The 60,948-nt window shown below is 50.6% G+C and overlaps 2 protein-coding genes across 4 annotated transcripts; both read left to right on the top strand.

Moving 5' to 3' along the window:
* Nucleotides 1-596: 596 nt before the first annotated feature.
* Nucleotides 597-27,985, top strand: Hif3a (hypoxia inducible factor 3 subunit alpha). 2 transcript variants are annotated; one of them, NM_001388512.1, is given in 15 exon segments: nucleotides 597-661; nucleotides 6,486-6,676; nucleotides 8,041-8,186; nucleotides 10,477-10,561; nucleotides 11,324-11,436; nucleotides 11,796-12,004; nucleotides 14,107-14,213; nucleotides 14,468-14,615; nucleotides 17,988-18,100; nucleotides 18,894-19,084; nucleotides 21,210-21,311; nucleotides 23,058-23,329; nucleotides 24,762-24,873; nucleotides 26,376-26,457; nucleotides 27,815-27,985. In NM_001388512.1, coding segments are annotated over 15 exon segments (1,995 nt in total). In that variant the 5' UTR covers nucleotides 597-635; the 3' UTR covers nucleotides 27,913-27,985.
* An 8,047-nt stretch (nucleotides 27,986-36,032) lies between these two features.
* On the top strand, nucleotides 36,033-60,435 carry Ppp5c (protein phosphatase 5, catalytic subunit). 2 transcript variants are annotated; one of them, XM_087587415.1, is made up of 13 exons: nucleotides 36,033-36,170; nucleotides 41,265-44,744; nucleotides 44,957-48,582; nucleotides 53,907-54,028; nucleotides 56,227-56,292; nucleotides 56,578-56,676; nucleotides 57,145-57,250; nucleotides 57,729-57,871; nucleotides 58,041-58,128; nucleotides 58,772-58,812; nucleotides 58,905-59,083; nucleotides 59,739-59,820; nucleotides 59,909-60,435. In XM_087587415.1, exons 3-13 carry the CDS (start codon nucleotides 48,471-48,473, stop codon nucleotides 59,969-59,971), a joined length of 1,101 nt encoding a protein of 366 aa, XP_087443541.1. In that variant the 5' UTR covers nucleotides 36,033-36,170; nucleotides 41,265-44,744; nucleotides 44,957-48,470; the 3' UTR covers nucleotides 59,972-60,435.
* Nucleotides 60,436-60,948: the final 513 nt, after the last annotated feature.

The raw sequence follows: 60,948 nt of genomic DNA, 5'->3' as shown, positions 1-60,948 counted from the left end.
TACTTGACAGAAGCTTAATTATTCATCCGCAGGAACCTGCACAGGGAGTTAAGAGAGGCCACGGGGTCAGCGTGGAGTGGAGACCGGTGGACAAGGAAGGTTCGTGGAGGCGGGGTCTACAGTGGGGCCACACAATGGAGGGACATGGGATATGGCAAAGTAAGGGGTTGTGGAATACAGGTGAAGTAGACAGTTCGGGGTGGAGAAAAGTGGGGACTTAGTACGTCAAAAAAGGACAGAGGAAAAAGAAGAAGGAGGGTTAGGAAGGGTGGGAGTGGAGGGAGGCACTGCGACAGAAGCTGGGACGCAGAAAACAGTGAATCAGAAGGTTCAGGAGTGTACAGAGACTGGAGGGAAATCACGCCCGGCGGGCTCCGGACTGCCAAGGAAGTCTGGGGCAGGGGCGTGGCTGGGGGTGTGCATTACATTAGATTCCCCCACCCCTTGAAGTTCCAAGTCTTCTCTTTCTAGTCCCTCCTCCACCTCGGGAGTAACAAGCCCACCTTCCAATCAGAGCCGCGGGCTGGGCAAAGACCAGCCAATGGAGTGGAGAGGTGGAGCTGGGGAGGGGGCTCACACGGACAGGGGAGGGGGTAGCTGGGCATCGAGGGCTCTGGAACCGCGAAGGGCGAGCCATGGCGTTGGGGCTGCAGCGCGTGAGGTACAGGGCTTCGGGGATAGAATGATGGGGACTGGGGCTCTCCTTGACGGTGGTTTAGGGGGACCCCTCATCTCTGGGGTGTGGCTCAAGTTGTGGACACCCTGAGGCGCGCGATTGGGGGGCACATCCCCTATGCACCCTCCACCCTAGAGGGTTGCCGGTATCTGGGATATACCCCCAGAGCTCCAGCTTTGGAGTTATGAGCTGCGATTTCTGATACATCGGGTTCAATCCTCCATCTGGCTGGGAGTGAAACTCCAAGTTGGAGGTGGTCGCGTTTGAGCAGTGGCCTCTCTTCCAAAAGAGGCTTTTCCTCCAAGTCCCTGAAAAGAGTCTTTCTTGACAGTCTAACTCTTGTGATATTCAAAAGGGATCCCTAAACTGAGGTTTCTAGGGAGTCCCTGAAAGACTCTACTTCTGAATTCCAGAAGAGAGGTTACTTTTGCTATGCCCTTTCTAACAGTCTCCCAAGCTTCGAGTCGCCCTGGAAATGACATGTGTGTGTTTGGGGGTAAGGGGAGGGGTGTCTCATTAGAAGCTGTGTGGGACCCAACCAGGGAATTTTTTCCCTTCAAAAAGTGGAATGATAGCTAGGGAAGGAGATTCACGCCTGTAAACCCAGCACTTAGAAAGCTACAGGACAATGATGCTTTCAAAGTCAGCCTAACCTACACGGCAAGTTCCAGACCAGCTTTAGTCTACATAGAGAGCTTGTCTCAAAAAACAGCATTAAATAAGCAGGGTCACCCCTTTCCAGTACCAACGGGACAAACCTGAGCCACTTCCCACAGCCTGGTTCTGTGTCTCTTTCATCTGCCTCGACCCAGTCTGTAACTGAGGGAGGAGGGCCCCACCCTAACCCTATTTGAGGGACATCCTTCGGAAAGATGCCCTGGCTGATCAAGGGAGGGAGGCAGCGCCCTCCTGTGGCTGGACACAGCTGGGGTCGCCCTAGGAAAAAGTGTTCTGCATTCACCTTGCAACAGGTGCAGAGGCTGTGGGTGAGACCATAGCCAGTGGAGCCCATTCGGCCAAGTTGCCACAAGAGACCTCAGAAAAATTGCCTAGACCTTCGGCATTCTCTGTCTAAACTGGGGCATCCCTCAAGCCTCACCCCTGTCCCTCCTGTCTGGTTTCCTAGGTCTGATTGGTTTTTCTCTACGCCCAGTTTTGACCCCTGCCTCAACCCACCCAGGATCCCCCTTTGCTGGCTCGGTCCGGCCCATCTATTTCAACTTCTGGCCCTGAGCCCACCAGGGAACTCAATCCCCACCCCTTCTAAGCCATCTCTGGTGCCGCCCGTGACAGCGCCCCCTTATGGTTGTGTGAGGGGCCTCTCCTAGCTGAACTAGAATGCTCCCCCCATCACCATCCAAGGCCAGCCCTTTCCTGTAGTGTCGTCCCACGCCGCCGCACACCCATTCATAACTCGCACCCGTCTCACGGCTGAGCTCCGGGCCCTTCCCGCACCCCCAGGATGGCACTTGGCATCAGAGGGGTCTTGGGTGAGGGTGAGTGGTTACCTCCGGCGCCGTGGGCCCCCTTCTTTCTTCTAGCTTCTGCCTCCAAGCTATCTTACTCGTTGTGGGGAGTAATCATAGGAGATCAAGAACGAGCACACTGCCCTGAAAGCAGGGTTTCCTGGAAAAACAGGACTGATGGCTAGGCACCCCACCAAATGACACTATGAGAACAAGTTGGATCAAGGTCAGAGAGACTCCCCATTAACCCCCTACCCCAATCCCTTTCTCCAACCTAAACCTTGTCCCTGGCCTCTCAGGTCAACTCCAAGCAAACTCAAAGGGGTCTCTGCTCAGATGTAAAGCTAAGCTTCCACCACACCTCAAATCCTTTACGGTTTTTTGCAAGCCCCCCCAGTTCCCAGCTAAGACTCAAAAGCTCAGAATGTGAGAAAGGGGCTGTCTTAATTCCCTAAGCTGTTCCGGGTGAGGAAGAGATGGAGTCTTTTCTGTCTTAGCTAAGATACCATTGAGCTCCAAGTCTCCCTTCCCAGGCCTCACCCTGGGCCCCTAGGCCCCACCCTCTGTTCTCAGCTAGAACACGGAGTGAAGGTGGCAACGTTCCAGGCGCACGTCCCAGGCTGGGCACACGGCCAAGGGGTTGGATCAGAGTTGGGCCAGCTAGGGAGATCCGCGGCGGTGCTGGGACAGGAGGAAAGGACTTAGGCCACCAAGCAGAAAGGAACAGACAAGTGTCCCTTGGGTAATGGGCACACCCTCTTGAAGAATAGCATTTTAGAACACAGGCCCTAAAGTCAGGGTTCAAATCTCCAAACTCCCACTTCCTGGCTGTATGATATTGGCCCAGGGATTTCCCTCCCAGAGCACCAGCTTCAAGTCTTGGATAATGGGAGTCGGAATTCTCCTAGTGAGGAAACAGAGCTCTCTCCCAGCACACACACACACACACACACACACACACACACACACTGAGGTGCCTGAAATCAACAGACCTGGCTCTCCTAGAGATCACTGTGTGGCCTCCGGCAATTTCTGTCACCCATCTGTGGTAGCTTTCTAAGCAGGAAGGTAATGCATGGGGGTGCACCGTGGGTATGAAGTTTGTCTGAGAGGTAACTGAGTGAGGCAGACTGGAATGAGGATGCATTACCACCTGAGCCACCCAGGCCAGCCCTGACATTGCTCTGGACCTCAGCCTCTGTCTGAGACAGGCTAACCTCGAACTCGTTACATTCGAAGATGACCATGAACTCCTGCTCCTTCTGCTCCCCTTAGTGATAGACTTGCAGGCAGGAACCACATCCTGGGCATGTAGCTCTGCTGGGCAAATGCTCCTCCAACTGAACTACAAACATCCCAGGCCCTGTTTCTATCTTTTTTTTTAAAAAATGACTTTATTTACTTATTTCTGTACCTGTGTGTCTAGGGGAGGGGTGCGCATGTTTGCCTTTGAGAGTGTATGAAGGTCAGGGGTCAGTTCTTTCCTCCACAGTGCTGGTTCTGGGAATCGAACTCAAGTGGTCAAGCTTGACCCTGTTCCTACCTTCTCAAAAGGGAGGTAATCATTTCTGGTCCATGTGGTTGCTATAAGGCAGGAATGGGGGCTCTCTCGTTTTTGAGTGTGCAATGGTTATTTCTTTCCTTCGAGATATTTGTGTGAAAGCTGGGCTTGTGATTACACACTCATAATCATACACACACATACCTGCATGCCTGACTAACTGCATACAGGTAATTGTACAGAGGCCCACAGGTTACTCTAGGGTACAAGAGACTCAGACTAGAGCCTTTTGTTACTGACACTAGCCAGTTGCCAAGCCTCAATTCCTGAGCTCTGACATATATTAACTCATTTAATCTTCAATCCACTGTAGGAATCCATCAAGGTGATGCAGTCCTGTGAGCCTGGCACTCAAGGAAGGGGCTGAGGCATGAGTTTGGGGCGTATCTGAGCTATTCAGTGAGATTTTGTCTCCCGGCCTCATCTCACATACCCCTAAACCTAAACAAACAAAAAATACCCTTTGAGGAGGTGGAGGATATTACCGTGCCCAGGGACGTTAAGCAACCTGCCCAAAGTCACTCAGCTAATGAGCAGCGGCAGTAATGGTGTCAGCACTGGAACCCTGACCCAGAACAGGCAGCCCCCACTCTGTTTCACAGCAAGGCCAGAGAAGCCAGTGAGAGGCCCACACTTCCCCTCAGAACATCCGGAGAACAGGCTGAGAGGGGAAGGAGGGTCCCTCTGCAGCCACCAGCTGGCTCCTTCTATGGAGGAAGAAACCCTGCCACCCTAGCTGTGGAGAGTAGGATTACAGAGCTCAGCTGCTTGGGAGGTGGGGCACCAGCCCCACCCCCACCCCATTCCCCTTCTCTCTCCCAGTTAGTTCCCTCTGTCCCAGGGCCCCCAGCTCAGTGAGGCCCGCCCACCCCCACCCTCTGGGCAGGAAGACAAACAGGGCTGGAACAGTACAGTACAGGACGGAATGTCCTCTGGGCAGGCAGGACTGAGGCCCCTGCCCCCACCAGCCAGGAGGGAGTTCATAGGGGCGCCCCCTTGGCTTCTCCAATACTAACTAAGCCAGCCTGCCCCCTTCCGGGCCTCTCACCGCCTTGCACTAATGGCTCCCCAACCCCACCCCCGCACCCAGACTAAAACGTTTTGTAGCCCTCCCATCCCCAGAAGTGGCCTCTGCACCCCGAATTGAAGACGTTTAGGAAAGAGCAGCCTCCTTCCTACCCCAGAGCCGGCTTTCTCGGGGTAGGGGGTGGCCATCACATGCAGCTGGTTAGAGAAAAGCTTGAGAATAGGAACCTCACTGACTGGGCTCAGCCAGGTACTGGTTATGTGATCTCTTGGACAAAGGACTTCACCTTTCAGAGCCTCAGTTTCCCCTTTGCAAAGTGGGTTAAAATGTGCCCCATTGAGGCCAGGCATGGTGACATGCCTATAGATTTGTAATCCCAGTACTCAAGATCAGAAGCCTAGAGTCATCCTTGGCTTGGGCTACATGAGTCCCTGTCTCAAATAATAGCAGGTGTAGTGGAACACACCTTTACTCCCAGGAGGCAGAAGCAGAAGATCTGAGTTCGAGGCCAACCTGGTCTACAGAGAAAGTTCCAGGACAGCCAGGACTAAACAGAAAACCCCTGTCTCAAAAATAAATAAACAAATACATACATACACATTAATAATAATAATAATAATAATAATAATAATAATAATAATATCCCCTTTGGGCTCCCCTGAGGGTCAGATGTATGCTTACATATGCCAAATACATAGGCTAATCAACTTGTCTTATGAGTTAGAAATATTGTTAGCATCAATAATGATGACTATAAAACTAGATACAATATACATTAAAAAAATAAACAGTCGAAAAGAGCCATGAGTCAAGTGTCTATAGGTACATACATACCTAGAATCCTAGCACTTAGTGGGTGTTTGTGCCCAGCCTGAGCTACACAAGGAAACCCTGACAAATAGACTTTGGTATCAGATAAACAAAGTTTGGGTTCTTTTTGCTTGGCTGCGTGTTTGTTTTGAGACAGAGTCTCACAAGAAGCTCTGTCTGGCCTAAACCTGAGTTATGTAGACTAGGCTGACCTGGAATTCAGAAATATGCCTCCTAAATGCTGGGATTAAAGGCATGTGCTGCTCCATTTGGAATTTGAAGGGGGTTTACCACTTGATGGAGAGAAAAACCTAATAATAATGGGTAGTTAATAGATATTAATATTACTGATCTCTCTCTCACACACACACACACACACGCACACACACACGCACGCACGCACGCACGCACGCACAAGTCAGGCATTTGAAATGTATTAAGGTGTAGAGGTGCTGAGCAGAACACAGGGGTTGGTTTGCTGTGTCACCCTTAGTGGGGCCCTGCCCCTCTTAAGGCCCCTTTGGTGTGTCGTTAGACTTTGAGATATCTGTCTTTGAGAATCAGCCTGTCTAAGGACGGGAAACCGGGTGGGAAGGCCAGGGAGGCTGGGGCTCTCCGTGCTCCATCTCTCCCTTGGACTCCAGCCAGCTCTACCACCCCCTCCCACCGGGAGGCCTCCCTATCCCCCAGGCGGCGTCTCTAGCTCGGGAACTGAGCTACAGCTAAGTCCGGGAGAAGACAGAGGGCCTTAGGCACACAACCTGGGGGAGAAGCCTGGAGCAAGGCCTCGCAGGGAGGGCCACATGGACTGGGACCAAGACAGGTAAACTTTGGGGCAAGCAAAGGGGCTCCAAGGGGAGAAACTGCCAGGCCCAGAGATGTCGCCGGAACGCCAAGCGGAGGTGTCCCACGTGCGACCTGCCGCGTGCCATTTCCTTTCCACAGGTCGAGCACCGAGCTGCGGAAGGAGAAGTCGCGGGATGCGGCCCGCAGCAGGCGCAGCCAGGAGACGGAGGTGCTGTACCAACTGGCGCACACCCTGCCCTTTGCGCGCGGCGTCAGCGCGCACCTGGACAAGGCCTCCATCATGCGCCTCACAATCAGCTACTTGCGCATGCACCGCCTCTGCGCTGCAGGTGAGCCCGGAACGCCCCGCCCCCTGCCGCTGCCTGCCGCGGAGGCCCCGCCCCTGGGAAGCCTGCCCCGCCTCCCTGCCCGCGGGATCCGCTCTCTAGGCGAGACTCCGCCCCTTCGAGTGCTGGACCAGTCGGAGCCCTGGGTTCAGGAAGACCCCGCGGGAGGCCGCACCCTTAGAATCTAAGAGCGACCCCTTGAGGCCTTCGTATTTTGCCCCCTTATTTCTTGAGTTTTTTGGTTGTTTTATTTTGTTTTGTTTTTGAGGCAAGATCTCACTGTAGCTCTGACTGGCCTGGAACTTGTTATGTAGACCAAGCAGACCTTGAACTCATAGAGATCTGTCTGCCTCCCTCACCCTGCCTTTGAGTGCTGAGATAAAAGGAATGAGCCACTGCAGCGGCAATTTATGTGTTTGTTTTTCTTTCTTGCCGTACTGGAGATTGTACCCAAATCCAAGGGATGTGGTACCCAAGCACTGTACCACAGAGCCACATCCCGCAGCCCCTCACTTAACATCTCTAGGTAGGTGCTCTACCAATGAGCCACACCCCTAGCCCTTTTTAAAAACTGTTTTATTTTGACATATATTGTCTTACTAAGTTGTTCAAACTGGCCTTGAACTACCTTGATAGGCAGGCAAGACTTGCATTTTTTTTTAACCTTCTGCCTCAGCTCATAGCCACCATGATTAGATAATCCTTAAAAGTCGTTCTTCATTCTCTCTTTCTCTGGTTCTATTTTTTATCTTATCAACACCCACCCAAGGAAGTGTTTGCATGCTCCCCCACCACACACACACACACACACACACACACACACACACACACACCTTAGATATCTAGAAAATTGAAAAGCTTTTATTAGGGAGGCTCTGCCAGTTAATTCCCCTTGCCCCATAGAATTTTGGGGGAGACTTCGCTCCTTTAGAATTCTTCCAGTTGTCCTCTGACCTTCGCATCCACAGCAAACAAACAAAATGTAATGGAACTCCATCTTCTGAAAGCCCCCAACATTTTAGTATTCTGCCCATCTTGCATATCCTCCATCCATATCCTCCCTCAAGAATTCTAGAAAACATACACACAACTCTGGAATTCCAAGTGGCCTAATTCCAACCCCTCAGAGTTCAGTCTTAGAATCTTGGAGGATTATGTCCCCTCTGGGAGTTCATGCTCCTGTTTCCAAAGTTCAGTGGCCTTGCCCTCTTCCTTGCCACTCCGAGACCCTAGAATTTTCTCCCACCCACCTGGGCATTTCTATGCATTCATGTGGGTAAGGAAAGGTGGAGGGAAGCTATCTAGGGTAGAACCATGACTGACCACAGCTGCCCCATCCTCCCTCTCCCCACCGGCTTGGGCACCAGGGGAGTGGAACCAGGTGGGAAAAGAGGGAGAACCACTGGACGCCTGCTACCTGAAGGCCCTGGAGGGTTTCGTCATGGTGCTCACCGCTGAGGGAGACATGGCTTACCTGTCGGAAAATGTCAGCAAGCACCTGGGCCTCAGTCAGGTGAGCTGCCTGCTCTGTGCCTGCCACACCCGAACTGGTGATGGGGGAGGGGCGGGGGTTACTGTGGTTTCCCCACACAACCTTAGTTCTTCCTTTAAGGAAAGAGGGAAGAGAGGAATAACACCAAACAGAAGGGTCAAAGCCTCTTGAGACAGGCTAGATGTAGGAAATGTGAAGTTGAGACCTGACCCAGCCTGGGAGGAGATGGAATCGGGGCTTCTTAGAAGAACAGCTCAGTGTTGAAATGTGATGACGTAGCCAGTCATATGGACATGATAGGAGGGTCAGGAAGGATCAGGAGTATACATGGAGAAGTGCCAGCACAATCGAAGGCCCAGAGGTGAGGTAAAAAGGGAACTTTTTGGAGAAGGGACTAAGTTGACTTGTGGACAGAGGTCAGCAGAAATTAGGGGGCTAGGAGAGGTGGGGAGGTCAGACAGATCAACAGGTAATATGTGTCCGAATGAGAAGGTTTGTCTCCCAGGCACTGAGGAGCCATAGAAGGAGTCAAACAAAACAAGAGGGAAGCTGTGCTGAAGAGGTAGAATCATATTTAGAGTTTAGAAAGGGGATGGATTTAGAAAGGCTAGAGGTTAAGGGATCAGCAGGGAGTAGACACAAGTCTCAGGCAAGAGAAAAAGAGCTGGACAAGACATCTGGGGACTAACACTAACTTTTAATTCATCCTTAAAGCAAGCACTATATGAGAAAGTTTGTGTTCTTTTTTGTCTTTCATGTAAATGGCTGTGCAGTGGACCTCTGTTCCTCCTCTCTGATACATAACCCCACTCCTGGTACCAATTTCTCTGTGAGGGTGAGCTCTCAGAGTCAGACAAGTGACTGCCCCGAAGTCCCAAACTAGGAAGTGGTAGAGCCAACCATCAAACCTAGCTACAAGAGGTGTTATTGGAAGAGTAATGTGTCTTCTAGACACCATTGGGTTGGGTCCCACTGTGGCTGCCTTTTCATGTGTCCCCTCCTCACTGCCACCAGGTTCACTTGCTAAACTGAAACAAGGAGCAGATTCTTGGACCGGCCCAGGAGGTGTGACTCACCCCAGGGCCTTTGCATTTGTGAATCCTGTTTTTATTTTTGTTTCTTTATTACTAGTAAAATATTTTTCTATTTTATGTGTATATAGGGGGCCCTGAGTGTGTACGTGTGTGTGTGTGTGTGTGTGCATGCATCATGTGCATTGCAGGTGAATCCTGAATATACAAGTGCGCATCACATGTATTGCAGGTGCCCTCAGAGGTTAAGAAGGGGGCATTGGATCCCCTGGAACTGGAATTACAAGCAGTTGTCAGTCACCCGATATGGGTCCTGGGAAGTGAACCTAGATCCTCTGTAAGAGCAGCAAGTGCTCTTAATTAATGAGTGACAAGTCTCCATCTCTCTATCCCCCACCCCCTACCCCTCTTTTTTTTGAGATAGGGCCCTACTATGTAACCATAGCTTGCCTAGAACCTGATATATAAACCAGGCTGGCCTGGAACTCACAGAGATGGACCTGTTTCTGCCTTCTGAATGTTGAGATTAAAGGCACGGGTCACCCTACCATTCATGACTCTCATTTTTAAAAGCGCTCTCTTACTCCAGAGAGCCACAGACTCACTTTAGTTACATTGTTGAGCTTTTATCTCCCTTTGAAACAGTGTCTCATACAGCCCAGGCTAGCCTCAAGCCCACTACATAGCAAAGGACGACCTTGAACTTCTGATCCTCCTGCCTCCATGTCCCCAATACTAGAACTATAGGTGCTAGACACAAAATGCCCAGACATGGTGTTTGGTATCAAATCCAGGGCCTGGTCTGCACAAGCCATATCTCCAGCTCAGGATGTTTATTTTTTAAATGTTGCCTCCTCAAGGAACTATTCAGACCACTGTCATTAAACTAGCATCTTATTATCATGTGGCCGTACTCTAGATGCCTCCCCATGGACATGCATGCACAAACACCACCCTGAAAAAGGCAAGATCCATGTGATCTGGCCAGTCATTTAGAAAGGGTCCGGGTTGGGGACTTACCTCAGTGGTAGAGCGCTTGCCTAGCAAGCGCAAGGCCCTGGGTTCGGTCCTCAGCTCCGGAAAAAAAAAAAGAAAGAAAGAAAAAAGAAAGGGTCCTAGTAGATATTAGGTGCTGAACAAATGAATGAATGAATGGATGGATGAATGAATGGGCTGATGACTCATGTCTTGGGGCAGAAGTGACAGCAGAGAAGGAGGAGCTCAGGGGTCCTGTTAAGTGTCTTCTGTCCATTACACTCTATCCCGCCCCCCACCTACAGCTGGAGCTCATTGGACACAGTATCTTTGATTTTATCCATCCCTGTGACCAAGAGGAACTCCAGGATGCCCTGACCCCGAGACCAAGTGAGTGCCCACCATTCAGGGTAGGATATTGACCTGGGCTTCCCCTCCCTGATCTGGAACATTTACATAGAGAAAAGTGGACAGAGCTAGTTACACCCTGGCATTCGTTCCCTGGGGGCTCCCTTAGCCCCCCGGGGCGGGGGTCCCTTCCTTGGAGGGGGTGTCCCTTCACTGGTTCCAGGTCTCAACTATGGAGATGAGGCTGAGGAGACTTTAAGATTTTATTTTTACCAGGTGTAGTGGCACACACCTTCAATCCCAGTACTCGAGGCAGAGCCAGACAGATCTCTCTGTGTCCGTGGTCAGCCTGGTCTACCTGTCTCAGGAAGGAAGGAAGGGAGGGAAGGAGGGAGGGAGGGAGGGAGGGAGGGAGGGAGGGAGGGAAGAAAAGAGGAAGAAAGGGGTTGGGGATTTAGCTCAGTGGTAGAGCGCTTGCCTAGCAAGCACAAGGCCCTGGGTTCGGTCCCCAGCTCTGAAAAAAAGAAAAAAAAAAAGACGAAGAAAGAAGATTTTATTTTTATTTTATTTTAAGGGGGAGGAAGGGGTGGGAGAGAGTGCATGTGAGTACAGGTGATTTCAGAGGCAGGAAATGGGTTTTGGAGTTGCCGATGGTTGGTTATGAGCTGGCTGACATAGATTCAGGGAGCCAAGCTCATGTCCCCTGCGAGAGGTAACCATAAACGCTTGTAACCGTTAAGCCATCTCTGAGGCTGGGAGACTAACATTTACTCAATGACTTGCCCCTCTCTCCATGCTTCCTAGGCCTGTCAAAGAAGAAGTCAGAAGCAGCAACAGGACGCCACTTTTCCCTGCGAATGAAGAGCACACTCACCAGCAGGGGGCGCACGCTGAACCTCAAAGCGGCCACCTGGAAGGTAGGCTGGGCTTAGTCTCAGTAGGGTGGGTGTGGCCCCTGAAAGTCTCATTTCCTGGTGGATCTGGGCTTTCCCAAGGCTCAGAGATTTGGTGGAACGCCTCCGAGTCCAGTAAGGCATCAGAGCACCTATGAAATTCAGTATCCCGGGGCCAGATGTTGAGGATGCAAAAGTCCTCAGCCTTCCGTATTAAATCATGCAAGTTTCCCAAGGGTGGGAAGGAAGATGCCAAAGCTCCTCATGAGTTTCAAGAATAATCGAGAGTCTTTTCTCCCCTCTTCCTTGTGGGACCCAGACACAGCAGGCATTCCAGCCCTAGGGCTAGGATGAGTGCTCACAACACCCCACTTCACCCAAAGGTGCTGCACTGCTCAGGACATATGAGGGCCTACAAGCCCCCTGCACAGACTTCCCCCGCCGGGAGCCCTCGCTCCGAGCCTCCCCTGCAATGCCTGGTGCTTATCTGTGAAGCCATCCCCCACCCAGCCAGTCTGGAGCCCCCACTGGGCCGAGGGGCCTTTCTCAGTCGCCACAGCCTGGACATGAAGTTCACATACTGCGACGAGAGGTGGGCAGTACTTTATGCAGCACCATACCCGCCCACCACCTACTTAAATCTGTCTATCTGTCAGTGGGTCAGTCAGTCTGTCTGTCTCTCCCCTTCCTCCCTCTTTGCTGTCTCTCTCCCTCTCTTCCCTCTCTCTCCTCCCTCTGTTTATCCCTCTGTCTCTCTGTCTCTCTCTCTGTCTCTCTCTCTCTGTCCCCTTCCTCCCTCTCTGTTTTTGTCTGTCAGTTTCTCTCTATTTCTGTCTGTCTCTCTCTGTCTCTCTCTGTCTCTGTCTCTCTCTCTGTCTCTGTGTCTCTGTGTCTCTATGTCTGTCTCTGTGTCTCTGTGTCTCTATGTCTGTCTCTGTGTCTCTCTGTCTCTGTGCCTGTCTGTCTCTGTGTCTCTCTGTCTGTCTCTGTCTGTCTCTGTGTCTCTATGTCTGTCTCTATGTCTCTCTGTCTCTGTGTCTCTGTCTGTCTCTGTGTCTCTGTCTGTCTCTGTCTGTCTCTCTCTGTCTCTGTCTGTCTCTGTATCTCTGTCTGTCTCTCTCTGTCTCTGTCTGTCTCTGTCTGTCTCTCTCTGTCTCTCTGTCTCTGTGCCTCTCTGTCTGTCTCTGTGTCTGTCTGTGTCTGTCTCTCTCTGTCTCTCTGTCTCTGTGCCTCTCTGTCTGTCTCTGTCTGTCTGTCTCTGTGTCTCTCTGTCTGTCTCTGTCTGTCTCTGTCTGTCTCTCTGTCTCTGTGTCTCTCTGTCTGTCTCTGTGTCTCTGTCTGTCCCTGTGTCTCTGTCTGTCTCTGTGTCTCTGTCTCTGTCTGTCTCTGTCTCTCTCTGTCTGTCTCTCTCTGTCTCTGTCTGTCTCTCTCTGTCTCTGTCTGTCTCCCCCCAACCCCCATGGCCTTAGACTTCTAATTGCCCTGCCTCTTCCTCCTAAGGGAGGGATCACAGGATGCCAGCTATGGAGCCCAGGGCTCTGTGCATGCTAGAAGAGCATTCTCAGACTAAGCCACATGCTCAGAAGCAATGAAGGCTCTAGGTTCTGACTTCTTGGGTTTCCATCCTGGATCTGCATCTTTGACCAAGTCACTTCACCTCTCTGTGCCCCATTGTCCTCAACTGTCCCATAGGAGAATAATGTCCCCTGTCTTCTGCCATTGTTCTCAGCAGTCCTTGTGTTGCACAGTGCAGAACACAATGAACTGTCTTGCTTTCTATCCGTATCGATTTTTTTTAGAGATTTATTTATTTTAGGTATATGAGTACACTGTCATTGTCCTCAGACACACCAGAAGAGGGCATCAGATCCCATTACAGATGGTTGTGAGCCACCATGTGGAAGCTGGGAATTGAACTTAGGACCTCTGGAAGAGCAATCGGTGCTCTTAACCGCTGAGCCATCTCTCCAGCCCCCTCCCCGCCCCCCGTATCAATTTTTATTCTTTTCTCTTTGCAGTGTCTGTTCCTGCTTTATGCTTCTTCTCTCACATTCTTTCTCTTTATCTTCTCTGCTGCTTCCTTTTCCACCCTTTGCTACACACACACACACACACACACACACACACACACACACACACACACACATATACACACACCATGTTTCTTTTCTCATTCATTTATTTATTTACTGTTGTCATACTAGGGGTAGAATGCAGGGCCTTGCACATGCTTAGCACTGAGCCACGCCCCCAGCCCCTCACTGGATTCTAGACAGGGGCTCTACCACTGAAACACACCCCCAGCCCCTCCCTGGGGATTCTAGGCAGGGCTCTACCACTGAGCCACGCCCCCAGCCCCTCACTGGGGGATTCTAGGCAGGCACTGTACCACTGGGCCACACCCCCAGCTCCTCACTGGATTCTAGAGAGGGGCTCTACCATTGAGCCACACCCCAGCCCCTGGTTTTGTAAAGATAAGGCCTTGCTGTATCCCAAGCCTCACATTCACAATTCTGCTTCAGCCTCCTGAGTGCTGCGATTACAGACATAAGTCACTATATTCCCCTCTCTGTGTATTATCCTCCCTTTGCCTTTCTGTGGCTGCCCTCTCTCTCATCTTACTGGTGTTGTATATGACACCTGCCCCCTTCCCTGCATCTAGGCCTTGACCAGTACCTCTCTGTCTTACTCCAGGATTGCAGAAGTCGCTGGCTACAGCCCCGATGACCTGATTGGCTGTTCTGCCTATGAATACATCCACGCTTTGGACTCTGATGCAGTCAGCAGGAGCATCCACACTTGTATGTGACCAATATGTCCCCAGGCCAGAGCCAGCTGCTATATGGCCCCAAATGACACCAATTCCTGGTCTCCTGAACAGAAAGCCCAGGGCTTTGTGGGACTCCTGTCTCCCCCTGAACCCCAAATACTAGGGCCTGAACAGCTCAAAGAATTTTTGTCTTCTCTGACCTCCTATTCCTAATTCTAGCTTCCTGAGCTTTCTGTCCCCAGGTGTCCCTGCAGTGACCCTTACCCCTACCTCCCCTCTCCCCAGTGCTGAGCAAGGGCCAGGCAGTAACAGGGCAGTATCGCTTCCTGGCCCGGACTGGAGGCTATCTGTGGACTCAGACTCAGGCTACAGTGGTGTCAGGGGGGCGGGGCCCCCAGTCGGAAAGTATCATCTGCGTCCACTTCCTGATCAGGTGAGCAGAAGGGTGTAAGGTGTGTGTGCCTGGGTGTCTGTGTGTCTTTGCATGTGTGTGTGTCTGTCTGTATCTTTGCATGTGTTTGTGTGTGTTTGTGAATGTGTGTGTTCTGTGTGTGCATGTGTGCCTGAGTATGTGTGTTTGTGAGTCTGTGGTTTGTGCCTGCGTGTGTGTGTCTTTATTTGTGTGTAAGTCTGTGTGTGTCTGTCCATGTATACGTGTATATGTGTCTGTGTGTGTGTGTATCTGAGTGTGTATGTGTGTCTGTGTGTGTGAGAATGTATGTGTCTGTCTATGTATGTATGTATGTCTCTGTGTGTATGTGTCTGCATGTGTATTTGAGTGTATGTATGTGTCTGTGTGTATGAGGATGTATGTATCTGTCCATGTCTGTGCATATGTGTATGTATGTGTCTGTCTGTGTGTGCATGTCTGAGTATATATGTGTCCGTGAATGTGTGTGTCAAAGTATGTATGTTTGTGAGTATCTATGTATCTGTGTCTATATCTCTGTGTGTATGTCTGTGTATGTGTCTGTGCATGTATGTGCATGCATGCATGCGTGTGTGTGTGTGTGTGTGTGGTATGCACAAGCAGACCTTCATATTGTGCGTGTGCAAGAAAGTATATAATGTGTCCCTGTATGTGGAACATATATGGCCATGTGAATACACACATGCATCTCTGTACATACTTTCTGTGCTACTTTTAAAATATAATTTTTAAAAAACTGTTTTTTTGAAACAGGCTCTCACTGTGTTGCATGGGCTATTTTAGAACTCTGTGTAAACCAGACTGGTCTCGAACTCAGAGATATTCCTGCTTTTGTTAGAACTAAACGTGTGCACCCATAGGGCCCCTGGTTAATTCTATTAGTAATACAATTGTATTACTAATAGTAATACTAATAAAAATGTATTAGTGCTTTGAGATAGGCTGTCTTGCAGGCCAAGCTTACTTTGTAGCTGAGGATAATCTTGAACTCCTGATCTCGGGGACTGGCGTCACTGGCAGATAGCACAGGAACTGCCCCATGCTGGTCATTTAAGGAAAAGATGATGTGAAGTGAGACCAAACTGTGAATGTCTGTGGTCCCAGAACTGGGGAGGCCGTGTGACCCCTCCACATTTACTAGGGGTCCAAGCATCAAGCCAGGGCATGTGTAACTTTTCTTTGTCAGTCTGTCTGTCTGTTTGAGACAAAGTACCACTCTGAATTCTGGTTAGTATGGAAATCACTATGTAGCCCAGGCTCCTCTCAAACTCACAGCAATCCTCCTGCCTCAGGCTCTTGGGTTCTGGGATTACAAACATGAACCAGTAGATCTGGACGAACAGTTCCTTTCTCAGGTTGACTAGTAGTCATTGGAGAATAAATGGACCAAAGTTCTTTGTCCGTGTGTCAGCCAGGAGACTTTGGTCTGTGGTTTTCACAGTGCTGCTTCATTTAGCACTCACTTCCATGGTGTATGGAGATTGAAGTAGTCCTCAACCTTGCCAACATAGTTTCTGCATAGTTTCACTTTAATAATACAAATTAGTAAAATCTGGAGTAGAACCCCTGCCTAGAATCTCCCAGTGAGGGGCTGGGGGGCGTGGCTCAGTGGTAGAGCCCCTGCCTAGAATCTCCCAGTGAGGAGCTGGGGGCGTGGCTCAGTGGTAGAGCCCCTGCCTAGAATCTCCCAGTGAGGGGCTGGGGGCGTGGCTCAGTGGTAGAGCCCCTGCCTAGAATCCCCCAGTGAGGGGCTGGGGGCGTGGCTCAGTGGTAGAGCCCCTGCCTAGAATCTCCCAGTGAGGGGCTGGGGGGCGTGGCTCAGTGGTAGAGCCCCTGCCTAGAATCTCCCAGTGAAGGACTAGGGAAATGACTGGGAGTATAGCTCCTGCTTAGAGAGTTCCCTCAGAGAGCCTACTGTCCACCAGTCCAGAGAGTCAGCCACATGTTTAAGGCCATGCAACTCAGAAATGGCAGAGCTGAGGTTTGAACCCAATCCGCTGGGTCCAGAGTCCTTGTTACTAACCTCTGTATAGTGATGCTTAACTGAGAGGTGTTTGGGGAATGAATAAATTACTGAGCTCTTGTAGCCTGTATGCATAGATATGACACCGAGTGCGTAGAGGTTTTTGTGCGTGCTCTCTTTCTCTAGGTAGACACTTGGGTGTCTACGGGTATTCCTTTCTGTATGTGTACCGAGGGTGTCCCTGTGTCACTATGTACACCATGTCTTTTAAGGGGATAAAGGTAGCTGGCTTAAACTGGTACACCTCCAGGCTAGGTTTAGTGAGGGGAGGAGGCCCACTCCTCCAAGAGCTGCAGGGAGCACCAGACCCACCTGCATTCCGCCCTCTAGGTGCTTATGCTAATGAGGTGCAAATGTATTCCTGTTTCTCAGCCTCAGACCCACTCCCCCAAAGCCAGCATTTGGGTTGACTCCAGAGCCAGAGACTGTGGGCTGGGAGGTGCGGGGGACAGAAGGATGTATTTATAAATCTGTTCCCTTGAGGACGGGATGTCTATGAATAGAAGCTTCTCAAATAAATGCTTATTCATAGAAATACAGCTATGAATCCTTCATATTTGGAAAAGTAATGGGGAATATGTTAAATTTTTTAGTTTTTTTTTTTTTTTTCGGAGCTGGGGACCGAACCCAGGGCCTTGCGCTTGCTAGACAAGCGCTCTACCACTGAGCTAAATCCCCAACCCTAGTTTTTTGGTTTTTTTTTTTTTTTTTTTTTTTTTTTTTTTTTGGAGACATAGTCTTCTGTAGAACAAACCAACATTAAACTCACCGTTGGGCTGAGACTTTGGCCCTCTTGCCTCCGCCTCCCAAGTATGAGACTGTATGTTGGCCCCACTGCTCCAGGATTTAAGTTTCGTTTCAACACCATCCCAGGAACTAGGGAGATAGCTCAGTGGAGGAGAGTTGGCCTAGCATGCATGAGGTCCTAGGTTCAATCCCCAGCACAGTAAGCAAGTCAGTCAACTTATCAATGCCATCACAGGCTGAGTCTCCCTTATCCTAAAGCATTTCTAAGGGGCGGACGTAGCTCAGTCAGTAGAGTGTTTGCCTAGCATGCGGTTCCATCCTCAAGACCCCATAAACCGAGCATGGTGGTAATGTGTCTGTAATCCCAGCACTCAGGAGAATCAGGGTCGTTCGTGGGAGTCTGAGGCCAGCCCGGGCTACACAGGGCTGACTCATCTCAAGACGAAATAAATCCTGGTGAAAAAGCAATGTGGTAGTATGGGGAATTACTTTCTGTCAGCTCCTGGGTGAAATGGCCTCTGTAGGAAGACACTGGAAGCAGCTGCAGGCGAGCAAGGACCCTCTCTGACTCCCACTCTGCTTTCTGCCTTGCCCCCTCCTCTCAGCCGTGTAGAAGAGAACGGAGTGGTGCTGTCCCTGGAACAAACGGAGCAACATACTCGCAGACCCCCTCAGCTGGGTACCTCCTCGAAGAAGGGTATCCCAGGCAACAGTCTAGGTACGGATCAAGGCCGTTGTGTCCTCAGGACCTTAAGAAGAAAGGTCAGATACATTTACATGGGCTCCCCAGGCCCTGTGGACCTGTCTTCTGCCTCTCTCCCCTTGCCACTCAGCAGCCAAACCATGCTGGTTTCCTCTCAGTGCTCCCGGCAGGCCACACTCAGTGCCTTCCACATGCTGTTCCTCTACTTACAGTGTGTTTCCCTCCAGTCCCCCTGCCCCGCCCCACTTACGGCCATGAGTAGGTTGACTGCTTAAGGTTTTTGTTGTCTTCTCCACTGTGGTTCCCTAGAGCTCGCAATTTCCTACTCCTTGAAGGTGGGAGGGATGCAGAGAAGGGGGTGCATCAAGCCAGTCTCAACAGGGGGGGGGTCAAGGGGGCGGGGCATCGGGCCAGTCTCAACACAGGAAGGGGATACAGTGGGGAGTACATCGGGCCATTCTTAACACATTTGGGGGAGGTGTTAGGGATACAGCGGAGGGGGGAGACATCGGGCCAGTCTCAACACACAGGAACTGAATGGCCACAAACTATTCGGAGTTACTGAACCTTTCCCCTAGGACCCTCCAGGGCCCCACAGCAATCTGGCTGTGAAATGGCTTAGAATGAGGCCCTTCGGCTACTCCTCTCCTGCAGCAAACACAGCGGCCACCCTGATGTGCTGTTGAAAATGACCCAGCCATCCTCTAGGCTTAGCACAGCAGCGCCTTCAGCCGTGTGCAACCATGTTCTGTTCATCCCGCAGACCCTCCCTTCAGCCTTGTGCAACCATGTTCTGTTCATCCCGCAGACCCTCCTGCTCCACGGATCCTGGCCTTCCTGCACCCTCCAGCCCTGAGTGAGGCCTCCCTGGCTGCTGACCCTCGCCGTTTTTGTAGCCCAGACCTGCGCCGCCTCATGGCACCCATCCTGGATGGACCTCCCACAGCCGCTACCCCCAGCACCCCGCAAGCTGCACGGAGACCCCAAAGTCCTCTTCCGGTAAACAGTGTCACTTGTCTGAGCAGATGGAACCCGTGCTGCTTGGGGCCTCTGGCTTGAGTCTTGCTGTTCTCTCTGGTCAGTTTCTCCACCTTAGGAATGAGACGGGGTTTCTCCAAGACACAGGTTACAAGATAAGTATGGTGACACACTCCTGTGACCCCAGTACTTGGGAAACTGAGGCAGGAGGGTTGAGTTTAAGGTCAACCTAAACTACACAGTAAAAGCAAGCAGCCAGGCATGGAGGTGCACACCTACCATACCAGCATTTGGGAGGCTGAAGCGGGAAGAGTTCAAGGTCAGCCTTAGCTATATAGTGAGTTCTAGAGCAGCCTGGAATGAGACCCCCTTCTGCTTCCATTGCTATTGCTGTGACAAACTATCAGTTGCTGTCTTCAAACTGTGGCAAAGGGGGCTGGAAAGAATGCTCAGTGGTTAAGAGAGCTTGCTGTTGCAGAGAACCAGAGTTTGGTTCCTAGCAACCACCCTGGATGGCTCACAATCACCTGTAATTCCAGTCCCAGAAGATCCAACAGCATCCTTTTCTGGTCTCTATGGGTACCTGCATTCATGTGTATGACACACACACACACACACACACACACACACACACACATACACTCACATTCACACACACTCACACACACATACACACACATACACATACACACACACTCACACTCCCACACATATACACACACTCACACTCATACACACACACTCACACACACATACACACACATATACATACACACATATACACTCACATTCACACACACTCACACTCATACACACACACTCACACACACATACACACACATACACACACATACACATACACACACACTCCCACACATACACACACATGCACACACACATTCACACACACTCACACTCACACACACACTCACACACACATACACACACATACACACACATTCACACACACTCACAGTCATACACACACTCACACACACATACACACATACACACACATATACACACATACACACACACTCACACACATACACACACGCGCACACACACACGCATTCACACACACTCACACTCATACACACACTCACTCACACACACATACACATACACCTATACACACATACACACACACACTCACACTCATACTCAAAAAAGCAACTTAGGAGGAAAGGAAACATCACTTATCAAGCAACAAGTTTATTTTATCATGGCAGGGAAGTCACAATGTCAAGAGCATGAGACAACAGGTCATACCACACCCATAGTCCGGGACAGAGAGAAATGAATGAATGTATGATCAGTATCATTTCTCCATTATGCAGTTCAGGACCCCTGACTAGGGAATGGTGTCACCTACAGTGGGCTGGGTCTTCTCACGTCATTTAAGTTTAAATTTTTTATGTGTGTTTTGTCGGAGCACATGTGTGCCTCGTTCCTGTGGCAATCAGAAGAGAGCATCAGATCCGCCAAAACTGGAGTTATGGATGCTTTTGAGTCACCCTATGGGTGCTAGGAATCAAACCTGGATCCTCTGGGAAAGCAACAAATTTTCTTAACTACCAAGCAATATCTCCAGTTCCTACCTCAGTTAGCTTCATTACGACTACCACCCACAGACTTCCACAGGCCAACTACTGAGTAGACAGTCCCTTTTCCTAGGAGATTCTAGATTGTGGCAAGCTGATAATTAAAGCTAAGCATCCCAGACCCTGCCTTAAAATAATAAATCAGAAAAGAAAGCCAAGAATGAAGGGACACATCTGTAATCCCAGAATTTGGGAACTGGAGGCAGGAAGACCCAATGTGCTAAGCTACATTGGTAATTCAAGGCCATCTTGGGAGACATGAGACAATGTCTCAAACGAAAACAAGCAATCAAATCAAACAATCAAAACCACCTTCAAGGGGTTGGGGATTTAGCTCAGTGGTAGAGGCCCTGGGTTCGGTCCTCAGCTCCGGAAAACAAACAAACAAACAAACAAACAAACAAACAAAAAACCCACCTTCATCTTGCATTGCTGTTTGACCCCATGCAAGCTACAGCTTAAGACCCCACCTCTGCCCAGAACTGTTACTGTCAGCACCTCCTCAGACTCAGTGTCCCATGTCTCTGCTCTCTTCCCTCCAGGCTGATCTCCCAGATCAGTTGGCTGTGGGCTTGGAGAATGCACACAGACTCTCCACTGCCCGGAAAAACAAGACCATGGAGACAGATCTAGATATAGCTCAGGTAAGGACCGGCATGAAGGGGTCAGCTTATCTGGCTTTATAGAAGGGTGATGGGAAGAGTGGATGTATAGATAGATGGAAACAGATGGATATGTTTATGTGATGGATGGATGGATGGATGGATGGATGGATAACTGACAGATAGATAGATAGATAGATAGATAGATAGATGACAGATAGATAGGTAGATGGATAACATAAATTATAGGTAGATGATTGATAGATGACAGATTAGATAGACAGACATGATTGATAGATGACAGATAGATTATAGATAGATAATAGATGGACAGATAGATTGGTAGATGAAAGATAAAGATAGATGACAGATTGTAGATAGACAGACAGACAGACAGATAGATAGATAGATAGACAGATAGATGATAGATGACAGGTTATAGATACTGACAAGTAGATAATAGATAGATTGACTGATAGATGGAAGATACATACATACATACATACATACGTGCGTACATATGTACAAACATACATACATACATACATACATACATACATACATACATAGTAGACCATTGTTTCATTGGCCAGGAATGGGAAAGAGGAGACAAAAGAGCAAAGAGGGAGACAGAAAGAAAGATAGAAACAAAATGATAGACAATCAAGGTAAGAGAGAGAGAGAGAGAGAGAGAGAGAGAGAGAGAGAGAGAGAGAGAGGCAGAGACAGAAACATAGAAGCAAGTACCCAGAGAGAGAGAAAGACAAAGACAGACACAGGGAGGGGGAGACACAGAGACCAAGAAGGGGAAAGATAGAAAGAGACGAAGAGAAGGACAGACAGGAGGACAGAAAGACATAGAGATGGGTTAAGAAGATCCAGAGATGGGGGCTGGAGAGATGGCTCAGTGGTTAAGAGCGCTGACTGCTCTTCCAGAGGTCCTGAGTTCAATCCCCAGCAACCACATGGTGGCTCACAACCATCTGTAATAAGATCTGATGCCTTCTTCTGGTGTGTCTGAAGCTACAATGTACTCCATACATAAAATAAATATATCTTTAAAAAAAAAAAAAGAAGAGACAGAGATGGGGTTGGTGATTTAGCTCAGTGATAGAGCGCTTGCCTAGCAAGTGCAAGGCCCTGGGTTCGGTCCCCAGCTCCGGAAAAAAAAAAAAAAGAAGAGACAGAGATGAAGAAGGGGAGAGAGACAGACACAGAAAGGGGAGAGACAGAAAGGGGAGAATGAGAGACAGGCAAAGAAACAGATACAGAGACAGGAAGAGAGAGACAAAGAAGGAAGAGATAGAAAGACAGAGCCACAGGCAGAGCTGGAGAGATGAGGTCAAAACCGCAAAGTCACCAAAAGAGACACACAGAGACAAATGGGCACAAATGAGACTGTCACAGCTACCAGCCTTACAGCTAAATCATGTCCTTTCATGCCCGGGCCACCTGATTCTGTGGAAAGGGACCGTACTGAAGGAGAATCTTTAAAGCACCTTGGGAACTGACTACCATAGTCTTTGTACCCATTTGAGAGATAAGGGAAAGCTTCAACTTCAGGCAAACACCTGAGAGGAGTTAGTACCCAGAACCCAGCCTAAGGCCGGCTCCCTAGGCCATGGGTCCTGCTGCAAACATCCTCCTGCTTCCTTTTTTTTTTTTTTTTTTTTTTTTTTCTTTTCTTTTTTTTCGGAGCTGGGGACCGAACCCAGGGCCTTGCGCTTCCTAGGCAAGCGCTCTACCACTGAGCTAAATCCCCAACCCCCACCCTCCTGCCTCTTACAGGACCCTGACACTCTGGACTTGGAGATGTTGGCTCCGTACATCTCCATGGATGATGACTTCCAGCTCAACTCCAGCGAGCAATTGCCCAAAGTCCACCGCAGACCTCCCAGGACGGCCCGCAGGCCTCGTGCTCGGAGCTTCCATGGCCTGTCGCCTCCCATCCCTGAGGCCACCCTGCTGCCCCGCTGGGGGAGTGATCCACGACTGAACTGTTCCAGCTCCTCTAAGGGGGATCCCCCCACAGCCCCCCTGACGCCTAGAACTCGGAAGAGGTGAGCCTCAGCAAGAGAGGAACATAGCACAGGCATACAGAATGTCTCTGCTCACTCTCATGCATCAGCCCCATCCCCCGGCATGCTTCCTCTCTCCATCTCTCCAGCCAGGCCTTCCATGTGCCCATGCTGGACCCCCTTCCACTGTTCTCACCATTTACCCAAATCCCACAGCAGCACTCACTATGACACATTTGTATATGACTTAGTGACCATTTCTTATTATAGTGAAAAGAAATTGGGGCTGGAAATACAGCTCCACAGTAGAGAACTTGCCTAGAATCCCCCAGTGAGGGGCTGGGGGCGTGGCTCAGTGGTAGAGCCCCTGCCTAGAATCCCCCAGTGAGGGGCTGGGGGCGTGGCTCAGTGGTAGACTGCTTTTCTAGAAGAGACTTTCAGTCACATGTTTAAAGTCACATAGCGCAGCCCCTAACTAAAGGATTCTAGGTAGGTGTTCAACTACTGAGCCATACTCCCAGCGCCCTCACTGATGCATTCTAGGTAGTTTTCTCTAGCGCTGAGCTATATGCCATTGTGGGGAGGTGGATGATGGGTAAATAGAGAGATGGGGGGAAATTAGTGATGGGTAGGTAGGTAGGTGGGTAGGTGGGTAAGTAAATGGATGAATGGATAAATGGGTAGAATAAAAAAATCAGTAGACTGGGCTGGAGAGATGGCTCAGTGGTTAAGAGCAGTGGCTGTTCTTCCAGAGGTCCTGAGTTCAATTCCCAGCAACCACATGATGGCTCACAACCATCTATAATGGGATCTGATGCCCTCTTCTGGCCTGTGGATGTATATGCAGCAGAGCACTCATACATTAAATAAATTTTTAAAAAATCAATAGATGAATGGATGGTGGCTGGAAGGTGAATGGGTGGTTAGATGGGTGAATAGGTAGGTATATGGAAGGATAAATGGAAAGCCCAGTCGGTGGATGGGTGGATGGATGGATGGATGGACGGATCACCTATGCATGGATAGGAGGAGCATGTAGGTGAGTGAATGAATGAATGTATGCATGAATGAATTGATAAATTCATGAATAAATGAATATATTCATGAATGACTGAATATATCATGAATGACTGAATATATCATGAATGAATATATGCATGTATGAATATATTCATGACTGAATGGATGAGTAGACAGATGGGGGAATGGATAGGTGAACAGAATGAGTGAATAGGTGGCAGAGGAATGGGTAGATGGACAAATGGATAGACAGGAGGTGGGGGGAGAAGACAGATGAAGGTTCGCTGTGTAGACACTAGTCAGTCACAGTGCAGATGAATGAATGAGAGGATGTTTGGTGGGTGGATGAGTAGACTGGTAGGCATGTATGTGGGAAGGGCATCAGCTTCTAACACAGATACCCACATTTGCCCAGGTTTGCTGTATTCTGAGAATCTTGCCTGTTTCTCTACAGGGCCTTGGCCCAGAGCTCAGAGGACAAAGGGTTGGAGCTGCTGGAAACGAAGCCCCCCAAGCGGTCCCCAAGACTAGAACCTGGAAGTGTCCTGCTGCCTCCGCTCAGCCTGGTAGGTTTAGAGACCTGGGATTGGGTATGGAAGGCAGGCTGCTCGCAATCCTCTGGACCCAGCAGATATAAAACCTCCTATGTTATAGATGGGCTGGCTGAAGGCCAGATGGAAGCTCAATGGTCCAGCTGGAGCCAGGACCGTGATCCTCTCAGTCTGCAGATACATAGCTAGTGCCAAAAAGACATGAAGTAGGTCAACAATGAGCGGGGCAGCTCGTCGGCTGAGGAGGGAGCTCATCTCCTTCCATGGCCCCCCTCCAAAGTGAGGACAGCCTCCCAGCTGGAATACCACTGTAGTGCTTAAAGAATGAACACTGGGGCCAAGATGGGGGCCATGGCCGAAACCCCAGCCCTAGGGAGACTAAGGATAATCAGATTGAGGTCAGCCTGAACTATGTAGTGAGGCCCTGTCTCAAAAGACAAACGAGGAAAAAAAAATCTGTTGTGCACAACAACAAAATCTGGTTTATTTCTTAAAGCCACCCTGGGTTGTATGGCTTCCATAATTCCTCTGTCTCATGCCTCTCTCCTTCAGGGCTTCTCCGCTCTGTAGTCTGCAAGAACTGTTTGAATATGAAGGGTGTGACTAATATCAATAGCTCACATTTACTGCTGCACTAAAGTACAAAATTAACTTGTTTAATCCTCATGAGGACACTTTAATAGTATTTAATAATAATGACTATCGTTATGGTAAGACAGTTACACAGTTGTGGAAGAGCGTTATCCGTCAGTCCAGATAGCACACAGGCCCGTCGGGGGTATGAGTACAGTGTATGCGGTCAGCAGAACTGCTGTAGCAGCCAGCACTGCCCCTAGCCATTAAGGGCTAACACCTTCCAGAGTGGGACACAGCCAACCCGCAGCAGCCCAACGGAGAAGCAGCTAGAAGGCTACCTTCCTCTTCCCACCAGCTAGGGTCTGCTGAGTCCAGTAAGAAAAGAGCAAAATTGCACAGCTGTCTGGTCAGCCTCCTGGGGCACAGAGGTAGAGAAAGGAGGAAGGACCATCCAGAGGATGTCCCTGAGCAGTGATTTATCCCAAAGTCTCTCTAATGACTAGTACTTATCAGGCTGCAATTAACCACTGCACCATACTGCCTTGTCTTTGATGATGATGATGATGGTGATGGTGATGTGATGATGGTGGTGATGGTGGTGATGGTGATGATGATGGTGGTGATGATGGTGGTGGTGATGGTGATGTGATGATGGTGGTGATGGTGGTGATGATGATGATGATGACGGTGATGATGGTGATGATGGTGATGGTGATGATGATGATGGTGATGATTCTAATGATGGTAAGCGTGATGATGCTGGTGGTGGTGATGATGCTGAGGATGATGATGGTGTTGGTGCTGATGATAGTGTTGAAATGCTGATGCTGACAGAGCTAATAGGATGATGCTAATGGCTGTTTGAGGCTGATGATGATGGTCGTGGTACCGATAATGACATTAATGGTGATAATGACAACTCTGTCTCCTTAACTCCCCAGAGTTTCCTTCTGCAAGGTCGACAACTTCCAGGGAACCAGCCGGATCCCAGAGCCCCACTCGTGGATTCGCATGAGCCCTTGGGTGAGTCATAAAGTCAGAAACATCAGGCCTCTTCCTCCCTGGATGGGTCTCCAAAAATAACTGAAGGAATGGAAGAACCTTAGGGAAAGGGGAAGGAAGCTGTCTTAGCTATTTTTCTCTGTGATGAGACATTGTGACCAAAAGCAAGTTGGAGAGGAAAGGATTTATTTTACTTCCACACTGTAGACCATCATTGGAAGAAGACAGGACAGGAACTCAAGCAGGGCAGGAACCTGGAGGCAGTAGCTGATGCAGAGGCCATAGGGGGTGCTGCTTACTGGTTTACTCCCCCTGGCCTGCTCAGCCTGCTTTCTTATAGAACCCAGAACCCTAGCCGAGGGATAGCACCACCCACCCTGGGCTGGGCCCTTCCCCATCAATGCTAATTAAGAAAATGCCCTACAGGCTTAAGCACAGCCCCATCTTTTTTTTTTTTTTAAAGATTTTATTTATTCATTTTATATATGACAAGTACACTGTCACTGTCTTCAGACACACCAGAAGAGGGCATCGGATCTCTTTACAGATGGTTGTGAGCCACCATGTGGTTGCTGGGATTTGAACTCATGACCTCTGGAAGAGCAGTCAGTGCTCTTAACCGCTGAGCCATCTCTCCAGCCCAGCACAGCCCCATCTTAAGGAGGCATTTTCTCAGCTGAGGTTCCCTCCTCTCAGACGACTCTAGCTAGTGTCAGGTTGGCATAAAACTGTCCAATGCAGAAAGCGCCCACAGCCCTTTCAACTTCTGAGCCCTCTGGAAAGAAAGAGAGATGCTAAGGAAGGGTAAGAACTTAGGAAGGCTACCCCTTAGGGTGGAAGCCAAGGTCTTCTGGACCCACATCCGGCTCCACTTCAGAGCTTGACCAAGTTAAAGCAACTCCACACTTCCAGCCATGTGGTTTTGGGGCAGCTGCTTGTGAAGCCTCGGCTCCTCTATCTGTCAGTGGGGGCCCATGACTACAGTTCTTACCCGGAGAACCTGCTTGAAGAATTGAACTGTGGAGATGCTGCATGGGCAGAACTCACCCTAGAACCGTTAGGTAATAAGTGTTCAAGAAACACCTCCTATTGTGGCCGCAGGGTGGGACTTGTTTGCCCTTTAATGGTGATCTTCCCTGCAGCTACCAAAAGCTTTGGCTTCTCTTAGAGCCTCAGGTGGGTCCTGGGGATCGAACCCAAAGGTTTGTTTTTGCCTTCGAATCTATGGCTTCTAGGGATTGAACTCAGATTGTTGAGGCTTGCAGCCAATACCTGCACCCACTGAGCCATCTTGCCAGCCTGCCTCCCTGCTCTAGATGCAAGTACGTATATGACTGGGTGCTCATTCTCTCCTGATTCACCTTCCCTTTCTCTGCAGGCCTAGCTCCCTCGCTGCTCTCTCTCTACCAGCATGAGGAAACTATCCAGCCCAGGAACCACTTCCTCCCAGCAGCAGGCTTGGCCCAGACACACTGAGTCAGCCTTCCTCTCAGCCCTCTTCTTCTACCCCAGAAAGGACTCAGCCGCACTCCACACCAGCAGCCTACACCCAGGATGGGGCCTCTCTCCTCTGAGTGTGTCCCCCAGCCAGCCACAGTCCTACCTCAGCCCCCTCCAACCTTCTGCCTTCCTGCAGTCAGAGGCTTCTTGGGTGTTCTCAGCTCAGTGACCTCTGGGAAGGGTGTGTAACCCTCCCCCACCTCCTCTCAGGAATTCCTTTGGGGTTCTCCACAGTTCTCCATACCTCACTACCCCTTTCTCTGACTATCTTTGCTTTATTTGGGAGAATGAGGGGTTGGGAAAATCAGGGATCCATCTCTGCATCCCGGCCCCATAGAGCTTAGACAACTGTAATCACGGTATTTTGGTCCCCCCCCCCCCCCGTTCCTCTTCTAGCAGCTTTACTTGGTCCTTTTCACAACAGGGCATTCAGTCGCTCTGCATTTCCCAGATCCACAGCAATGGCAGGACTCTGGTCTTCCCCCTCTTCCTTGCCAAATGTGGGGAGACTTCGGGTCTGATCTCAACTCAAGCAACTTATGGAGTCTCCGCCTCCCAAAGCTGCCACCCAGCTCTGCTTACCCTTTCTGCTCCTGACTTTCTGCTGGTCCCCGACCCTGCCTGAAAAGGATCTTCCTATGTTAGAGGGAGCCAGCCACTTCCTCCACTCCACAGACCTATAATCTCTGGCCTTCTCTGGATCTCAAATACTTGACTCCCGCCTTTACTGTTTATGGACTGCAACCTCTGGCCTTCCCTGGACCTAGGCTATACCACTTTCTCTCTTCCTTGCATCTAGACCTTGCAGCTCCTGCTCTTTGTTGGTTCTAGATTGTATGCCCTTGGGCCTTCTCTGCTTCTAGAGGTTTGTGGGTTCTCTGATTCTAGACCTTCTACTTCCTGGTTCTAAAGCATACAATCCATGGCCTTTTCCTCGCTCTCTGTCTCCATTGTTTCTCATCTTTTTCTGTTTCTAGAGTGTGAGGCCTGTGAGCTTCATTGGCTCTAGACTGTACCACCAGTGGTCTCCTCTAGTTTGAGGCGCTCCTGACCCCTGGCCTTCCCTTGTTCTAGACACTGTGGCCTCTGGCCTCCATGGTTCTAAACTGTGTTGTTCCTGCCTTCTTTGAGTCTAGACTGTGCACCCTCTGACCTTCTCTGGTTCTAGCCTGCACATTCTCCAGTCTTTTACCTGACTCTAGACTGTATGCCTTATGACCCTGCTGTGGTTCTAGACCATGCCACTTTTCTGGCCTTTTCTCTGATTCTAAACACAGGCCCTCTGGTCTTCTGTGGTTCTAGACCAGTGGTTCTCAACCTTCCTAATGCTGCAATCCTTTAATACAGTTCCTCATGTTGTGGTGACCCCTGACTCTAAAATTATTTCGTTGCTACTTCATAACTGTAATTTTGCCTCTGATACGAATCATAACGTAGATACCTGATACACAGGATATCTGATATATGATCCCCAAAGTGGTCACAGCTCACAGATTGAGAACTGCTGTTCTAGACTGTACAGCCTATGACCTTCTTTGATTCTATGTTATCTTGCTTTGATCTTCATTGGTTCCAAACTATGACCACTAGCCTTCCTTGGCATTTCCTGGTTCTAAACTGTGCTATCACTGACTCCCCCTGGTTCTAGACTGTGTTATCTTTTACTTCCCTGGGGTTCTAGACTATGCTATCATTCACACACACACACACACACACACACACACACACACACACACACACCCCTTCTAGACAGCATCATCTCCAACATGGTCTGCTACAGACCTCAATTTCCTCAAACTCCTCTAATTCCACACCTCATCGTCTTTAGTTCTTTCTTGGGCTGAATCTCACAACTCCCAATCCTGCCATTTTAAAGTGGGGTTTGAATTACATAATCTTTAAGGCTCTCTGGATCTAACGTCTACAACCACCAAGAATCCTTTGGCTTTAAGACTTATTCTGTAATTTCCTCTGGTTTTAGTCCTCTTCTAAAAAAAATCCTCTGGTTCTCATGCCCTCTGCTCCCTGTCATTGCAGACCATTGGTGTGTGCAGTAGCGAGGATTAAACCCAAGGCCTTGCACATGCTAGGCAAGCACTGGGCTGTATTCCCAGTCCTTTATTATGTCTTATTTTGAGACAGAATCTTTATTGATTGCACAGACTAATCTTGAACTCAAGTCTGTAAACCTAGGCAGGCCTTGAACTCATGATCCTCCTGCCTCAGTCTCCCAAGAAGCTGGGAATTACAAGTCTTTGAGACTGACCCCAGCTAATCTTTTTTTTTTTTTTCCTTTTTTTCGGAGCTGGGGACCGAACCCAGGGCCTTGCGCTTGCTAGGCAAGCGCTCTACCACTGAGCTAAATCCCCAACCCTGACCCCAGCTAATCTTATAATTGATGATTTCTTCGTGTTTCTGGATCCCCCAACTCCAAGCTTCTTATTAGTTCCAGTCTTCCTGATCCAGACCTCATTTCTGGATAATTTTTGTTCCAAACCACATGATGTCAATTTTATTGTTATTCAGGTCTCTGCATTCAAGAATTCAAGAATTGCTTTCCCCCAATAAGGAGGGGTAAAGGGGGTTTTATGTTTGAACTTGGATCTGGCCCTTCTGGAGCCAGATACTATGTGCCCATTCTCTTGGGCTCCAGATTTCGTTATCCTCAATCATTACCTATGTTTTAGTTTATGCAAACTCTAGGCCTTGCAACTTCTAGGATCCTCTGTTCTCAGACGACCTGGTGATCTGCCTGTTACTGAGCTTCATATATCAAGGTGGTGCACATCTTTGATCCCAGCACTTAGGAGGCAAAAACAGGCAAATCTTTAAGTTTGAGGCCAGCTGATCTGTAGAACAAGTTCCAGAACTCAAACTCACTGACCATAAATTTGCTATGTAGTCAAATGACCCTGAACCAGTGATACCCCTTCACCCACCTCCCAATTGCTGGGATTCCAGACATGCCCCATTTCATGTGGTGTTGGGGATTGAACCCAGAGCCTACTGCATGCTAGGCAAGTACTCTACCAACTGAGACTCGCCTAGCCTAGCCTCTATAAATGTCTTCTGCTTCTAGACCTTAGCCCATGAGTTCCTTTGGTTCTAGACCTTACAATTGCCAAGTCTACTTTACTTCAGTTCCTATGACTCAAAGTACCCTTAATCTAGACCGCGGCTTGAAAATATCAGCCTTATCTATTTCTCTAATTCTAAACCTTAGAATCCCAACTACACTTGATCTTAGCCAAAAGGCCTAGAAGCGATCTCAATTCCTTCTAATTCTAGATTTTAAGATCCTAAAATTCCTGTGGATTCTAGAACTTCATTTGGTGGCTCTTTTTTTTTCCCAGGGAGGGGCTGGGTCTCATGCAGCTCTGACTGGCCTCCAACTCACCATGTAGCCAGAGATGACCTTGAACTTGTGACCTCTACCCTTCCCCTCTCAAACTCTGCGATTGCAAATGTTCAAATGCTCACTTTGTGTGGTGTCAGGGATGAACCCCAGCTTTGTGCATGACAAGCCAACACTCTGCCAACTGAGATACACCTTCTGTCCTAGACTTTGTTTCTGTCTGTCCCTCTGAGTCCCTGGGGTTCGAGGCCTCATAGTTTCCAATTGCCTCTGGCTTCTGGTCCTACTTCCTTAGGCTGTAGAATGCAGCCTTCAAATGTTTCTTGTTATAGAATCTAGAACTCATCATGTAGATTTCCTTGATTCAAGACCTCACACCCCTTGACTGCCTGGGTCCAAATCTAGTCCTTCTGGTTTCATCAGGGCTTCCCAGCCCTCCCTGAACCTGTCTCAGTCTTAATCTTCAAGTCTTCTCATCCCAGATGCTCTGCTCATGAAGTTCACGCTCTCCTGTCTCACCCTAGAACCTCTCTCACACCCCGCCCCAAGCTTCCAGGCATGCATTTAACCTTAACTCTACTCCAGGTATCTAGGGACCTGGGGCTCCTTCTTCCTTCCTAGGGGCTCCATAATCCAGCCGCACACAGGCACACGCACAGCTCTATCTGCATATCTTGGGGTGGGGAAAGAGGGCAGGACCCCTCAGCTGTCTCCCACCAGCCATGCGTCTTCCTAACCCCCAGCTCCCCTTCTACGATGGTGCTACTCCGGGTCTTCCACAGGAAAGGCTCCCATCTCTACCTTATTCACCCCTCTTTGGAAGGCAATATTCAATTTGTCTTGTCAAGAGGTGGCTTGTTCAGGTGCTACAGGGGAAAGGGCCTGAATCCTCTCTCCCCTCATGGATGTTATAGGCCCTTAATGGGAAGAATTGTCCTGGGCTAGGGGAGAGGGAAGGACCTGGCCCAGCTGTGCTTAGCTCAGAAACCCACAAATGTCTCCAAAACTACCATAAAGACCTCGCCTTGGTAGGCACCAGAGAGACCTGTGTTGACTCATCTGTGGGGTTGCTTTGGAGGTTGGGGGTACACTGTGTGGCTGGGATTCCTTGTTTGTTTATGGAGGATGAGACAGAGCCTGTTATAGCCCAAGCTAGCCTAAAACTCACTTTGTAGCCAAGGATGACCTTTAACTTTGATCAGCCTGCCTCTACCTCTTAAGTACTGGTATAACAGGGGTGTACCACTACATTTGGCTTCCATAATACTTTGTGATGCTGTGTGTGTGTGTGTGTGTGTGTGTGTGTGTGTGTGCGCGCGCGCATGCGCTAACGTTGCTAATTTGGGTCTTAGTACTGTACTTCTGTGGTGGGAACGTGTGATTCCTTCTGCATGTCATCATGCATTGTTAGTATCTGGATTTTCTTTCTGTGATTGCTTGTGTGACAACATTGTGATTTTTTATTTCATTTCATTTGTTCTGTGTGCATGAGTTTGGGTGTAAGTGCATGCTATATGTATGCACATTAAAGGACAGCTTGCAGGACTTGATTTTTGCCTTCCACCATGAGGGTCCTGAGTATTAAACTCTCAAGCCTTCAGGTTTGGAGACAGCATCTTCACTTGCTGATGCTTCTCCGCAGCCCGTGGAGTTTGGAGTTTGTCTGTTTAACGCAGGATCTGATATATCCACGGTGATTGTTAAGTCACTGTGTAGCCAAGAACTTCTATCCTCCTGATCGCTATCTTCCTAGTGCTGGGATGACACCTGCTTCCTCACAACTGTTTTATTCGGTCCTGGGGACCCAGGAGACTATGCATGCTAATCGCTCTAACGATTGACCTGCATCTCCAGCCATGAGTGAGCACAGTGCACTGTGATTTCTTTTTTAATGTCTGTGTGATATTGCATATGTGTGTGGGACAGTTTAGCACAGTAATCCCAGGAGAGGGGGAGGGGAAGAGGGAGAGAGGGAGGGAGAGACACACACACACACACACACACACACAGAGAGAGAGAGAGAGAGAGAGAGAGAGAGAGAGAGAGAGAGAGAGAGAAATAGAGAGAGAGAGAGAGACAAACACAGAGAGAGGGGGGAGGGAGAGAGGGAGAGAGGGAGGGAGAGACACACACACACACAGAGAGAGAGAGAGAGAGAGAGAGAGAGAGAGGAGAGAAAGAGAGAGAGACGGAGACTGTGTGGGAGATTGATTCTGCAGATTCCCGTGTAGGAGGGTGTATCTGTTCTGTTTCGTCTCCGTGCATATAACTCTTGTATCCCTCTCCCATGTCCCACACAGGAGCCCAGGCAAGAAAAGCACTTTCAAATTGTTGCACGTGCGGTGCCTTCTGCTTTAAATGTCTTTCCTGAGGGTGTGCCTTGGTTTATAACTTTATAAACCAAGCATGCATGAAGGCTTGAGTTCTATCCCCAGTGCCACATAAGGCAGGGCTCAGTGGCACAGACCTGTAATGCCAGCACTTCTTAGCTGAAGGTAGTACACGGCAATCCTCGACTATACACTGAGTTTAAGGCCAGCAGAGGCTATATAGGACCTGTTCAAATGATAAATAAACAAACAAACCCTAATACTTCAGCTCTCAAGAGTAACAGTCCATCAGGAAGTCTTGCCTCCCTCCCCTAGGTTTGTCAAGGTCTTCCTCAGCTCCCTGAAAGTCCCTCATTCCAGCTTTACTCACTTGATTGAACTCGGGCTACCTGTAAAGTATTCTACATGGAGAGTCCTTCTGTTAAATCTCTCAGTTAAACACTGTAACTCATATGAAATTCTGGTTAGGTTAGGTTAGGTTAGGTTAGGTTAGGTTAGGTTAGGTTAGGTTAGGTTTTTTAAGTTAGGAAAAGTGGGAGAGAGAGAGGGAGAGAGAGATCAAGACAGCATCTTACTCTATAACCCAGGCTGACCTGGAACTCACTCTGTGGCTCATGCTGGCCTGAAACTCATGATAAATCTTCCTCCTCAGCCTCTCAAGGGCTGGGATTGCAAGGGCGAGCCAGCGAGCCAGGTTTCTCTTAAGCCTCCTCTGCATTTATAGGCAGGCACTATTACTATCTCCTCTTTACAGAGGAAATAATAGGATGATGGCTTACCCAAGGTCATGTAGCTTCAGGAACAATCCAAGCTGGATTCAAATTTATTAGAGCAGATACTGCCTCAAAAAAAAAAATCAAAAGAAAATTCACTTCCTACATGGTCCCACTGGCACTGACAGGTGTAGTCAAATAGGAACTGTGCCTGGAATTCAGATTCAGATTCTGGTGAGACTTTTCGGGAGTATGCTGATTCCTGTGGACACACGTAAGACAGACATGGACACCAACATCTATTTCCAGAGTGATTGCTGGTTGTGCTGAGGGGTGGAGGAGGAGTGAGGCTGATACACAGCCTTAAAGCACTTGGTGTTAGCGTCTATCCAGAAGACTTAAAGACTCTAGAATAGGAAGATACATAGTGGGATCTGAAGATGTTACTGGAGGCTAGACTAGCCATGGCTTCTCAGAAAGAGTTTGGGTTTTCTCCTAAGGGAGTTGGGGAGCCATGGAAGGTTGGGGCGGGTGCCAGTCTTACAGTGTTCTAGCAAGATGTCTCTAACTGCCATATGGAAGGTAAAGTGGAGGAGGGAGGATGAAGCAAGCATCAGAGGAGGCTGAAGCTGCGATCCAGGCCAAGAAATGCAGCCAGCAACAGGAGCCTCACTTAAGAGATCCCCTTGGTGTGGTTGTTTGTGTTTGTAACAGGGTCTCAAGTATCCCAGTCTGGCCTTGAACTTGAAATTCTGATCCTTTTGCCTCCACCTATCAATCATTCAAATGACAGAGGTGCATCTTTCAGTCTGGTTTATATGGTGCTGGGGATGGGACTCAAGCCTGGAGCATGCTAGACAAGTACTCTATCAACTGAGCTACATCCATGACCCTCTAAAAGATTTTCCTAGGACTTCATAAGATGGTGCAAAGCTTTAAATCCCAACATTTGGGAGGCAAAGGCAGTTTGGGTTGCTGAGTTCAAGGCCAGCCGGGTCAATATAGGGAGTTCCAGGCTAGCCAGGGCTGCATAATGAAACCCTGTCTCAAAATAAAAAATAAAATAATAAAGATGCTGCTGGTCTCGGAACACGATACAACTGATACGTGCTCAAGGCTTGAAGATTGGGATGCCCTGTTAATAATTCATAAAGAGCTTTGACTTAAAACATTCAAGTTTTATTTTGTTTGCTTGAGAAACTACCCATTTTCCAGAAGGGTCACTGGGGTGACAGGAGATAGACTTGTTCAAGGTCACACGAGTAAATGGCAGCACCCAGCTCCAAAGCAAGCTCCCGGTTGGGCAGGGTGCTGACTTGAAAGCAGCCCCACCCGCCGGAGGCATCACAACCCAATCACCAACCCTAAATGAAGCCTGGATCTCCAAGACCCAAGAAACTTTTTTGCAGCCTCGCAAACTTTGCAAACAGGCGCCCTCCGGACCTGCCCCCACCCCCATGGCCCTCTCTCTCTCCTTTCTGATTGGCTACTTCTACGAGTGCCGTCTGGATACCCTCTGGTCACCTTGTCCTCCGGGCGCTCTGTGGAGGGTGGAGGGAGTGGGGGGGCCGCCGCGCAGGCGCGTCAGGAGTGCCTTTGGGGCCCGCGCTTTACGACACTTGTGCGGCAGCGGCGGCGGTCACTCGGCACTCCTTCGCGACGGTTCGGCCTGGTGCCGCGAGTGGCCGTTGCCAGGGTGGGGGTCGCTTTGCGGCATGGCGATGGCGGAGGGCGAGCGGACTGAGTGTGCTGAGCCCCCCCGGGACGAACCCCCGGCCGAAGGCACTCTGAAGCGGGCAGAGGAGCTCAAGACACAGGCCAACGACTACTTCAAAGGTGCGTCCGGCCCGGACCGGGGTAAGGGAGGGTGGACAGCGGCCCAGGCCGTGGGGGTGCCAGGCCCCGCGGGGAACCATGGCAACGCGGAGCGGCAGCCTGGGCGCCGGGCAGGCACTACTGAGTAGCCCGGCGCGAGGAGAAGGCCAAGGATGGACGGCAGACGGGGGGAGAGCTACTGAGAAGTGGAGTACCGAGCAGAAGCTACTCACTGGGGATACTGAGGCAGGCGCTGCTAAAGGATAGGGGACAAGCAGGGGGCCGACATGTGAGTGCTACCAAATGTGAGAGACCTGGACAGAGATGCTAAATGGTGGTCAGACCTGAAGAGGGCGCTACCAAATAGTGACATGTGTTTAGGGCAGTGATGGCGCTGCCGAGCGGGGAGGCCTGAGGGGAATATGACCAACTGAGGAGAGAAGGCCCAAACAGAGAAGTGAATTATGGGGATGGAAGTAGATAATTATATTGGAAGGCGATTTGGGGTGATCCAAGGAAAGGAGTAGGGTGTAGAGGTGGAGCAGGAACGAATAGGGTGATCTTGGGATAAGAGTGCGATGTGGGAGGACATGTCTCCATTCATTCATTCTTTCAGTACACTTGTATTAAATAAGAGTCATGTGCCACGGCCTGTGCTTGGCTCTGAGGCTGTAGCAATGAATGAAACGCATGACTCGGATTTAAGCAGAACCAATAATTGCTAACTTGTGATGATCACTTTGGCTCAAGGTGACAAAGTAGGGAATACAGCTTAGAATGTGCTTTAGGTGGTGAGGTCTGGAGTGCCTGGAGAAAGGCTTTTTAAGGAGAATTGGGAAGGAGTTTTAAACGTGGGTTTAAGGAGAATTGGGAAGGAGTTTTACACGAGCTTGCTTTTACCATGGATCTTGTGTACCCCGGGGTGGAGAATGAATGAAAACAAACTGGCTTAGTTGGAGCTTGAGCAAACTGGGGGTATGAGGGGAAGACTGATACAAGGTAAGATTGGCAAAGGGGCCAGAGCGTGCAAAATCTGTGAAGTCATTCTGAAGACTAGTTTTGTGTTTCCTCGGCTGTCCCAAAAAGGACATTGAGTAGGTAGGTGGGCCAGTCTGGGCTGGAGAAAATTTTGGGTGTATCCAGCCTTTGGTTGGAGGCGCCCTGGGAATGGATGAAGTCACCCAAGAGTGGGATCCAGAGAGAACCTAGAATGGAGTTTTCATGTTTACAGTGGAAAGGGGGCTGCTGAGGAGAAGTGACTGAGAAACCAGGAAAGGTGCCAAGGCTAAGAGAGCAAGGCTCTTCCAGAAAGAAAGCCATATGCCTGGTCACCTAGCCCCAGGCATTGTCCGTCAGAGGTTTTGCTCCCAGATGAATATGGTGATGATGTTGAGGATAGTTGTGGACGATAAAGAAGCTGCTAGCCCAGAAGACCCTGGCTGGCGAATGCAAGGGAGGAGTTGGAGACCAACAGGCACAAGTGTCTCAGTTCTGAAGGGGAATGGAGAATCGGGGCAGATGGCCAGAGGGAGTAGGTGGGGGTCCCTAGGGATGCTTTTTCAGATATGGCCCAAAAGAGAAACAGGCCCAGCTGTAACAGATCTGGTGGGGGAGGGTGAGAAGGATTTAGAGTCCTAGGGAAAGGTGGGACCTCCATGGGGATAAGCCCAGATGTAGTGATGCATGTCCGTTAACCCAGCTTTCGGGGGGGCTGAGGAGGATGGGGGTGACATAGCAAGGAGAGAGGGGAGGCCAGAGTTAGAGCCTCAGAGGGTCAAGTGGGTTCATAGGTGTCATCCTGAAGCCGGCAAGGAGCTGTGGAGGGTTTCCAGAGAGTGGTCCAGTTACTCTGGGTACAGATACTGGTCCTCCCTGCTGTTCAGAGATTGGATCCAAAGGCTGGATTGGAGAGAGGACCAGGGAAGGCAGTGAGGAGGTGGAGCCTTCCACCAGGCTGGCTGCCTGGAGATGGGGAGGGGAGCACGTGGCTAAGGCCCAAGGTGAGTGGGGCAGGAGTTCGAGGTAGTTAGGAGGGTTAGGATGGAACTACAGACAGAAGGTAATGGCAGGCTCCGGAGGAGACTTGAGCTATCAGTTGAGGCCCTGGAGAACTAAAGCTGGTCCAGATTCATGCCTTCTAAAAGACAGGGCAGGAAGCTGGGAGGCCAAGATACAGGCTACAGCAGAATAGGACTCTGCAGGGGAGGGCAGAGCTTAGGGCAGGGTGGGGCTGCTAGAAGGGAGGGAAGTTAATGGGTGTGAGAGATACTATCGGGACAGTAAGCCCAGCTTGCAGGGTTTGGAAGGTTGGAGGCTGCCAGCACCAGTTGACCAGGCCCAGCTATGTATTGGTTGGAAGGCACGGCCATCTTTCATTGGGTCCTGAAAAGATCAACCAAAAACTGGGCTACTGCTGCTGAGGACAAGTGGGGGATGGAGTTAGCTATCAGGAGGGACCCTTCACCCCCACCCCTACCTACCTTCCAGGTCCTAAGAGTCAGGCTCTCAGGAACCTAGGACTGGGCAGGCCGCCAGAGGGGCCTGGCCTGGAGCTGGCTTGAAGGAGCACCCTTCCGGATGCAGGCCTCCCACTACTGTGGGCAGGCAGTGGCAAGCACAGAACCCCAGGCTCAGACTATAAGGATACCAATAAAAAGAATAATTGCAGCTGGCTTTTATTGCACCCCTGTGGTGGCCAGGTACTCCTGAGCTGAACCACGCCTGGGGCATTGGGGGTGGCAGGGAGCAGCCACTTTGGTTTATAGAGGAAGCCAACTCAGAGTGAAACTTCTTGCCCAGGGTCAGAGTGTGTGAGCAGAAGCGGATATCCCCTTCCTCCCCACGTGCTCAGCTCAGCTCTCCCTGTTAGATTCATCTGGTCTCAGTGGGGAAGATAGCCTGTGAAGGAAAGGGGGATCTCAGGGACTCAGAAGACCCCCACCCTCAAACATAGAGGGCTCCTCTATCTGCCCTACTGTAAGGACAGAACCTAGTCCCCAGCTCAGTCAGAGTCCAAGGGAAGCAAGCCTCTGCTTTCTCCTCCCTGAGGAATAAGGCTGTGCTCACCCAAGGGTCTTCATGGTCTGAGGGTTGAGGGTAAGGGGAGTACTATATCATGATTCAGGAGTCTCTGAATACAGATACAAAGTGGAACCCCGTTGTACCCAGAGGGTGATACTACTGCAGCTGAAGGATGACCCCAGGCTGGAGTGTGACAGCTGCTAGATGCCTTCATGGTGGAGGCCTCCTGTTCTCAGTACTCAGTCCTCAGTCCTCAGTACTGACTCAGTACTCTCCTTCCCTCCGGCTGAGCCCATCCTAGTTCTCAGGTGCAGACATGTGGCCTGAGGGCCTGAGACTCCAGGGAGAGACTCTCCACCTGCACTTAAGTGCCTGCTGCATATCCTCCACTTGTGTTGAAGTCTTCACCTCACTGGTTGGACTACTAACTAGTAGCCTCTGGAGCTCAGCCAGAACAACGAATCCCTCAGAAGCACTGACATTCCAGGGAGGGTTCTTCTGAGCTGCTCTGCCTGTCTTTGGTGGCTTCTAGGTCCTGACATCGCAAGGTTCACAGGTCTGGGAGACCACCAGAGTGGCTGAGCTAGGGTAGGGAAGCTGGGAAGGTCAACTAGGGCTTCCTGAGGGGGGATCTGTGCCCTGTGATGAAGGAAGGACTGCTGAGCTGCACCTTTAGGACTAGCTGGGCCACCTCTAGTCCCAGTATCTTACACTCCCCTTTCTTCATTCTCCCTTCCTCTATCCTCCCTTGGCCACTTCCTTCCTTCTCCAGTCATGAAGCCTAGTGCTTCAAGCTCACATTTCTGCCCCAGGGCTTGACTCAGGCCTCTGGGCTATCTGAGCCCTGAGTACTTTGTCACTGTTATCTGGGGTCAGATCTGGCTACTGGAAAGACCAGCAGTCCCTGGAGGGCAGGTCTTTGTACACAGACAAGGCAGAAGCTCGGAGAAGGGAGGCAGACCCTCTTGTACAGTGTGTGGGTTCAGCAAGCAGACTGTGAAGGTCACTGTGAGTGTTCTACAGAGCAGTAAAGTGGGGCTAGGGCAAGAGCACCACCCCCTCAGGCTGAGAGGGTGTTTGGGTCCCCCAAGTCTACCCAGTCTAAAAGAGGTGGGGCCAGGCTGCTTTCCCAGAACCTAAGGCTGCACTGTGCCAGGCTCCCACCAGGGCACACAGTGGTGGGGATTGGGGGCACTGCCATTTCTGCCTGCCACTTGACATCAAGCACAGGCCTTCCTTCTGAACTTGAACCCCCCCTCATCTGGAGATGAGTTAAGATGGCTTTCTCCCTCATGTTGCTTGAAGGCACATATGTCCTAGGGTGCTGTGTGGCCCTGGCACTTGGTCCTCTGGCCTGGGCAGGTCTCAGAGGCACCTCAGGCCTTGGTTCTGTTGTTTGTTTACTGAATCCTTGGGAGGAGGGGTCAGACCTACCTCTGCCAGTACAGACTGGGACTCTGACCTTGAACTAGCCCTCTGGCTTCTGTCAGGTGAGCACCAGATGGTATTATGGTGAGGAGACAGGAGGATCCCACAAGTTGATGGAGAGCTCAAGGCCCAGCTGTGGCATGGTTCCCATAAAGCCTGACCTTTTGCCCTTGGTGGAAGTTACCCTTGCCCCTCCACACTTAGAGCCCCAATGCCTAGGCCTGCTGTAGTATCCTGGCTCCCACACCAGCAGGTCTTGGTCCTCTGAAGCTGCTGTACCTCTTCTCTGTAGCCTAAGGAACTTCCCCCTCTAGACTTGTCTGCCTTCCTTCAACATCTGGACAGCCACAGGCTGGGGCAGTCTCAGCTTGCCTGGCTCAGATCACAGCCCTAGCACTCCTGGCACATCCCTCTGCTCATGGGGAGACTTTGAGAAAGCTTGAACCTTGCTGGACTGGGCTGGACTGGGCTGGGCTGGGCTGGGCTGGGCTGTAGAATTGATTCAAGTGCTGGAGATTGATGTGAGCTGTAAGGCCTGGGCTGTGGTCAGACATCTGGGATGGATTTCCATGCTGAATCCCAGTCTCCCCATCTCTAAGAAGGATCCCAGCCTAGGGTGGATTCCTGCCTATAGTAGAGCTTCATGCCTCTTCTCCTCCTCCACAGCCAAGGACTACGAGAACGCTATCAAGTTCTACAGTCAGGCCATCGAGTTGAACCCCAGCAATGCCATCTACTATGGCAACCGCAGCCTGGCCTACCTGCGCACCGAGTGCTATGGCTATGCACTGGGCGATGCCACACGGGCTATCGAGCTTGACAAGAAGTACATCAAAGGTTACTACCGCCGGGCGGCTAGCAACATGGCACTGGGCAAGTTCCGGGCTGCCCTGCGTGACTACGAGACGGTGAGCCGGGCCTTGGGCATGGGCCAGCTCCCGGCACCCTAGCCAGGTGGATGTGGAGGGATGACACCAGAGGTGGGGAGGAGCTGGTCTGTGTCTCTGTGTATACCAGGGCCATCTTGTCTACCTTTGTATGTTGAGAACCGGCCCAGCCTTGGGTGGTGGCTGTAGGAGAGTTTCTGCTGTGTACATGCTTGGAGCAGCATGGGCACATAGTCTGTGGTCGGTAATAGCTCAGCCTTGTGACTGCTTTGGCTGTTATTAGTGATGGTGTTTAGTGACAATAGCAGTTATTCGCAGAGACTGCACAGAGCATTGAGAGCTTGAGATTCTGGGGCAGGTGGGAGTCCCATGTCACTGAGTAGGCCAGGAAAATGACTATAGTGCACAGTAGTGCTTCCAAGAATATAGAACAGGGCAATACATTGTAGAGAGGCAGGCCCCGGGGACATGCTCCCCTGTGGAGATGAGAAGGGATCCAGAGAATAGCTCCTCATCCCCCACTATCTACAGGCGATGTGCTGTGGTGACAACCTTGATGACTAGTAGGAACTGACTACCAGAGCATCCACTTGGGACAGGTGTGCTCTGTGCTCCCTCATAGAGACTGGCTGAGTCACTATGGCCACCCAGAGAGGGGGATGAGATTGCCCCTCTCATGCAGGTGAGGAGGCTGAGGCTCCAACTCGTCAGTGCTGGGATTGGAGCCAGTGTGGCCGTTGACTGCATCTCTCCTCCTCCAGACAGTTAGCTGTCTGCTCAGGGGACTCTGGGTGCAGAGTGGATCATTGCGTACTCTGTGTGCGTAGCCTTTCACTGTGGACCTTTCTGTCATGTGCACAGGGCCCCAAGAGAGCTGAGGAGTCATGTCTGCAGCAGGAGAGAGCTGGTCACTCAGCCTGTCCGAGGAGCAAACCAAATGAAGGCTTAGCAAAGGGCAGAAGAGGGAAGGGACGAAGGAACTGACTGACAAAGGGACAGGGGCAACAAAGCCTTTTCCTGCTCTTGTCCTAATCTGGACTATGGTGACGAGCAGTGGCCACCTCCTGGGCAGCTATGGCTCTGGTGCAGGGTTTCTGCCACTCTGGGCTGGAAGAAACTTCTTTCCTTTGGGTAAGGAAATAGGTTCTTTTAAAAGTGCTCCAGAGGTTGACATCTCACTGCTTTCTCTGTGAGGCTGGGAGATGGCAGACACACAGCATCTGAGCTGGACTCCAGTCTTTGTGGGTCAGTGGTGAGCAAAGTCCAGAGCCCTTTGCAGAATCTGCTTGAGGTTGAGCCATACCCAGCACCTAAATTATCAGCCCTGTGAAAGCCCAGCATAAGCCTGAGAGGCTGGACTATGGCAGCTCCCAGCCCAAGACATCCTCCAGGAAAAAGCTGGAGTTCATGGAGGACATGCTCCGGCCCTGGCCTTTGGTCAGGAATGGTGTGTGGCCTTGGTGAGGGCAAACGCGCCCATGCCTCTATCTCCTGTCTGTTTCAGCCTTGTTTTCCTCGTCTGTTTGCACATGGGGGGCAGGGGGCTCAACACTGCTGTGAGCATTGTGCGTGAGGAATGTATCTTCTGTGTAGAAAGGGCACACTTCCTGCAAGGTCACCTGGAAGGACCCAGCTCCAAAGTTGAACTGTCTGTGCCCAGCACTCCATCTTCAGCAGGAGGAAAGACGGCTTATTTTATAAAACGCCGTGTGTACCAGGTGTGCCTGCATGAGCATAGATGCTGTCCACTGCCACCAGCATGTTTCTTCCTATGGGCTAGAGTCAGGTGTACAACCATAGGCAGAGTGTTCAGGCACCAGCTCCAAGTTCTGGATGTCTACGTTTGTGACCAGCTCAGCTCAGACCTGGGTATATGTGTGTCTCCAAACACCTCAGGCAAACACTCTCCTGCAAACGAGGGAACACATAGGCCTGCCTTGAAGTGTCATTGTGAGGGTTAAGTGTGTGGGTGCATTTGGAGAGGGCCTGCTTTTCACTCTATCTGCATCAGCTATGTCTGCCAGATTTCCTCCAAAGCCAAGGCATGGTGAAGTGGGCCTCTGGCCCCTAGTTTATGCTGGTGCCAGAACATTGCAAAGGCACAAGGACCTGGGCATGTCTCTTATTTGCTTTACTATTTAGGGCCATGCCTTGGACTCTTAGTAGTAGCCAGTCTTCCTTACCACGGGGCCATGATACACCCCTGCACACACTTACGCCTTGCACGTAGGCTCACCGCTTCCTGGGTCACATCTCCGTTGGGATTCCTTGTGTTCTTTCCTATGCGCTTGGACCACAGGTCAGCCATGCAAACCCAGGCAAGACCAGGGGGGTCATCCTGTACTCTCCACCCTGCCTGAGGGTCCTGTGGGTTTTGTTTGGTTTATGATACACTTTACCTTTGTGTTCTTAGGCATGCATTGTGACACCCCTGACAGAGTGATACAGACAAAATAGGGACAGTCGTACTTGGTCTTTAGCTGAACACTCACATGCTAGCAACTTCCGTTCTGTCATTTTATCTCCAGGGTCCCCTGCACAGCAGGGGCCACTCTGATCCCTGATTTACAGTGAGGAAACTGAGGTTCAGAGGTGAGATAGGTCACTCTCCTGCTGTCTCACAGGAACCCCAGGAGGTGGTATCTGTTCCGAGTCAGGCTCCTAACCATGCCATCTGTGTCACGTAAGTTCCTGGCACTGTCCTGGCCCCTAGGCAGGTAGCACTGAAGGTATCACTCCTGGTTTATCCTGTGGGCGCTGCGTATGTCCTGGTAGATTCACTTACTAGAGAAAGGGTATGTTGGCCCCTTTGGGCCCGGCCTTAGTATATGTCTATGCCCTACAGGTGAGCCATAATGCCCTATGTTAGTCCTTATACCAGTTCTGATAAATGGGGCCGCTTTGTTTGGCACCCAATGAAGCCTGAATGACTGAAGTGTTCTGGTGATCTGGATTGCTCCCAGGGGGCAGGAACACAGTTCTTGTTGCCAACAGAGCCATGATAATGGAAGTGCCTGGGTCTGCTGCGAGTGTCATGATGGAGGGTGCATGCCTTGAATGGCCTCTGCAATCCCAGTGAGTCCAAGTTCCCAAGCACATGTTCCAGGGCTTATAGTAGATAGTAATGATGACCCGTGAACCCTGACAGCTGCCAGTGCCATTTGTTGTATTTTTTCTTTCAATCCTAAGGATAAAACTTGGAGCTGTGCAAGCATTTTATAGTTGACCCACGCCCCAGCCCCTCACTGGGGGATTCTAGGCAGGGGCTCTACCACTGAGCCACGCCCCCATCCCCTCACTGGGGGATTCTAGGCAGAGGCTCTACCACTGAGCCACGCCCCCAGCCCCTCACTGGGGGATTCTAGGCAGAGGCTCTACCACTGAGCCACGCCCCCAGCCCCTCACTGGGGGATTCTAGGCAGAGGCTCTACCACTGAGCCACGCCCCCAGCCCCTCACTGGGGGATTCTAGGCAGAGGCTCTACCACTGAGCCATGCCCCCAGCCCCTCACTGGGGGATTCTAGGCAGAGGCTTACCACCCAGCCACACTCCTTTCTGTTCTTTGTGTTTTTGTAAAGCCCCTAATCCTATCAAGGGGACCTAATCTCACAACCTCATCTAATCCTATTTACCTCCCAAATATTAAGCATGTGCCACAGAGCTATACCTTCTGTCCCTGAAGATACCAGTTTTTAAAAGCATCTCATTTCTTCAAAAGTGTGGTAGATCATGTGCCCAGATCCTAGTTTCACCCAGTCAAGTGTCTGCGTGAACCATGTAGATATCACAGAACACTGCCACAAATGCAGTCCACATAGAGTATATTGTTTATGGCTTGTTCTTTTATTTTTTAACATGAGTACACTAGCTGTCTTCAGACACACCAGAGGAGGGCGTCAGATCCCATTACAGATGGTTGTGAGCCACCATGTGGTTGCTGGGAATTGAACTCAGGACCTGTGGAAGAGCAGTGAGTGCTCTTACCTGCTGAGCCATCTCTCTGGCTCCTTTGTTTTGTTTTTTGAGAGCCTCACTAACTATGTTACCCAGGCTGGCCTTGAACTCCTAGGTTCAAGCCATTCTCTGGGCTTCCAGAATCACAGGGATATTGGACACATATTACTGCACCTGGCTTCAGATGACACTTTTTAAAACATGTCTGTGGGCCAGGTGTGGTGGTGAATGTCTTTACTCTCAGAACTTATGAGACAGAAGTTATAGGCTAGCAAATCACTATGAGTTCCAAGCCTGCCTAGGCTACATTGTGAGACCCTGTCTCAAAAGAGAGAGAAAACGTCTGGCACTGGCACTAAGTTCTGATGCAATAGGCCTCTGAAGAGCCCGGTAGTGTAAAACAAATACCCTTCCCCAGGAGAGGAGCTTGATAAGGCCATCTTCCTGTCAGTCAGACCTAGCACTCATCAACACTGGCATAGCAGGCCTTAGAATTGAGTGCTTGCTTGACACAGCTGGGTGGAGGGCGGACCCAGCAGTAAAGTCTCAGACCAACCAACCTTCTATGGTGCTAGCACTGCTCCCTACTTTCTAGAAACTGGGGTTCCTAAGTGATCAGGACATGTATCCTGGAACCCAAATGGAGAGCTTTTAGCTCTGTCCTAGGGGTGAGAGGCCACAGGAGGGGAGGTGGCAGGAGGGAAGCTGCCCCACTTGAGTGCTGGCATTAATCCAGGAGTGCACAGAGCCCTGGCTTTTGGTTAATAACTTTACCACTTTGTCTAATAGGGATTCTGCTGGCCACCCCCTAGAACTGCACAGAGGTTCCAGGGAGTAGGGGTCACTCACCATGGTGGCAGCTCCCTGCTCCATCTTTCTCCTTCGTTTGCAGTCTACCTGGAGACACATCCATCTCCTAGGAATTGCTGGCTCCCCATTCTTCCTTAAGGAGGCATTCTCTGCTGAGGACCCAGCTCTGTCCCTGGCCTTGGGCTTCCTGGGGGAGAGGAGCAGAAAGGAGCTTAGATTTAAAAGTGAAATGTGTGGGCAAAGGCAGCATGACCAAAAGGCCTCAGCTACAGGAGAGCTGGCATCCTGGGGACCTGTGAGAGGCAGTACCAGGCTACAGAAAAAGATAGGGCGGGCCTTGAGGGCCAGACCTGGAGCCATGTGGACTTTATCCTGGGAAGCAGAGAGCCTGGCCTCCCTGCCTCTCCCTGGGAAGGGCTCCAGGGGCTGCCTAAAGCTGGCAGCCCTCAAGCTTGATTCCACACCCACACCCCAGTAGAGCTGCCTGGCAGGTGGCCCAGCTAGGCTTGCCTAGCCTGCTGCTGGCCAAGCACCTGCAGGGAGTAGCGGTTGTCTTTGCCCAGGCTCTGACTCACTCAGTCACCTAGCTTTGGGGGGAGGGCACCATTCTGAGGACCAGCCCTAGGAGTCCTCTGTCTAACAGCATGGAAGCTGTGGGGAACCCAATCTAAGGGTGGCTGTGTAGGTCAGCAGATGAATGACAAAGGGGCAGGGGTGCAACACACATGTCATATAGGGAACTCACAACAGACCAAAATTCAGATACCACCAGAGTCAACATGGTAAAGCACTGGGTTTTATTGGGGTTACTTACAGGAGTATAGGTAAGGGGTTACGTGTATAGGAGCAGAAATGACTCAAAGTCAAGTCATATCACCAAAGCCCACTCTAACACGGGTGACAGCTCACAAAGTGGGAGCCTAGAGTACACTGCACAGCATACAGGCAGCTCAGCATGTTGGCGACTATCCTCTCCTAGTGACTCAGTTGGTCTAAACATCTTCCAGGCACCTCAACTAGTCTCTGTTTCTTCTAGGCAGCTGGTTTGGTCTTGTCTTCTCTGTAGCTTGGCTATTCTTTGCAGTCTTCATTGTTTTCTCTGGCAGGGAAAGGCTTAGTGAATCCAGTCAGTTTCAGGGCCTTCCTGAAAGCTATTTTGAGTTGTTCACCTCTCTGCTTAAATACCTTCCCTGTAGGATGAAATGTTTCAATCTCAGAGGAATCTGTTAAACAACAGAACATCAGGCAGGTCCAGTTACAGTTATGGTAACCAAGCAGAGGTGCAGGGAAGCCTGCTGCCCAGGGTCCCACTCCATAGCCCAGACTAGCCTGGGGTTCCCAGTCCTGCTTCCATCTCCCAAGTGCTGACATTGCAGACATGCACCACCAGGCTCAGCTCTGTCTTCTGAGCTCTTGGGATTCATTTGGGCTTGTGGGAAGCAGGCAGGGCTCCTTTAATTACTGTGGCCCACAGCTGACCATTGGATATTTTAAAAGTATTCCCTGATTTACTCTTCCAGCTCTCCAGGGCGACTGCTGCCAGTGTCCCTTCCTAGAGGAGAAACTGAGACCAGCTGAGATAATCCAGGCAGCCCCATCATCACTGGCTAAGCTGGGACTTGAGCTGTATCTTCTATCCCCATTACCAGAGGAAACAGGAAAATTAGAGCCCCAGTCTCCCAAAAAGCCCCAGGGAAAGCAAGCTGCTGACTGCCACCTACAGAGTCCCTCTTATATGCCAAGTCCTAAGTCCTTCCACAGACTCCACTTCACAGACCGGGACACTAAGGTGCAAAGAATCCAGGCTGTTCTAAGACTCTGGCCTCACCCACCAGCTGCACTGGGAACCTGAGACCTGTGTGTTCAGCTGGACACCTGGTTGGCTGTAACAGGGCCAGAGGTGTTTAGTAAGAGCACCTGCTTGAGCTGAAGCCCTGTCTCTAAAGCCACCCTGTGGGGCAGCTCTTCTATGCTTGGTGGGGATGTAAAAACTGAGTCGTGGGTGACACAGGCCCAGGGTTGCCCTGCTAGATGTGGTAGCCCCTGGGTGGTCTGACTCAGCCCAGGGGGGTATAGGCCAACGACATCACAGTGCCCCTGGTGGTTCCTCTGGGATAGGTGGCTGGCTGTCCAGAGAGTGACACCTGTTCCCTCCCTCCCTCCCTCCCTCCCTCTTCCCGTCCAGGTGGTGAAGGTGAAGCCTAATGACAAGGATGCCAAGATGAAGTACCAGGAGTGCAGCAAGATTGTGAAGCAGAAGGCCTTTGAGAGGGCCATTGCAGGCGACGAGCACAGACGCTCTGTCGTGGACTCTCTGGACATCGAAAGCATGAGTGAGTAGGCCTGACTCTATACCCCTACACGCTTATCCCTGCTACACTTGGTTGGTAAAGACAAGGTCTCAGAGGGCATCTGAGAATGTAGGTGTCACCTACAACTGCTGTCTTCCTTGGCCCTCTCCCTCCATGCCAGTCCTCTCTCTACATCCCAGTCCTCTCTCTACATCCCAGTCCTCCCCCTCCATAACAGTCCCCCTCCCCCCAATCTTAATCATAACAGGGTGACTTATGACTAAACTCAGGGTGTCAGGATTTTTCCTTTGTCACATTCTAACAGGTGCCTTGTCCTGGCCCATTCCCTTCTGGTTAGACTCAGGGTGCGTGGTGCCAAACGTGTTGGTTCTATTTCCCCACCATGTCTTATGGATGAGGTGGCCTTTTTATTCACTCTCGCGCTTGTTTTTGCCTGATGAGCTGTGGACATCAGCTGCCCCCGTCAGGTCCTGAAGAATTCGAGTATAATGTTTATAGTGCTATGCTTAAGACTTCCCCAGGTTCCAGTAATCTGTGACAACACTTCACAGTTAGAAGGGGAGAAGGGGAACTAAGATGGGGAAGAAGAAACAGTAGTGGGATCGCTGTGGCATCTTTCTCTCCTAACAAGAGCTGTGTCTACCCCATCTTCCAGATGGCAGGTGGATCCTTAGATTTTCTCAGGTGTGCAAGTCCAGGGTTTCTGTGTATCAGGACAGAGACATAAAGGATCTAGTCTAGGCTGGCCTCAAACTCATGATGGTCCTCCTGCCTCAGCTTTCCAAGTGCTGGGCTTACAGAGCTGAGTCACCGTGCCTGACATCTCCCCTCATTTAGCCAGCCAGTCCTTTGGATGCTTGTCCTCTTTCCTCTGTGGTGAACTGACTGAGGAGCATGTTTCCCTGCCACAGTGTCAGTGTTGAATCTTGTCACAACCCATTTGTAGTCCCCTGAGGCCACCACCATCACCCTGACTCACCAGCTCTTTAGGGAGTTCACCCACAAGACTATCCCATAGCTACAAGCAGTTAGGCTGTACCTGAGGAGACAATATCTAGACTTGGCTCCCTCTGCTGTGCTGCAGCTCCCATGTTCATTCATTTCCTGCAGCCTGGGCTTTCTGGCGTTTGTACCAGGGATCCCTAGAAACTACCAATGGTCATTCACCATCCCTGCTTTAGTGAGCTCCTCCAACCTCCCCAGGTCTATGCTCCAAGCACACACCCCTTTACCAGGCCAGTTTGCATTGCTCTCCTTCCTGACTATGTTGGCACAGGCGTAGACATGGGCCTCGACACCATCCAATTTGCTGTACTGCTTAGCAGAGATCTTCCCCTGTTCTCACGAGAGGCCACTGTCCAATGTCAGTCAATATCCAACTTCTTAGAGTCAGCCTTGAAGAGAGGTCCCCTGCTTCTGTGAGGGTTCCTCATTGCTTTCCCAGGTACCATGTGAGATGCTTAAGAGCACTATCCTTCGAGTGACTCATCTAGACATTATGGAGTCTCATGTTGTGCCCTTCAGCACAGGGGGAGCTTCAGTCAGTGTCCCACAGCAAGGTAGAGAAAGCCCACATTGAAATGCTATAAGCCCCAGTCAAGTCTGTGCCCAGGACTGCAGCACAGAAATGTGCCCAGGCCCGCCCTCTGTCCCTGCAACAGATGACGTGGGCCCACATGGCCTGGGCAGCATGCTCAGGTTCAGTTTACATGTTCACTGGTCCTGCCCGAAAGGAGACTGACCCCACAGCTTACTGCGGTGCAATGTACCTCCCGTAATACAGCGAGGTGGACGGGGTGTGTCTGTCACGTGTTCACATACATCAGCCCCTATGAACTATTAAGATACCTGCTCACCCTCCAACTCGCAGTCCTGCCTGTTTTTGAAGGCTTTTATTAATTTTATTTTAACGTGTAAAGATACTTTGCCTCTGTGTGTGTGTATATGTATATATATATTGTGTGTGTATGTGTGTGTATACACACACACACACACACACATCACTTATGGGCCTAGTGCCCTCAGAGGCCAGAGGAGGGTATTGATCCTCTGGGCTTAGAGTTACAGGTACTTGAGTTACTGTGTGGATGCTTTGAATTGAGCCTGGAGCCTCTGCACGAACAGCAAGTGCTCTTAACTGCTGAGCCATCTCTGCAACTCCAACCTTATATTTAGGCACCACAGTGCACATGGAGAGGTTTTGGGAATTTCTCTATCCCCTCTAACCCTTTGATCTACTGCTGTAATCTCAGGAGTGGGGTGGGGTCTATTTCTAAATTCTCAATTCTTATTTACTCGGTATTATTAGTATGTCTGCTGCTCCAAGCAATGTCTGACCAGATTTCTCACCATAATCACTTAGAAATGTCAGACATTTCCAAACAGGGATAAATATAGCAAATTTTTGTGGACTCCCTTAATGTTGGGCTTTGGCAGGGGCTCCCTTGTCCGACCCCAGCTATGATGGCATGTTGTGTTTAAACCCCTTTTCCTCTTGGCTCTGTTTGTACATGTATGTGGGGTGGGATAAGTGTGGGGTGTTCCTGAGTGCATGATGAGGGCACACACCATGGCTTGTGGGTGGAAGTCTCGATCTCTCCACTTCTTCTCTCCTTCCACTATGTGGGTCCTGGGGATCCTTTGTCTTCCTACTGAGCTATCTTGCCAGTTCTTCTCTTCATTTTCTTTATTCATCTTTTCTCTGTGTAAAGCTCAAGAAGCCCTCAGACTCAAGATCCTCCTGCCTCTGCTTTCCAAGTTTTAGTGGTGCGCTCACGCACCAGCACACCTCGTCTTACTTTCTTAATAACCCTAAGTACGGCTCCCTTCCTGGGATGAACTCTTCCTTCTTCTTGCTCATTTGCTTGGTGTTTTTAATGGATCTCTCAGACCTATAAGAGGAAGTGGGGACCACAAATCTAGCAGAGCTTCTGAGTTGACTTTGGTTTTGTAACAGTTAAGCTCCATGGAGCAGAGAGGGTCTGCAGCCTCACATGGTTTGCACAGGAAACAGAGCAGCTACTCCTCTGGGGTGTTCTTCCAGACTGATGGAAGAGGCAGGCACCCCCGTAAAGTGAGCAGACAGTACAGTAGCTCGTAGTCAGTCAGCCAGGTAAGCCATTTCTGGGTAGTAACCCTGGCATGTCTGAGGTGTGTGCAGCCACCTGCAGTATGCCGTAGAAGTCTGTCTTGCTTTCTTTTCTTGTTGCTATGGTAAAATACAGTGAAAAGGGTATTGGCACATAGTTTAAAAGTACAGTTCATGGCAGGGAAGCCAGGGCGACAGCAGCTTAAAACATTGACCATATTGCCTCCACAATAGGAAGGAAGCAGAAAGAGATGAATGTATGCATCCACTGTTGCTCCACTCCTTTTTCTTAACACAGTCTAGGGTTCCAGCCAGGGAATGGTGCCACCCACAGTGGGCAGTTCTCCCCACCTCAGTTAATTGAGATAATCCTGCTACAGACATGCCTAGCTGCCCCTCTCCTGGATGATTCTGGACTCTGCCTAGTTGACAGTAACTAACACTAACCATTGCACTGCCCAGTGTGTCCCTCTGCTCTGCACCATTCTGAGTCAAAGCCTTTAGAACACTACAGTAAGTCTCCCACAAACAAACAGACCTTTAACAACAGGCCCTCTGCTCTTAGAAGTGTTTTTGGTCTTCCCTCTGGTCCTTTCTTTCACTTTTGGTGACCAGAGGTCCTGGAGGTGCTGTTGTCCCTGTGTGACTTTCCCGTGACTGCTATTGGAGGCTAAAAAGTTGGTCTTGGGCCAGCATCAGTCCCTACACTCTTTCTGCTGCAGTTGTAGCCATTTTAGGACACTTCAGCCAAGAGATTGAGCGGTTCACATTTTCTTATAGAATGTAGAGCTGGTGCCTTTAGTGAGAACACGGCACAGCTATAGCCCTGTATAGTGGGTGATCATGTGGCTACCCAGAAGTCATAGCCCTTATTTTCTTGTCTTAACCTTGTTCCTTCCTTCCCCTATCACATTTCTGTGAGCTACAGCCATCCTAGCAAATCCCACTTGGAACACTAGTGCAGAGCTTTGGTTTTCCCCATCCCTCTCAGCAGCCAGCACAGACTCCTGGTCACCAAGACTGTATCCAGATGTCTCCCACCATAACCAGCCCTCCAGTCTGCAGTGCTACCATCTGCATATTGTTCTGATTCAGATCAGACAGACTGAGACATAGCCCAAGCCTCCGCCACCCCCCCCCTTTGAAAAATATTCATTGATTGTCATGTTGTGTGAGTAAATGTGTGTATGTGCCGTGGTGCTAGTGCAGAACCTGCCATCTCCACAGTGACGAGTGTTCAAATTCCACATCGGTTTTGATCATGCCTCTGACCCACTGGGTATGAATCAGGGCTCCTACAATCTGCCGTTCAGGTTTCATTAGTTTGTTGAGTGATTCAGAACCCGCAAGGGTCCTTACCAGTCTGTTACACAGTCTACAGATGAAAAGCTGCAGAGGGAAGGCACAGGGACATTGGAGCCTCCATGGGTTCTACTGTCTAGGTCCTAGACTCTAGGAGCTCTCAGAGTCCTGCCTGCCTCTGCCTCAGAGTCTTTACAGAGACTTCTTTACGTAGGCATAGACATTGGGTTAAACCATTAGCCATTGCTTAACACTGAGGAGCCAGGACCTGGGAGCCAGGAGTTGATGGAGGAACCAGCTGTATTTGAAGACCTGCCTCCTAAGAATGTGGCAGGAGCTAGCGCATGTCTGTCTGTCTGCCTCCCGGACACACCCACTCAGGGAACTTGGTTCACAAGGGGTTTTATCTAGGAGAGGATGCTACATGTAGGAAGGGGTCTTCATCATTCAGGGTGTGTGCCGTCATCTTTCTTCTGGCCTGAGTATCTTCACAGTGGGCCTTGACCCTCTGGAGCCATGGTGCCCACCGTTCTTTGGATGGGCTTGTGACTGCAGTGTAGCCTAATGCTCCCCGTGCTGTGTGTGCCGATGCACAGAACTAGGGAAGAAGAGTGGCTCACATTCCAATGTCACCCAAAGGTTAACAGGTGCTCTGGCTCTGAATCTGAACAGATTATTTAGCAGTCACCCCTTAGCCTCTGCTAATTGAGTTTAGAATGTGGGGCAAAGGGAGGGGAAACAACTCCCCAAAGGACAGTTGCCAAAGCAGGAAGCCACTGCTTAGAACTGGCCAGAGTCCAGGGATTGCAGAGTTGTGGGCTGATGCTAAGATCAGGAGCACCACAGTACATGGGAAACTTGATTGCCCAATCTCTTACCCCATCCCTGGGGGCCAGGTCCCCTTCCTGCCCCTCCACGGCTGAAGCCCCTAACTAATCTCCTTGTCATACACCAGCCATTGAAGATGAATACAGTGGGCCCAAGCTTGAGGATGGCAAAGTGACAATCACCTTCATGAAAGACCTCATGCAGTGGTACAAGGATCAGAAGAAACTGCACCGGAAGTGCGCCTACCAGGTAACACACCCTCCTGTGCCACACACGCCTAGGACTCGGGAATGCACCTGCCACTGCCAGCCTTCCTAGGACAGGGCAGTGTGCTGGGCACATGCTGAGGGCTACACTGTCCTCATCTAATAACACAGCACTTGGGGGTGTCGGGCTGAGTTTAGAAGACCGACCAGCCTCAGAAGTGAGATCTTGGGAAGGCATGGGAGAGAGGAATTCTTGAAGGGCTTGGCTGGCTTAAGTTGGGGACAGGAGTAAGAGGACGTGCATGGTCAGGACAGGTCTCAGATAAGAGAAGTCATTTCTGTGACAGAGCTAGCCACATGTGTTGCCTCTCCTGTAATGAGGTCACAGCCTGCCAGTGGTCACTGCCTTCCCCTGGTGCTTAGCCCTAACAGGAGCCATTTTTCCTGCCACCAACCTGAGCAGCCCAAGCCACACTACCCCATGGAGGTCGGTGGTGTGAGTCTTTCAGGATTTTTGTACTGGGGCTCCTGGGTGGATTTGTTGGTTTTCTTTGTGAGTGTGATGTTGGCTGTTTGGCTTATTTCCATCCTTTGCGGTGTCCTTGCCTGACCAGAATAGCTGCCCCTGGGTTTATGACACTTATCTTCTCCCCAAGTTTTATTTTTCTTAATGATTAAACCTACAAGGATGTTGGAAGGTGAGCAGTTAACAGCCCACATACTTGGGCTGGAGAGATGGCTCAGTGGTTAAGAGCACTGACTGCTCTTCCAAAGGTCCTGAGTTCAAATCCCAGCAACCACATGGTGGCTCACAACCATCTGTAATGGGATCCGATGCCCTCTTCTGGTGTATCTGAAGACAGCAACAGTGTACTCATGAACATAAAATAAAAAAATCTTAAAAAAACAAAAACAAAAATCTAGCCACATAGTTTTCACAGGTGTGGGGACTCCATTCCTTGCTTTTCCAGGAACAATCAAGAATCAAATGGCTTTATGAACCCAAAGGCTTTCCATAAAACCTAAAACACAGATAAACACACTTGACTTTTCTCAAGGTTATGTTCAGTGTGAGCAAGTTGTACCAACAGATGTCCTGGTATTTTCATTTCTCCTGAAGTCCCCCAAAATATGTTTAAGGTGATTGAGGGGGTTCTTGAGACAAGGTCTTGCTATACATCCCAGGCTGTGCAGGGCATGGTGGTGTGCACACACCTTTGATCCTAGCCTTTGGGAAGGAGAGACAGATGCAACTCTGAGTTCAAGGCCATTCTCATCTCCATAGGGAAGTCTAGACCAGCCAGAGATACATTGTGAGACCCTGTCTGAAAAACCAAAAGAACAAAACAGTCTAGACTGGCTGTAAGCTGCCAGAATTACAGGTGTGTCCGAACACACTCACTTTAGCAGATTCTCAGAATGCCAATACCCACCGCAGGACTGAAGGTTCTCCACCCTTCTCTGCCGTTAGAAAAACCCACCTTTATGACCATGGCCTTTACATGTGTGCAGGTTAACTCTTTATATGTGTGTGCATCCACTCCTGGATGCACCTGCAGATGCCACAGGAGGGCAGACGACAGGATCTTACTCCACTGGAAGCTCAGCACTTCATCTGTGCTGGCTGGCCCACAAGCTCTGAGGAGCTGCCTTCTTTCTGCGCCCTCAATGCTGGAACTGCAGGCCCCTCACAAAAGTGCTGGGGATTTTAACTCGGCTCCTTGCCAAGCAAGTGCTCTTACCCACTAAGCCATCTCCTTGGCTCTAGGCTGGTTCCTTCTATAAGGTTTCCTGTACTGTGAACTCATGATTTTGTTTCCTAATGCTGGCGAATTTTAAAAGATGAACCAAAACCCTTGTGAAGTGATGGTGGTGTTTAGATTGTTTGCCTGTGTGTATATGTGTACACTGAATGTATGCAGTACCCGTGAGGCCAGAAAGGGGTACTGGGTCCTTTGGGACTGAAGATGTAGAAGGTTGTAAGGTACCATGTGGGTGCTGAAAATCAAACCCTGGTCTTCTGAAAGAGCAGCCAATGCTGCTGAGCCATGTCTTAAGCCCCCGATCATGGTATTTAAATGACACTTAGGCCAGATCAGATCACGGCTTGATGGCTACCTCTCTTCCTGTCCCTGGGTAGCACCCAGTAGTCCAGGCCTTCTCAGTAGCTCCTGGACAGCTGAGGCTTTGTTGTACTCCTGCCCCCGGGCAGCCATGCTTACAGCCTGCCCCGTCTTCCAGATCCTAGTGCAGGTGAAGGAAGTCCTCTGCAAGCTGAGCACGCTGGTGGAGACAACGCTGAAAGAGGTGCGCCTTGGACTATGGGTGCAGGGTGGAGGGGTGATCAAGGCAGGGCAAGCAGTCGGGAGGTCCCCCAGCTCCAGACTCAGAAACCCACCTGTGCATCCTTCCCTACTCTCTGTACCTGACACCCCTCCTACTTGTCTGCCTTCCTCGTTGCTGTGTCCCTTACCTTTGTGTCTTGCATGGATTTTCTTGGTCTGTTGTGACCTCTCACCCCTCATTCCCCTCTGCCCCCTCCCCACATCTCTCTCTGGGCCCCTCCCTCTCCGGTGGCCTCTTTTCTTTCAGACAGAGAAGATTACAGTGTGTGGGGACACCCATGGCCAGTTTTATGACCTCCTCAACATATTTGAGCTCAACGGTTTACCCTCAGAGACCAACCCCTATGTATCCTCTATGCTACCCCATGTGGGCCCCACCAGGGAAGAACATAGGAACCTCATCTTACTGATACCACAGTCCCCTGTAGGTTCAGGCCCCACTTCTCTCACCTGCCACAAGGTGCCACACAGGCAGCACTTACCTCTCCTCTCATGTCTGACAGGGGATAGTTTCCTGATGCTCAGCCTCTGTGTAGGCTCCTGGGCCGTGTGCTTTTGGGAGGTAGGACCTGTCCCCTGTAGTTTGATGACAGCCCTGCCTCGGGGAACAGCTGGCTGCCTCAGCTCTACCTTTGGCTTCCCCAGGACAGGTGAGGTTGGGTCCTTGGTGCATCCTGGGGAGCTTCAGTTCAAAGGCAGGCCAGAGGTGTGCCCCTTTTGGAAGTCCAGGAGCCTTGGAGCTAAGGGGACAGGACTGACTGCCCTCCTGGCCCATCTGCCACCTGAACCACAGTTTCCTTAACAAAAAAAAAAGATATTTAACGGCGACTTTGTGGACCGTGGTTCCTTCTCCGTTGAAGTGATCCTCACCCTCTTTGGCTTCAAGCTCCTGTATCCAGATCATTTTCATCTACTTCGAGGTAAGGAGGGTTTCACTTTCCCCTGGGCTTCTGTCTTCATCTGTAGAGCCTAGGGTAGTATAGCATGCACTTGGCAAATTCGGCAAGCTTGTCTTGTACACGGGGCCACCATGTGAAGTTGAACAGGTTGTGTACTGCCCCAGCAGCACCACAAGAGGTACAGCAGCACTTGGTGTAGGCAGCTCGGTGGGCATTCACTGCGCCCTTTGCTGGTAGGTGCCAGACAAAAGGTTCAAGGACGAAAGCTGCCTTTTTCTAGTTCACACACAGCAGTGTGACCAGCCCCCTAGGGACACTAATCTAGCACAAAGGTCCGGCTGAGTAGCGAGCTGGGCACTCATTTGCAAGGTTCAGTGCCAGCTAGCCATCACTGGGCTATGCCATCTTGTCCCCGGGTCTGTACCTGAGATTACCAGGTGGGTAAATGATAAATAGACTGGAGGCTGAAGGTCCTCTCCTGGTCCTCCATTATGGCCAGGCAACCACGAGACGGACAACATGAACCAGATCTATGGCTTCGAGGGCGAGGTGAAGGCCAAGTACACAGCCCAAATGTATGAGCTCTTCAGCGAGGTGTTCGAGTGGCTTCCGCTGGCACAGTGTATCAATGGCAAAGTGCTGGTGAGGAGTCTCAGGGCCTCTCACACCATGCAGGCAACATGCTGGTGTGGGGGAGGGGGTGAGAGGGGGCTCCTTCCCTCACAGAGGCACATGCTTCCCCTAGATCATGCTGGTGTGGGGGAGGGGATGAGAGGGACTCCTTCCCTCACAGAGGCACATGCTTCCCTAGATCATGCATGGAGGCCTATTCAGCGAAGATGGTGTCACTCTGGATGACATCCGGAAGATTGAGCGGAATCGGCAGCCCCCAGACTCAGGTGAGTGGGCCCAGGCATAGGCAAGAGTGCCTGGACCCACACAGACCTTCTGTGGCTTTCCCATCTGCAGCCTGGCTGTGTGGGACTGCGTTGGCTGGGGAACATCAGAGTCTTTGACACACCTGTCATTCCTTGACGTCCCTCACCCCAGAGTGAGGAATTAAGGCATCTGTTCAAGTCCCAGAGACTGTGTGTCACTGAGGACATGGATGATGATGGTGAACTCTGTGGAGTGGTGACATTTGAGCTGACACTAGACAGGCAGTATCGTGTCCAATACAGGGGGGCAGCAGACCCTTATAGGGTGGGGTGACTAGAGCTGGCCCTTTTCCTGCTAGACATAAAGGCCCAAGGCCACATCCTGAGAGTTACAGACGTTGGTAGAAGCATGGGTTTGTGCTGGGGCAGTGGGGAGCCACAGGAGGCTTTGGACAAGAACAGGCCTGCTCTAAATCAGTGGTGAAAGTTCCATTCAGCAGCAGGCGTATAACGGATCGAATGAGAGCACAGGGAAACTGGGCTCAGCTCAACTGTGAGACCCCACTACCCTTACCACTGAGCTGTACTGTGGGGTAGGCACCTGTCTGATGAAGCTTGGGAGACAGGTAGATCTCTGATATCTTCCCTCTCCCCTCTCCCCTAGGTCCCATGTGTGACCTGCTGTGGTCAGATCCCCAGCCACAGGTGAGCAGGGGTCTGGCTGTGGGTTTGAACTGAGATGGGGTGGAGCCAGGCCCTCATTCACCCAGGGTCTCCTGTTCCCTTGCTCCTACCAGAATGGGCGCTCCGTCAGCAAGCGTGGTGTGAGTTGTCAGTTTGGGCCCGATGTCACCAAGGCCTTCCTGGAGGAGAATCAACTGGACTACATCATCCGCAGCCATGAAGTCAAAGCTGAGGGCTACGAGGTGGCCCATGGTGGCCGCTGTGTCACCGTCTTCTCTGCCCCCAATTATTGGTGCGTCTACCCCTCACTCTTTGCCCAAGCCACAGGATTTATTCCGTGTGGATTATGTACGGCTTTTGAGACAGGGTCTTAACTGCTGTCTGGTGTCAAACTAACAGCATGTTTGTTGCCTTGGGCCCCCTGGTAGTGGGATCGCAGGCATGAGCCACAGTGGTCGGTTTTGGCTTTAACTTTCATGGTGTGGGAACTTAAGGATAGGAAGGACAGCTAAGAGTGGATACCTGGTAGTATAATGAACAACTGTGCGCCCTCCGCTGATCCCCAGCCCCAGGTGTAGGTCTTTTCATCCTAGTCTTCTCTCTCCTCTCAGTATCTGTAGAGGAAACCAAGCCTCAGGGCTCCCTGGGCTTCTGTTCCTGGATAGGCTGTGGCCTGATGGTGCCATATCACTCTGTCCCTATACTAAACCTCTAGTGCTAGGGTAGTAGGAGATCAGGTCTCCAGGCTCTCCCGCTGCCTCTTCTTCCCATGAGTTTCTTCCAGCCCTTCAATGTGGTTTCTTTGGCACCACCATCTCTCCATGGCAAGCATGTCTTCCCTCTTCTCTGATCTTCTGCAGCCCCTTCCTATCTCCCTCCCTCTGTTTCTCACCTTGTCATAATCTCCAGCCCCGACCACACAAGCCCCTCTGCTCCTGTCCCTACAGTGACCAGATGGGAAACAAAGCCTCCTACATCCACCTCCAGGGCTCCGACCTGCGGCCCCAGTTCCACCAATTCACAGCAGTGGTGAGTGACCTGGGACAGGCACTGCCCGGGCGGGTGCTGTGTGTGGGGAAGTCATCTGACCGTGCCTCTCCTTCTGCCCCTGCTGCAGCCTCACCCCAACGTCAAGCCCATGGCATACGCCAACACGCTGCTGCAGCTAGGAATGATGTGAGGCAGTCTACAGCAGTAACCAGGGCCTGCACAGCTGGAGGGCCCCGCCTTCGGCCTGCTGCCCCGCCCCAGGGCAGCGTTGGACCCCCTTTTACTTTGTAAAGTTTGTATTTATTCCCCTTTAGGTTGCAGAGGGGGTGGGGGCAGCGTGGGGCAGCAGACGACAGGCTCCTGGTCAGAGAAAGGAGGAGTTGAAATTGGGGGTAGGGCACAGCCTGGGCATTTGGAGGAAGGCCAACCTGGGTAGGGGTAGGGCCGAGAGGAGGTCCTGCCCCCTCGCCTGCATGGCTCCTCCCCTGGTAAAGCAATAGGACCCTGCCATAGGAAGACCCCAAAAGAGGGTCATCAGGGAGGCCTCCTCCTGGTAGCCTCAGGGTGGGGCGAGGCTGGGGCCCACCCCCCAGCTATTTTATGTTCTGTAATTAAATATGTTAAAATAAAATAAAGTCATTATTGTAAGTCAAACCTCATCTCAAACCCACATTGGCATGTGTCTACCATGTGCGGGCTCCTCCAGCGTGGGTGCAGTTTGGTTCTGGATGCCTCACAGGACAAGAGCGACCACAGAAGCATCATCCGACTCATGAGACCTGTGCAGGCTGCAATGTGACCTCAGACCCCTTCAGAAGCCTCTGAACCCTCATCTCCCTGCAGCGATGCAAAGCCAGCATTCTCAGGGCTCAGGGCTCTGGGCTAGCAGAGCTGTTCTTAGCAGGGGCCGTGCCCAGCAGCTGTTCTGCCGTGCTGGGTGCTGATGGGACAAGTAAGGATTTGGGCTGCCAGGGGACAAGCAACGACTCTGCCTGAGAAGCTGCCGTTTCTCTGGCCTGGGAGTTCTCTGTTGCTCCTATGAAGTTGAGAGGCCTGGAGCCCTCAGTTCACTAGTGCTTGAGGAATTTAAGAATCCTGTAACTGAGAGTGTGACCAGTGGGTGTGGCTGGTGTTTATTTCCAAATTTGAGGGTGGATTACACTGAAC

This window comes from Rattus norvegicus, chromosome 1 (genome assembly GCF_021556685.1).
Source record: "Rattus norvegicus strain SHRSP/BbbUtx chromosome 1, alternate assembly SHRSP_T2T, whole genome shotgun sequence".
Lineage (NCBI taxonomy): Eukaryota > Metazoa > Chordata > Mammalia > Rodentia > Muridae > Rattus > Rattus norvegicus.
Note: the sequence above shows the minus strand (reverse complement) of the source record. Positions and strands in the feature narration are given on the sequence as shown.

Excerpts from the sequence above, each read along its gene's own strand:
- Ppp5c (XM_087587415.1), top strand. The coding sequence starts at position 48,471 with ATGAAGTACCAGGAGTGCAGCAAGATTGTGAAGCAGAAGGCCTTTGAG. Across the intron at positions 56,293-56,577 it reads TGGAGACAACGCTGAAAGAG|ACAGAGAAGATTACAGTGTG; the intron begins GTGCGCCTTGGA and ends CTTTTCTTTCAG. Across the intron at positions 57,251-57,728 it reads TCATTTTCATCTACTTCGAG|GCAACCACGAGACGGACAAC; the intron begins GTAAGGAGGGTT and ends CATTATGGCCAG.